Source organism: Squalius cephalus, assembly GCF_949319135.1.
Source record: "Squalius cephalus genome assembly, chromosome: 2".
NCBI lineage: Eukaryota > Metazoa > Chordata > Actinopteri > Cypriniformes > Leuciscidae > Squalius > Squalius cephalus.
In genome coordinates this window covers 4123212-4188590 of record NC_137123.1, presented here as the reverse complement: position 1 = coordinate 4188590, position 65379 = coordinate 4123212, and the positions used below count along the sequence as shown (strand labels likewise).

At 39.7% G+C, this 65379-nt stretch overlaps 2 protein-coding genes across 8 annotated transcripts in view; one reads left to right on the top strand and one right to left on the bottom strand.

Moving 5' to 3' along the window:
* LOC307154788 (stonustoxin subunit alpha-like) overlaps positions 1 to 822 on the top strand; it is a gene marked incomplete at its 5' end in the record, with an annotated part of 9347 nt that extends 8525 nt beyond the window's left edge. Inside the window, one exon of the mRNA XM_079864872.1 lies at positions 1 to 822. This exon is cut by the window's left edge and continues 962 nt beyond it.
* An 18923-nt stretch (positions 823 to 19745) lies between these two features.
* Positions 19746 to 63379, bottom strand: LOC307154453 (protein NLRC3-like). 7 transcript variants are annotated; one of them, XM_079864406.1, is made up of 9 exons: positions 63294 to 63379; positions 61741 to 61900; positions 61283 to 61399; positions 59208 to 59324; positions 52930 to 54822; positions 52327 to 52500; positions 31415 to 31588; positions 23259 to 23305; positions 19746 to 21943 (listed from the first exon to the last, which is right to left on the bottom strand). In XM_079864406.1, exons 2-9 carry the CDS (start codon positions 61857 to 61859, stop codon positions 21399 to 21401), a joined length of 3186 nt encoding a protein of 1061 aa, XP_079720532.1. In that variant the 5' UTR covers positions 61860 to 61900; positions 63294 to 63379; the 3' UTR covers positions 19746 to 21398. The 7 variants fall into 7 exon arrangements, with proteins under 7 accessions (XP_079720532.1, XP_079720531.1, XP_079720533.1 ...); XM_079864405.1 differs by having other exon boundaries at positions 61741 to 61896; XM_079864407.1 differs by having other exon boundaries at positions 52930 to 54819; positions 61741 to 61896.
* Positions 63380 to 65379: the final 2000 nt, after the last annotated feature.

Genomic DNA, 65379 nt, shown 5'->3' with positions numbered 1-65379 from the left:
ACGTACAGGAGTAGATTAAATATTTCACATGAATCCACTGTACACAAAAGTTGTGCAAACAAAAGTTTAAATTGCTGTCTGCGTCGAATACTTTCAGCACATATAGGTGCATTATAGCCTTTTTAAAATAATTAATTATCCTGCTTTATCGCACTTATGTTTGTGGGCGTATTTGTAATACATGTGTGATTTGGGGAGAGTTATACTTATTGAGCGTGTCATGTGTTGTATACTTGCTCTCCTTTTTCTCTCTTTGTCTCTCTCCCTTGCTCAGGCTGCAAATTGGGTTCCAGCTGATGCTCATTGGTTGAATGAATGTTGCAGATATCTCAAGCACTATAATAGAGTGAAGAAACAATGCTGGAGTGCTGATGGCGACACGCTTCTCTCTTTTCCCTCAACCAGAATTGTGATCTTAGAGAATTGTCTTGGGTGTAAATGTGTACAACTAAAGGCGGTCTTTATCTTTCATGGTTGCGTAACCGCTAGCTGTGAGAGAACGTGTGAATGCTGATTGTGTTTATTTCTTATGTTATTATTACTGTTTTATTTTCAATCTTAATTTGTGTAAATACTTTTTTTGAATTTGGAAGCAATAGGGAGAGGGTGTTATTTTCTTTGAACTTGAATTTTGCATTGACTTTGTTGACTTTGTTGTTTATTTGTTTTCTTTTGTATAGGTTATTTAATGTTACTCTTGTCAGTTAGAAGGTTTTGTTTATGTTGGCCTGGCCTTCTCCTGAAGATTTGCTTACTTTCTTTTGTTTTCTTTTTGTTACTGTTATCTTTGAATTATCAAATAAATTAAGAATTATTTTGCTTAATCTGGTGTTTTGTTGCTTTTTCTGGATCAGGGGATTGAAGTGATCGTCAGTCTTTTTTGTTATATTTATTATAATTTACAATAATTGTTACATCCTCTCCAACCCCTAGAAAACGGGGAGGTTCGTAACAAGTGGGGGCTAGTCCAGCCAATTTACTGTCTTATAACAAAGTTAGAGCATTTGTTCTTTTGGATCATATCAAAGTGCGAATTTTGATTCGTCCGTCATTGATCATAGTGGTGAAATTTGTCTGTCTGCCTTCACTCTTGCACCCACCATCGAAGCCTTTTAATTGTTGTCGAAAAAATATTTAGTTCTGATTGCAGATTTCTTTGATATTAAGGTTAAAAAAGATACTTCCTTTCTTACTTAAAGATGACCTTTCTGAGAAATTGGTAGTTGCAGATATTCTGCCTAGACAATCTGATGATGATGATGAGTTGGAGTCTGAGGCAGCAGCGGACCCTGTAGCTCAAGAGGAAAATCTGAATTTTAACTCTGGGCCTCGGGATCTGAGGATTGCTTTGAAATTAAAAGATGGGTATTTTAATTAGGGCTGCAACTAACGATTATTTTGATAATCGATTAATCGGTCGATTATTTTTACGATTAATCGATTAATCGGTTTATGTACTTATATTTTAGTTTTACCCATTTTTTTCCCAAGTAAATTATTAACAAAGGGTCTTTATCATTCAACATAGACTTTTTAGAGATTTTAACCATTTTGCATTGTCATATCCTCATCAAAAACATACCTGGAGTTGTGTTTTATTATGTGTTAGTAATCCTTTGTCAAACTCTTCTGCAATCAAAACACTGACCCATACGTACTCTAGCAAATTTCACAAGGAGATTTCAAATAATGTTTTCACCATGGCTGTCCTTAGGGCTACTAAAGTATTTTAACATCCCGAACAAAGCTTATTAAGGAATCTTTCAGAACATATTTTCACGAAGAATAAGAATAAAACAGAATAAAATTGCAGTAAATTGCATTTTATAATTTTTTTCCTGTAAACACAGCTGGGAAACAGCTTTATAGCTTATGCTGTGAAATTGTAAACAATCCTTCGAATAAAGTGCCAATGGCATGAAACCTGAATGGAACTCACATTTTAAAGTAAAATTTAAAGTAAAATCCATCAGAAGGTTGTCCAGAAAAAAATTGGACACACACAAAAAACCTGCTGTGTGAAAAAGAGCAGTGAATACTTAGAAAAAAAGTGCATTTCAAATACATTTACCCTCTCTCATTCAGTCATAATTAGGCTGCAAGACTGAATTATGAACTGGTAAACGACAAACTGATCACAGAACATGTTTGTAAAGCTTTAAACAGCAATGTTATCAGCTTTTACGACTAAACATTTGCAAACAACATTGTACTGCAGAATCTGCGTATCAATTGATTTTGATTAATATGCGCGAGGGAGAGAGAGAGCAAGACAGCGCTCGGGTGAGTGCGCGCGCGCGGCCGGGGCTGTCTCTCTCTCTCTCTCTCTGCTCGTTCATATGCCGTCAAGCGTGCCCTGTTAAACTGGCAGGACTTAAAAGCACATGGAAATGATACACTTTCACTCTATGATGGTTAGACTGTGCAATTAATTATTTTTTCTGAGAGAAGCCAGCTTCCATTGAAAATGAATGACTTCCGATAACTTTGGAAGCTCAAGTCGGCAGCGGTGTGAACGTACAGTTACTCCACTGCCGCTTGCCTCCGCCATGTCGCTGAATGCTGCAGAGACGCTGTGCGGGAAGCACGTGACATAAAACGAGGCCAGCTATTGGCTATTCGCTACCTCTCCTGCTGTACTGGCTGAGTAAAACCTCCGGTGGCTCATTACTGCCACACTTTGGTCACCGCAGATTTTAAAATATTAGAGTTGTTTCAGCCCTAATTTTAATTAAAAAGCAAGAAAGTAATGCAGAAATGATTGGACTTTGTGTAGTGGAAAAGCAGGCAGAAAGAGACATTGAGATGCATAAATTGGTTTTGGAATCTGAGCAATTCCAATTCCACATACTCAGCCTAGTTCAGTTTTGTTGCCCATACCTATGGTAGTGCAGTTACAGAGGATTTTTCCCCTACCGTTTCGAACTATGCTTTTGATGTAAGGAAAGCTGAGGTGGACTCCTATTTTGTTGTGTTTGCACAAATTGCGGGTAAACTAAAATGGGCAAAAGATATGTGGGCTTTACTTTTGCAGTGCATATGGAGCGAATTATGTGCCATAATTAAACAAACAAATCCAGCATTTTGCAAACAAACTCGATCTACTTCGCAAAGGAAAACCCGACTCGCAAACAAACTCGATCTGCTTTGCAAAGGAAAACTCGACTCGCAAACAAACAGAAAGCAATGTGCAAGTACAAAGGTCAGTTTGAGTGAAAATGCAGTGGAGTAACAAATATGTATTGTGCTTTACAAATATAAATAAATGAGCCAAGATAATACTTCACAAATAAATACAAACCATCCTACAAATTGCATGTAACTTTTGAACAAATACCAAATCTAGTGCATACAAATGCATTTCTGTCTGTTATGATTGTGAGACACTTGGCTTTTTATGAGATCTCTCGGCTTGATTTTCTCACAAATGTGTCCAGGCAGATTTTCTCACAAATGCAGTTGAGCAACTTCCTTTTTTATAACAGTAGATGGCACTAAACTAGAGGATTAATTTAGCTCTAGTCTCCCGAGAGAAACACTGATTTGAAACTTTCCTTTGCCTACAGCTGAGGAAAATGACTGGTGAACGGGTGTGTTTCTGTCTTATTTGATCTATAATTAACCTTTTTGAGGTTCTCTTTCATCATCTCGTTTCGAGATCCACCTATGGGAAGGGCATCCGGTACCTGACCTCTGTAGAAGCATCCAATTGCACCAAGTCTGGTTAACAGACAGAAGCGCGCAGCCAATGCCCGGTAAGGCCACACCCCCTTACCTAAGGCATATATACCCCAATGCGCGCTCGTGTACCTCAGTTGTCATTCGCTTCTCGCGATCTCTGTATCACTCAGCTCAGTGAAAATTTGCACACTGCTCACCGCGTGTCTGCAGGAGGACATATCGACTCGATCAGCCTCCGCCGGACGTGACAGTCGTGTTTTCTACTGTTGCTGCGTTGCATTCTGAGCCGCCCACGCTCTCTATCTCCGTTCCTCCTATAACGGCTGCCCGCCACGGATTTCTCCAGCTTTTTCGCGAATATGTCGCTTTCCAAGCCTGCCGCCACGTCGGGGGACTCCCGATCACGGGCCTGCCCGGCCGCGTGTGGAGCCCTTATTGCCGCTAAGGACCTTCACCAGCTGTGCGTGGTTTGCTTGGGTCCGAAGCATGCTCGGGAAGCCTTGGAGTATCCTGAGAATTGCAGTTTTTGTCTAATGCTGCCGAGGAAGCTGCTTAAGCGCCGTTTCAAGGTAGCTGTTACACAGTGCACCGAGCTCTCCCTAACTTCGGACTCGGACGGAGGACACGGTGATGACGCGCTACCGGGGGCCTCCCGGGGCGCGACTCAGCTCGTTTGGGCTGACCAGCCCAATCCCGCCTTCCCCGAAGAGGACATCTTCGAGGGCGGCCTCTCTCTCGTCCACGAACCGGCCGGTTCTGGCGAGGAGGATGATGCGGCTATCCTTGGGGTCTCCGAGGACGAGGAGGCCATCCCGCCCTCCGGTGTTCCCCAGGCTAGCACGGCCCACACGGCTTTACCACAGGCCGTTCTCCTGGAAGTGTGTGAGCGAGCGGCCGCTCATCTCAACGTTGAGTGGCCAACTCCCCAGAACGTCACCGACCAGGAGAGGGACATTTATGATGGGAAAGTGCTGGGACCCCCTCCCGGCCCGAGGAAACAACTCTTCCCCATCCTCCCGGCGTGCGCGAAGCACATGAGAACATACTGGAGCGACCCGCTCGACTTCAGACACGGTCTCTCGGGACTCGAGGCGAAGGATATGGCGGCTCACGGTATGGGCGACCCCCCCGCTGTCGAGCCGTCCATCGCCAGACACCTTAACCCCGCTCAGGGTGGGCTACTCGCCCCGCCTAAGCCGGTCCTACCAAATAAGATGGACCGTTTTGCTGCTTCCATTCACCAAGCCACGTATAAATCTTCGGCCGTGGCTGTCAGGGCGCTTAACGTTTCCTCCCTCCTCTCCGCCTACCAGGCGGAGATTCTCGAGGAACTAGGACAGCAGCTGGTGAAAGGAAATCCTTCGGATACCCTCTGGAAGGAAATCCTCACGGTGAACGACCTCGTTCTCCGTAACGCCCGGCAGGCCGTCCAAGCTTGCGGGCACTCCATGGCGCTTTCCGTAGTGGGAGAGCGCGCGCTGTGGCTCAATCTGTCAGGACTGCCAGACAGCGAGAAGCGGCGCATCGCAGGCGCGCCGGTGGAGCCCGGCCGGGCTCTCTTCGGTCCCGCCGTCGCACTGATGCAACAACGGTGCGATGATAAGAAGAAAGAAGATGAGGCGTTTAAGCTGTGCCTTCCCAGGAAGGCTGCCCCACGCCAGGTGCCCCCTGCGCCACAGGTCGACAGTTTGCTCAGGGCAAGGAAAAACCCCGCAGCGTCCCTCCACCACGGCAGCAAGCCCCAGCGAAAGTCTAATCCCCCCGCGGCCGCGGCCGGGAGACAGGCTAACCCCACTTCTACCGACTCGAAACGCAAGCGGCCTGCCTGACGTTCTACCGATGGGGGCCTCGAGTCTGCCGTCGCGGGTCACAAACCCGTCGGACTCCCCTCTTTGTTCAGGACCCCCGTCGAAAAGACCCAGGGGTGCCCTCGGCTCACCGCGCCGCGAGACTGCCCAGTTCGCGGGTGCAAGTGTGTGTTTTCCCCCCACGTTCAGGGGGCACTCTGTGAGGTTACGTTCATGTGTAGTGGCACCAAAGCACCACTCGCCCTCTGTTCCCCTCACGGTTTCAATAAAGGCTTCGGCCCAAGTGCATGTCCAGCACAAAACACACACAAAAAACACGAATCACATAAATTCGTTTCGGAAGGAAATCCCCTCTCCGCAGAGAGATCCCATCTCATTGCAGAAAGAGGAAATTCCTCCGAATCCATGCATGCCGCCCCCAGTGTGCCCACTGGATGGCGGCATTGCATCATTGACAAACCAGCTGGACGCTCACAGCTCCGCTCCAGTCCGAGCGGGGGCGCTCGCGAGCCACGAAGCGGCTTGGCAGGCCATTTCAGCTCCCGAGTGGGTGTTGCGTACCGTAACCAAGGGTTACAGGCTGCAGTTTGCAATGAGACCTCCACATTTCAACGGTGTTCTTTCTTCTCACACAGAGGAAAACGCCGCACACATTCTGAAAGAGGAAATCTCCTCTCTCCTAAGCAAGGGAGCGATTCAGAGGGTACCACCCAATCTGATAAACCAGGGCTTCTATTCCCGGTATTTTCTTGTTCCAAAGAAATGCGGCCCACCCCGCCCCATATTGGATCTTCGAGTGTTGAACAAGCATTTGAGAAAATACAATTTCAGAATGTTGACACAAGGCTCTCTCGCCCGTGCCATAAAGCAGAACGACTGGTTCACATCAGTCGATCTGAGAGATGCCTTCTTTCACATAAGCATCTACCCCCCACACAGGAAGTATCTTCGTTTCGCCTACCAAGGCAATTGTTACGAATTTACAGTTCTGCCGTTTGGACTCAGTCTGAGTCCCCGAACCTTCTGTTTATGTGCGGAAGCGGGTTTGACACCCCTGAGACTATCAGGGCTGAGAATTCTGACGTACATAGACGATTGGCTCATCATAGCCGAATCGAAGGAAAGTGTGTCGCGGGACACCACCCGGGTACTCGCGCACATCACATCCCTCGGTTTCAATGTGAATATGAGAAAAAGCAATCTGACTCCCAGTCAGAATGTAATTTTCCTGGGCTTGGAATTGAGCTCAGTCTCCATGCGAGCGCGTCTCTCTCAAGAGCGCGTTCGCTCTCTGATGGACTATCTGTCTCGGTTCAGAGAAGGGGCGAGAGTACAATACCGCACATGCCTCAGGCTGCAGGGTCTCATGGCTTCATCTATCCAGGTTGTGCCATTGGGTCTACTGAGAATGAGAGCGTTCACGAAATGGGTTTTGTCACTGCATTTCAGCCCGATTCACGATCTCTGCCGCTCAGTAACGGTGACGCGCGCCTGCTCGGCGGCCCTGCGTCATTGGGAGAGCGAGGACTTTTACGCACGGGGAACCCCCCTCGGGACGGTTACGATGCGGAAAGTTGTGACGACAGATGCGTCCTTAACAGGCTGGGGAGCCACCCAGGAAGGCAGGACGGTGAACGGTCTGTGGCCGAGCAGACTACGTTCAGCGCACATAAATTATTTAGAGCTCCTGACCATCTGGAAAGCTCTAAATCATTTTCTGCCTCGTCTGCAGGGACATCACGTTCTAGTACGGTGCGACAATACCACAGCAGTGGCTTATATCAACCGTCAGGGCGGCATGCGCTCGTCGAAACTCCACGCTCTAGCGTACAAGCTTTTGGTGTGGAGCAGACGGGTGTTTCTGTCATTACGCGCGACTCATGTTCCAGGCATTCTGAACAGAGGCGCGGATCTGCTATCGAGGGGAAACCCAATCTACGGGGATTGGCGTCTTCACCCGCAGATAGTGGAGATTTTATGGGCGAGATTCGGACAGGCAGCCGTAGATCTATTCGCCTCGCGCGAAAACCATCATTGTCCTATGTTCTTCTCGCTAAAGGACGTGGACGCGCCCCTCGGGGCGGACGCACTGGCCCACCCATGGCCCAAAGTGCTGCTGTATGCTTTTCCTCCTCTGTGCCTGATAATTCCTACTCTGGCCAGGGTGAGGGAGCATGGCCTGTCTCTTATTCTGATAGCACCCAGGTGGCCCAAAGCCCCGTGGCTGGCAGAGATAATCCCTCTGTTATACGCCGAGCCATGGCGCCTTCCCCCTCGCACGGACCTGTTGTCCCAAGCCAACGGGGAGATTTACCACCCCCACCCGGACAGGGTGGCTCTCTGGGCCTGGCCCGTGAGAGGACGAACCTAAATGCACTAGGGCTCCCGCCGCGTGTAATTGCCACGATCCAGAATGCCAGGGCCGCGTCCACGCGATCCCTGTATGGCTGTAAGTGGCAAGTGTTCGAGGGGTGGTGTGATGGGCGTGGTCTCACATCTTATCAGTGCTCGGTGCCCGATATTTTGTGTTTCCTGCAGGACCTCATGGAAAAGGGCAGGTCTTTTTCCACTATTAAGGTCTATCTGGCTGCGATTTCAGCCTGCCATGTGGGTTTTGAGGGCTCGTCGGTTGGGCAGCACCCTCTAATCCGCAGGTTTATGAAGGGTGCACGCCGCTCTTTACCGGTCACCAGGAGATTTGTTCCGGAGTGGGACCTCTCCATGGTGCTGGAAGCGCTGTCTCTACATCCCTTTGAGCCGCTGGGGAGTATCTCCCTTAAGCTGCTGTCCTTCAAGACAGCTTTGCTCTTGGCCTTGGCATCTGCTAAACGGGTCAGTGAGCTACACGCACTCTCGGTTCATCCCTTGTGCGCCAAATTCTCCCTAAGTGGAGATAAGGTTTCTCTTAAGCCTAACCCGGCCTTCATGCCGAAATGCTTCCCTGCGTTCATGTCGGAGGTTTTGGAGCTGTCCGCTTTTCACCCTCCACCCTTTGCCTCCCCGGAGGATCAGAGGCTGAATGCTCTGTGTCCCGTCCGCGCTCTGCGAGCATATATGACCAGGACCAGTGCTTTCCGTAAGAGCGATCAGCTCTTTGTTTCATGGGCTCCCCCGCACAGGGGGAGCCCCATTTCGAAGCAACGCCTCTCACATTGGCTTGTGGATGCTATAACTATGGCGTATGAAGCGAAGGGAGTGCAGCCCCCAGAGGGCATCAGAGCTCATTCCACAAGAGGCTTAGCCACCTCTTGGGCTTTGTTCAGGGGAGTGTCACTGCAGGACGTCTGCTCCGCTGCCAGCTGGGCCTCTCCTCATACCTTCGTGCGATACTACCAGTTAGATGTCACTAGAACCTCGGTGGCACACTCGGTCCTAGGGGTAGGGTCCTCTTAACCCTTTCCCTCAAGCCCCGTTGGGTATCCAACAAGGAGTGAACGGGCGGGCCAGTTATGTTCATTCCAGTCACCAAACACTCGCATTCCTTCTTGGGTTTAGCTATGTGCATTGGTAATGGGGGGCTAATTTCATGTATGTGTCTCATGCATGTGCATGCTCTGCTTGTCCACTGCAGTCAGCGTGACGTCACGCTGGCAGGGCCATGTTTTTCTTTTAGGACGTGTCAGGCACCACCTCTCGGAGGTGACCGTCCTTCTCTGGTCTCAGAATTTCACTGTAGGTGTATTGGGCAATCGGGGAGCTGTCCAGGTCTCCCATAGGTGGATCTCGAAACGAGATGATGAAAGAGAACAATAGGTTACTGTCGTAACCCCGGTTCTCTGAAACATCGAGTGGAGAGATCCACCAGCTTTGCCCCGCTTGCTGCACGAGAAGCGAATATACTTACTGAGGTACACGAGCGCGCATTGGGGTATATATGCCTTAGGTAAGGGGGTGTGGCCTTACCGGGCATTGGCTGCACGCTTCTGTCTGTTAACCAGACTTGGTGCAATTGGATGCTTCTACAGTGGTCAGGTACCGGATGCCCTTCCCATAGGTGGATCTCTCCACTCGATGTTTCAGAGAACCGGGGTTACGACAGTAACCTATTGTTTTCTTTTGCAAAATGTTTATTGCATATCTAGACAGAAATCCACATTAGCACTTAGTAGCACTTCACTCTCTCTAGGATAGGGAAACACACCCGTTCACCAGTCATTTTCCTCAGCTCTGGCAAAGGCAAGTTTCAAATCAGTGCTTCTCCCTGGAGACTAGCGCTAAATTAATCCCCTAGTTTAGCGCCATCTACTGTTTTAGAAGAGGAAGTTGCTCAACTGCATTTGTGAGAAAATCTGCCAAGACACATTTGTGAGAAAATTGAGGCGAGAGATCTCATAAAAAGCCAAGTGTCACACTATCTTAACAGACAGATATGCATTTGTATGCACTAGATTTGGTATTTGTTCAAAGGTTACATGCAATTTGTAGGATGGTTTGTATTTATTTGTTAAGTATTATCTTGGCTCATTTATTTATATTTGTAAAACACAATACATATTTGTTACTCCACTGCATTTTCACTTAAAGGGACACTCCACCCATTTGCATTAAGCTTTGCATTGTTAGAAACCCAATCATACTATTGAATGGTCGTGCAACACTCTCTCATTTTCCCCTGAGACGGGAGAAATCCGTTATTTACCTCTTACACTTCCTCCTACAATGATGCAAAAATCGTCATTTTGCGTCATTGTAGGAGGAAGTGTAAGAGGGGGGGATTTCTGTTGAGACTACAAGCACTAGTTCCTCATCTTTCCCAGGGGGCGGGACCCGCTCACGCTACAGACCTATTACAGATCAGTGGGTGGGACTTTACTCTCTGAAACTGAAAGCAATATCCTCCATCTTGTTTGAAGCTAAGCTAACAGGCGCTGTGGAGACAGATGTAAAGTAATGACAATAGCAGAGGAGAGTGCTCAATATGATATAGAAGAAGAGGATTTCGGAAGTCTGATGCTTGAATCAGGTGTTTGTGGCTACCTTTACAAGCCGCATTATAGCGAAGAGCAGCCGAGGCAGAAGACCTGCCTGCCGCGGACGAGGAGCCCGGACTGGCTCGAGTTAGGGCGGACTGGTGGCGCCGGTGATCTCACTATGCAACTCATAGACTGTAAGATGCAACTACGAACACAGAGATAGAGTCCGTCTGCCAGGGGCGTGTCTAGAGGGGGGGCACGGGGTGGCACCGGCCCCCCCTGGAATATGATTGGCCCCCCCTGGTGCCCCCCCAACATCATTGGGCTAGATTTACTGTCAACATGACAATGCCCAACGCCAGGGGCGGAGCTACGTGGTGGCCAGGGGGGGCCACGTCCACCACTGGTCAAGGCTCGGCCCCCCTGCCGGCCCCCCCAAACTCACGGCCCCACCCCCAGTCTGAGGAGGGGGAAAATAAATTTAATTTAAAGAAAAAAACTTTCCTGAGTTTAAATATACTCATAAATAAATACTCGACCCCCGCCGAGTGAACAGGAGGGCACGAGGGGCGGATTCGCTTTCTGTACGTAAGAAAGCTCATCTGCCGCCAGAGCCGGGATTCGAACACGGGTCTCTGGCGCGAAAAAGCTTAAGATTTCACCACTGAGCCACAGGGGAAGATACATAATCCAACTGTTAGAGTGAGTATAGAAGAGAGCGATCATATTTTGTGTCGGCGTTTGTTTGTAGGTGTGCATGCTTTGTTTATAACAGACTAGAACACTCTATTTCAACCTTTCACCGATGAGTGACGCAGATTTGAAAACTCACGCAGCAAACAAACAAAAAGACAATTATGAAAAATAAATTGAATATTGCACTTAAAATGCCATGGTTTACATAAATAAATTATCGCCTAAAAATGACAATTCATATTGTGTCTTTCTGTTATTTGCACTAAAAAATCCCCGTCTCATGTTAAGGTCCCTATAACCCATAATCATGACACATCGCACTCGCACATTATCTAAGCCAGTGGTTCTCAAAATGTGGTACCAGTACTAGGCTCTCTCTAGTGGTAACGTTACGTAGAGGAAACATTGAATTTCGATCTCACCGGTGTTTTTTTCCCAACTAATGTGATCATTATAAAGACGATTCAATGCTTTAGCTAACAAATTTGTGAATATTTTGAATAAAATAAATAAATAAATAAAAGCAGATCATCAGTATGTATTGAGTGGTTGTGGTCGTGTGACGACACGTCACCATGGAAACAAAGTGATACGATCTATAACGGTCGCCTTGAAAAGCTTACGCTTGGGAGCAGCTGATTTTTTTAAACTTAACTAAGTGTGTGAAAAGGTTAAATATAAATGAATGTTAGGTGGATTATTAAATTATGAAAAGTTCAAAACTGCTATTGTGGCTTCAATCTGGCAAGAAAAGTTTGGATCAGGAGGAGAATGTTTCAAATACAAGAACTGAAGAGGATGAGAGTGAACCAAGCACTAACGTTAGTGCTGCTAACAACACAACAGTGGCAACTTTGAAAGCGCCGGTGAAGGCAGCAGCAGCAAACGCTACAAAACAGTGAGAAATTATGACATTTTATACATTTTAATTTAATCATTAAAAAAAATACCTGTGTAACAGTGCACACAGCGCAGTGTTGATGTTAAAACTGAGTTGTTACAATGTTTAAAGTGGCTGACAACAATAGGCCTACATATTCTTATTATAAATAAAACTGCCTGTTTTTTAGCTGCATGTGCATAACTGTAGCTGAATAGTTAAGCCTACTACGCTACTGTATTTTAATATTGATCCTTATGGTGGTACTTGGAGAGCCAAATATTTTCTGAGGTGGTAGCCTACTTGGTGTAAAAAGTTTGAGAACCACTGATCTAAGCACCCATCCCAATAATATGGATTATCAATAAAACATTATTAGCACCCATAAGGAAGTTCAATCCATTGTTTATGCCTTGACGAGCCGCGGGAAAACCGCTACAGTGAGTTTTAAAATAGTAGTTTTTGACAATCAAGTGCCACCCCAAATAAAAGACTGGCCCAAGCTGGCCCCCCCAGAAATAATGTCCTGGCTACGCCCCTGCCCAACGCCATTGGATCAGAGCGCTGTCAATCACTGCTTGATTTGCCATTCGCAAAGCAGAATCTCTGGTCCGCGTTTTTCAAACAGGAGTCAGGAGAGAGACACCTCGACATGTCACTGTTTATGGTATACACACTCAATTACAGTATATTATATTGGTAATTTCGTTGACGAAAAATGTTCGCCATTATTTTCGTCAACGACATTTTTTCACAGACGAGCACGAGACGATAACTATATCAAAAACAGTTTTAAATGACGACAACTATGACGAAAATGTATTGACATTTTCGTCAACGAATAAAAAATAGACAAAGATGTTAGGGAGGGACGATTGGGGAAGAGATCCAGTCAGAACTGATTTGCGTTTGCGGTAGATGCACACATTTGAATTGTCCCCACCCAACACGTTTATCTCACAGTGATCTCTCCATATGACCACAATGTGAGTTCACAGTGAGCTAAAAGTGTAACCGCACTGTGCACTCACTGTGTGCTCATATTATGGACACTAGGGCTGGGCGATTTAAATCGCGATATTGTTATGCGCATCTCGTCAGTAAAGCCGGTTCCTTGATTAGTAGTAAATCACCATCACCTGCTTTCAGATGAAGCGGCATTTAGGGCTGAGGAGATAATTAAGTGATTAATTTAGTGATGATTGAGCATTATTGAAGACACCTGATGTTAACAAGCAGAATCACTGAAGAAGAAAATCACAAATTGTAAGTTACCATTAAGGTGATGGGTGTTTGCTTTAGTTGGGCTCTAGACCATTATATGTTTACTTTAATATTTACTGTTGTTTGTCTGCTGTTATTGATTTATAACAGTTACATGAACAAAGTAAAATGTTATGTTATAGTGTTGGTTATGTTTTGACATAATCATGCTGTGAACTGAAAAAGGAAACTTATTGAGATAGTTTGGTTTAACTTGTTAGCAGCAGTTTAGTGATTCTTCAGCCTATGATTATCAGTACTTTACTTATAATTCAAAATATTTAATAAACATTTTTCTGATCAATAGACATTCAGGTAAATTCATTTAAAACACAGACATCAATAATCAGCCTGTGAATCTCAACAATGGTGACAATAATAAAGCATGTTGCAGTGGCTGCCACCAATCACAACTCATTAATGGCTCCCATCATGCATTGCGGTATGAATAAATTATGATCTGAATTGTCTATGTAATTTACTTTTCCTAATTGAATATTCTGCTCCTCACCATTGTTGAGATGCATAGACTGAATCTTGACATCTGTGTGTGCCTAAAAGAATGATTTTTTTTTTTTAAACAACTTTTAAGAAATCCTTTATATTATATAAAAAATTCTGGGCATTTATGCAGATTCAATAACCAACAACATAAATCGAAGTCAGAAAGAAGGATTTTAATGAGTTCAGTGATCAAGTTCAAATGATGATTGTCATAACATAATCAGCATCATCAGATCACTTTATTCTTTGTTCAACTGGTGATTATAATTCAGAAACAACAGCCAAACAAAATCTAAAGTTAATAATATATGGGCCTAGAGCCCAACTAAAGCAACCATTGATCGTCATAACGGTAACTTACAATTTGAGATTTTCTCCTTCAGTGATTCTGCTTGTTAACATCAGGTGACTTCAATAATGTTCAATCATCACAAAATTAATCACTTAATTATCTCATTAACTTCAACACTCTTGAGTGTGGACTCATACACTCCCAGGAGTGTTAATTTAACACTGGAGTTTTTGCTGTGTACAAAGAGCCGTAGTTAACTGACAAGCTGAGCCATATCGCATTAATTATCGCTGGCGATACGTCCGTGATATTAATGCGATATGGCTCAGCTTGTCAGTTAACTACGGCTCTTTGTAGTCAATGCCACTCCATCTGAAAGCAGGTGATGGTGATTTACTACTAATCAAGGAACCGGCTTTACTGACGAGATGCGCATGACAATATCGCGATTTAAAGCGCCCAGCCCTAAGACCAAAGAGCCCAACTACAGCAAACACTGACCTCTACAATGGTGACCAAACTCTTCAAACAAACTTCAACATGTAAACCTCTTAAACATAATTTCTAAACATCGAAACTTCCCGCTATAACTGTCTAAGAATGTTAGGGGGGATAATGTTCTATCAATGTCATCACTAAACATGTTTGAAATGTTTATAGAGAGTGTTATCCTACCTTTTAGGAGAACATTCTGGTTACAAAAATAAAATTAACTACAGAAAATATTACAAGAACATAACATAATGCTCTCAAAACATTCATAGAACAATAACATTTCTAGCTGGGATGAGCTCATATTGTGGTCATAGTTTGAGCACACAGTGAGAACGCTGTGCGGTTACACTTTTAGAACACTGTGAACTCAGATTGCAGACGTTGTGACCACATGGTGACATCACTGTGAGATCATAGTGTTGACTGGGTCACGTGCTGATCTACCCAGCGGCACACGAGTTGGAATGCGCTTGATGCTGCATGTCTCACAAATCGTTCAAAAATGTAAACGTCTGGGAGAAAGAGAAGGGCAGACATATGGACAGATCTGAATAAGAGTGACGACGCGAAAGAGAGCTTTATTCAGTATGTTTTTCTGTGCGAACACACACACACACGCGACCCGAAGAGTGCAGCCCTGCACATAGACAGCTAAGCGCGCTGCGCGCAAAGGACTGAATTGAGCTCTCTTTCGCGTCTGAATGGACAAATACACACAACATGTCCGTTTTTGAGAGTATTCACGTAAACACAGTCGGTTATGTCTTTACAGAACGTACAGTTGTGAGAATATCGGATGTGCATTAGCAGTGCAATTGGATCTGCACACTCGGTCTTAAAGTGACAGTGCGTAATAAACCTAAATGCCTTCTGTACACTTAATATTGTTCAAACAACAAAATAAAAAGAGAAAAGCATCCACTGCTCTTTAATAATAGCTTTAATAAAGATTAATTATATTTAATTCATACAAATAAATATATCTGCTTGAAAGAATAAACAATGTAAGTAAAGACTGCATAATCATTAATTGAAAAAAAAAAGAGACTGTTCTACTTTAGAAGTTTTTCCAGTTGAATTTTCTGATTTCCCATGGGCCCCCCCTCACTGGTTCTTGGTCCCCCCTGTGCCCCCCCATTTATAAAATCCTAGAATCGCCCCTGCCGTCTGCGGCAAAGAATTTCAACGATGCCAATTTCTCCTGGACGAAATCTCTGAATCAGACGAGGACACGGACGTTTGTGTTGAGAACTATCCTAGTTTCGCACCGCATATGTTCTGACTGAACATCCAGGTACCATGCAATAATTCACCTTTTCGAAAGAAATACAAACGAGTAATGCACTAATGAGTTCGCCAACTAACTAGACATTTTGTGTGAAATGAATTTCAAGCTCTGGTGGTAGCTAGCCTTGTAGACGGAAGAGTGATTTCTCTTATAGGCAGATATGCGCTTTCTGGATTAGTGGGAGTGGCTTGCGGAGCTGTGCAGTGTGGTGCATTGTGGGAGTTGTTGTCTTTCATACAAATGCGTCCTGAAGTTATTTTTTGTCTTTCCTCGGTCACGAAGGCACCAAATTCAAAATTTATTTTACATTTCGACTACATATATGACCCACTTTAAATAAAAAACAATGTTCAAATGGGTGGAATGCCCCTTTAAACTGACCTTTGTACTTGCATATTGCTTTATGTTTGTTTGCGAGTCGAGTTTTCCTTTGCAAAGCAGATCGAGTTTGTTTACTTTTTTTGTTTAGTAAATTTTACTGTAAGATTTTACTGTAAACTACTGACTTCAGGCACAGCTTTAGATGAAATCAACTGAAGAGAAAAGAAGACATTAAATCGGTGAAGATCTCAGCAGAGGAGGATTAAACAACTCCACAAACAGCATTACCAGCTTCACTTATTACTAACCAGACTGACTTTATTTCTGCCATAATCAGAAGGTCTTTTTGAGAATTAACCGAGGTTTAGATGTTGAAGTGTTTATTTTGTAGTCACCATGACGGTGATCAGTGTTGGACAAGAAAAAAAATATCTGGTGACTATGGCTGTGTATTGATGATGCCATCAATAGAGCTTTTAAATCAGTAGCACTTAATTTCACCCAAAATTCAGTTTCTTCTTAATCTTAAATAATCATATGGCTTTTTCCATATGATTGATTATTAAAGTCCAGTGATTTTACTTTAGAAAATCCAACGGCATTGTTATAATTTGAACAATTTCAAAAAACATTATGCACAGAAAGTTTTATAACGCCATGTTTTTTTTTGTTTTTTTTTGTCACACACAGACATCAACAATCAACATATGGATCTCAACAATGGTGACACTCAAATGAAAAGCTTCATGTCGCAATGCATGCTGGGTACCACCATAGTACAGAACTCCCAGCATGCATTGTAGCATGCATAAATTATGCAGCTGAATTGTATTATTTTCTTTTATTCTTACCATGTGCTTTAATTTTTATTGTTGTTTTTTATGTGACTTTTTAGTAGCTTGATTTGTGATGTTCAGAGTTGATCTGCTCATCTATATTTTGTTTTTCACCATTGTTGAGGTTCATATGCTGATTCTTGATATATGTGTGTGTTCCAGTCTTTTGATAGTTTTTGTGAATCGTATATATGTAAAACCCAAATTGCCTGATAATGTCACAACAGTACATCATGCTGTAGAATCACAGGACTATTACAATCAATAAGGTAAAATCACAGACACAGTGTAATCACCATGGTAAAATCTCAGTGTAAAACTGGGAGTTGTGAAAAATATAATACATCAGTGTTTTGCCAGATGAGAAGTTTATCTATGTATCATATTTTCACTCTTTTAATTCATATTACAACTGTATCATATATCTCTTTTACTTTCTTTTATAACTGTTTTAATTTTCCTTGCTTTTATTTTGTGATTCTTATAATTCCTTTCTGTAAAGGACATTGAATTGCCAAAGTGTATGAAATGTGATAAATAAACTTCTCTTGCCTTGCCTGATAATGCTGATGAGCATTAGCACGGTCTGAGTATTGCTGGTGATGTATATCTTTGTGAGATTATTTAAATAAATGCAAACCACAACTAGGGTTGCCAACCGTTCCATATAATACAGAATCGTCCCGTATTTGACACATAAAAGTCTTGTTCCGTATTGAACTGATACGGAACGCACTTTGTTCGTATTTTTGAGAATCAGTTCAGTGCAAATCCATGACAGACACATAGCTTCTAATATATAAGAGAAAAAAAAACCTGACGGTGCGGTAGATACTAATTTCTCCCTCTGATCAGCGTAGCGTTTTTAACATCTTGGAACATCATCAGAGAATGCCCTTTTAATTGGTCTTTCAGTCATTGTGAGTCACGTATCGTAGCAACGATGACGACAAGTGACAACAGCGGGAAATGTAAAAATCACTACCTCCGAGCAGCCGGCGAAAAAGAAAAGAGCACAAAAGTATAGAAGGCTTATATATAGGCTTCAGGAAGGGAAGAGGATGTATGGACCAGATATTTGCTTTGCGTAACATCATAGAGCAGTGCTTGGAATGGAATACACCCCTCTACATCAACTTTGTGGACTTTAGGAAGGCCTTCGATAGTGTCCATCGACACACCCTCTGGAAGATACTGCAATCCTATGGAATACCATCAAAGATCATCTCAATCATAAAAACACTTCTATGAACATTTTAAGTGTAGTGTCATTATGGGAAATCACCTCTCTGAGTGGTTTCCTGTGCAGTCCGGAGTGAGACAAGGGTGCATCATCTCCCCTATCCTCTTCCTGGTCGCCATAGACTGGATCACAACCAACACCATAGCAGACAGACCCAGAGGCATCCAGTGGACTCTGCTCTCCCAGCTGGAAGATCTTGACTTCGCTGACGATCTTGCTCTCCTATCAACCAACCAGTACAACATGCAGGCTAAAACTGATATTCTGAACAACTTTGCCAGACAAGTTGGGCTCAGTATTAACACCTCCAAAACACAAGTGATGTGTGTCAACTCCATCCCCACAGCACCCATCCTTGTTAATGAAGAACCACTTGAGTTTGTGGAAAATTTCACCTATCTGGGCAGTCTCATCAGTAAGGACAGTGGGGCATCTAAAGATATTAAAGCAAGGCTCGGAAAGGCTCAGGGTGCCTTCTCCCAACTCCGCTCTATATGGAGATCAAAACAATACAGCCTTAAAACGAAGATGATCCTATATAACTGTAATGTAAAGTCTGTTCTGCTGTACGGTTCAGAGAGCTGGCCAGTTATCAAAACTGACATGAGGAGAATGGAAGTGTTCCATAATGGATGCCTCCGACGAATATGCCAGATATTTTGGCCTAATAAGATCTCAAACAATGAATTGTACAAGAAAACGGGAAGCTGGAGTATCACCAAGGAGATTACACGAAGACGCTTGAGATGGCTAGGACACGTGTTAAGGATGGAGCAGGACAGCATCACAAAAGTTGCCCTAAGATGGACACCACCTGGTAAAAGAAAACCAGGGAGACCCAAAACCACCTGGCGCAGAACTGTGACACAAGAGCTGGAACAGATGAACCTGTCATGGGGAGAGGCCCAACATGCTGCCAGGGACCGAATACAATGGAGAGTGCTCATTGAAGCCTTATGTCCCATAGGGGATGAAGAGAAATGATGATGACAAAAATATAGAATTGAATGGGAAAATGACTACCCATGGCTGGAATGCGTGAGGGAATACTGTTGTGTTTATTTTTCTTCAAATGCAGTCTAAGTCGATGAGTTTTGAATGTTATATGTTGTATTTGTTTAAGTTAAAAATAAAACGTATTATAAAGTAAACAAATCCATGGTTCATTGCTGGCAAAATTATCATGATAGCCTTTATATTTCACATCTATGTGGTTCAGTCTTGTATATTGATTAGGCCTATTTTGCTATTCTATAAATATATAGGCCTAATAAGTTGTATAAGTTGTATTATAATATGCTACAATGTATGAAATATATTTATCTAAATGTATCAATTAGTTTCCACAATATTCACCAGAAGTCATCATTTCAGGGGTTATTTTTCTAAATTTTCTTCCGTGGGGGCATGTCCCCCCCCCCCCCCTTCCTAATTTCCATTTCAAAAAGTTGGCAACCCTAACCACAACAACCACACAATTGTAATGACTGAGTGCAGAATACTCCAAAAACAAGAGAAATGCATGACACAGAAAGATGAAACAAAAGTTTAATCCACACAAAGAGTAAGAACACTGCACATATACCAACTTCAACAACAAACCCAGAACTGAGGAAACTGCAGGCTTAAATACACAGAGGGAAGGATCAACAGAACAGGAAATGGGTGAGTAACAAATCAGAAACCATGACAACTATAAATTAGAGCTAAGGCAAATGGCAACATAACGGAACATGACAATGAAACTAAACAGAACATAATGAAATGAAATGAACTAAACATGAATGTGACAATCTTATTCATGGTTTTATTCAAAGCTAATCTATATCGTTTTTTGTCTTCTTTTTTATTAAAGGTTTCTTAATAAATGATTGGTGATTGTTATCAAATTGTAGAAATTACATGTATAATAGAATAGCACAAAAAAAAACAAAAAACATTGAGGCACAGAGCAGACACTGAAGATGAATTGGACAGATATTCTGTTTCATGTTACACTAAAAAATTGCTGTAAAATAGGGCCAAATTTTGACAGTAACATGCTGTTTTCCATTAAAACAGCAATATACCATAGAAAACAATGCATTCTGGGTGATATTTGTCATTTTCGAGACAAATTCGATTCACCTTTTCATTTGACATATGAATTAACTAATGAATTAATATACCAGTCAAATTCGACACTCAGAGGCTGTGTTCCAAATAACACCCTATACCCTCAGAATCACTGAAGGAAAGAGGAACAAGAAAAAAGATTAAATCAACTGAAGATAAAATACATTAAGTATCTGAAGATCTCAGCAGTGAAGGATTAAACAACTCCACAAACAGCATTACCAGTTTCACTTATTACTGAACAAATTGACTTTATACAATTTTATATTAAAACAGTAATATACTGTAGAAAACAATGCATTCTGGGTAACATTTTCGAGAAAATAGCCGACAGGAATGTACTGTGAATTAATAGCGCTCAAAGTTGACACTCAGAGGCTGTGTTCCCAATCACACCCTATACCCTCCTTCACTATTCCCTACATTAGTTCACTAAAATAGTCCACTTGACTGAGTGAATGAAAAGAAGTGAGAGAATTCAGACACTGATGAACACCAGGGCCCGTATTTATCAAGCATCTCAAAGTGCCATTTTAGTCTTAAGTGCTGAGAATTCATTAAATTTACTCCTACTTTCAAACTTAAGTATAAAAGCAAGTTATCAAATTTCTTAAAGCTAAGAATCACTCTTACTCTCACAGTTATTTAAGACAGCTCGAGAGGTCTCTCAAGTGGTTAGGAGTAGCCAGTAGAGGCTTGAGGAGACAGAGACCTGAGTGAATCTAACGGTATCGTTTGGACAGAGCAGGCATCATCTTTGTCAGCGCTGGATAATGTTGGGCTGAACTTGCCTTTTATAACTGTTCGACAAATTCAGCAAGCAGTAGCGCTTCTTTCTCCCGCCAGTTCGGTTTTCTTTTGGCAGTTGGCCAAATTACGACAGTCGGTTTCTGCAAGTGAAATGAGTTAACTTGATTTTGTGCATTTTACAGTAACATACTGTAGATTACAATAAACGATTGTACAATTAACAGTAAATTACTGGCAACAGTGTTGCCAGTGTTTTACCATTAATTTAAAAGTCAATGTTTAACAGTGTGTACTGTTTATATGACAGGGATGTCTAGGAGGTCTGGACATTCTGTTGCAACAACACAGGGGAGTCTGGATAAACCTTAAATCCAGCATAGAGGGGTTCAGTGAATGTGGTGTTGAATGTGTGTAAGTGTGTGAGTGTGTGTTTGTCAAAGACGCTGTAGAAGGACAGAGTGCCGGCCGACACGTCCACATACACTCCTACTCTCTTAGACGATGAAGGGGCAGTTATATCTGTTTGTTTTAAATTGTGACAAGCAGAATAACTTCTGCTAGAGCAATACAGATTCCAGGACTTTTCACTGTATCCAAACCAACAGTCTTCACTCAGCCCTTTCCTCCTGATTCCCTTATAAGCTACTGAAATATCAGCTCCCCTTCCACTCCATTCAGCCTCCCAGTAACAGCGTCCAGTCAGACTCTCTCCACACAGAACCTGCTCAAAGCCATCAAATCTGTCTGGATGATCAGGATACGGCTGCTTGTCTTCCACGCGTGTCACCTTTCTGTTCCCCTCAGACAGCATGAGTTTAACATGTGCTGTGTTTGGATCCAGGGTGAGATCACAGGCATCTGAACACAAGAAGAGAAATTAAAAGAGAGAACTTTTACAACACACATATATCTTGTTACTATATATGTTGGACATACAGTATGTTTTCCCGATATGATGTAATGATTTTGGCCTGATTAGTGTTTTGAGACACTATTCGAAAATCTAAGAAATCATAGAAAATTTATGAAAATTGTATGAAAAATTTATGAACATTTGTCACTAGTGTCATGACTCTAAATAAAGAATAAATAAAGATGTAAAGTCAAGTTGTACAGTAGTGGCCAAAAGTGATGTCCAGCCTAGGAAAATTGACATTTATTCAAGTATTATTAGAAATGTGTTAAAGATTTCGTAAGCATATTGCATAGTTGTGTTTGGAGTCAACTGTTTTATTAATAACTGATTATGTTGTAGTCAATGTATGCTTTCTCCTTACAGCATTTTGTTTTCTGTGCAGTTTTTTTGCATAGTAAAATAAAACCTGTAGCTGTAGTTTGTCTTTTTACACCTAATGATTTTTTCATGTAAATACCTTAACCAAATTTACTGTTTTGTTCTTCCCTCATATTTAGAATATTTTTAAAAAAAATATATATAAAATATATTCCTCATGTTTCTGTGGTTTAATTGAACTTAGACACACAGGACTATCACAATCAATAAAGAGAAATCTATAACGACCTCACCTTTATAATCAGAGATTAGACTATGGTCAAGATCAGCAGATCAGCCACTAAATGTTGATAAGACCGATATCAATACACAACCATCAACACCTGATTATGTTTTTCGTTGGCTTATACTGCCATAACAAATTTGTCTTACAAGGACATGGTTATAAAAGCCAGAATAAAAAATAATGTTAAAAAAATCAAGAGTCAAGAGCCCAACTAAAGTAAACACTGATCACGATCATGGTAACTTCAAATTAAATATTTTCAATAAATCAGTTCTAAACATCTGTTATTTCTCAATAAGTCTGATTATGAGTTATTAAGTCAATCTGGTTAGTAATAAGTGAAGCTGGTAATGCTGTTTGTGGAGTTTTTAATCCTCCTCTGCTGAGATCTTCACAGATTTAATGTCTTCTTTTATCTTCAGTTGATTTCATCTAAGGCTGTGTCTGAAGTCAGTAGTTTACAGTAAAATCTCAGTCAAATTTACTAAACAAAAAAAGTAAAATTATGTGAATTACTTTATGTGATTAATATAAACTTCAGATTAATAAAAGAAAAATAAGAAAAATAGGTTTTTTTTGGAGAATGATCCAGATGACAACATCAGTATAGTTGTAATGTGAGGATCTGTCTGTGTGTTTGTTTAAAAACATACATTTTTGCAGTCCTGTTGAAATCCTGGTCTCTCCTCCATGGTCCAAACTATAGTAACATAAACATACAAAATTATTGTGACACATACTGTATACGTATGTTATATATATATATATATATATATATACTATACTCTGTACATGCACTGTTTACGGAGCCCCTAAACGGACATGGCGGTGGAAAAAATTTGGGATAGGAGAAAAAAATAAATTTTGCGTTCCCTCACAAAACTTGTGAGATTGGACAATCTGTTTTTCCTGTTGTCCCGCTGGCAGTGTTTCAGAGCTCCGTACGTTAACAGTGGAGCATTTCATAGTATTTGAACTTGGACTCGAGTATAAAGAAATACAGTCAGTGCTTAGTTCAAGGAGTTGAACTAAAGTTGGCAATATATTCACAGATTCGAACTTCCCGGATCAATAACTTGAGAGCTAAACATTGTTAAAACACAAATGACACCTACTTCCAATCATAGTAACGTAGACAACGATTTTACTCAAAACGAGCTTTATAATATAAATTAGTCTCTATGAGCAGGCGGCTGAGAGACAAGTCTGAAAAAGTGCAAAACCCAAAACCCTTACACACATTTTAGCCTATATTATTAAATATATTTAATAACTTCACTGTAACACACTGTACTGTCACCAAATTCAGTTCACACATCACTGCTCTCCTGTTGGTTATACTACAACACTTAGTTTGATAAACTTGCATAATTTTTATGATTGTTTATTATGAAACAAAATCAATAACTTCACTGTTATTAGAAAAAATATTCAATAACTTCAATGCCATCAAATTCAGTAAGAAATTATCACGCAAAAGCTATGGTTGTAACTAGTATGTTAGCTGCGTACCAACTTATTTTTTATTGCTATTACTTGCCAAACTAAGTGTTGTAATATAACCAGCAGGAGAGCAGTGATGTGTAAACTGAATTTGGTGAGGTGACAATACAGTGTGTAACATTGAAGTTAATGGGCCCTATTCTGACAATCTGAAACGCAAGTATCAAACGCCAAACGCAAGTAACTTTGTGGGCGGATCTCGGGCACTATTGCTATTATACCGGCGGAATAAATGACTCCTATTGCTATTATACCGGCGGAATAAATGACTCTTGCGCCCGAAATCAGCTAATGATTAAAAGTCGATACAGTTGCTGACCAGTTACAGTCTAGCATCATCAAACATACTTATTATTATGTTTTACATTTAATCTGCATATCCAGTCTGCATATGGGTAGCTGACAAATAACAGAAATAAACTTTTCTCTTCAACGTCTATATTTTATGTGTAAAAATTATGGATTTATTAAGGAATGTGTTTATTTTAAACATTGTATCTGGTCACCATTTGTTCTTTTTTCCAGTTTTACCATTTTTAATCAGCGTTTTTCTGTCACTACTTCATTTAAATGAGTCCTGCAGTGTGCAAATGAGTACAAGTACAAACATTACCTGTAGTTTCTTAAAGGGGTGATAGAATGATTTTATAGGGTATTTCACACTGTTCCTTAATGTATCCAAATAGGGTATGTACACAGCAAAATCCCCAGTGTTAAATTAACACTCCTCAGTGTAGGGCTGGGCGATATATCGCACGATATTGTTATGCGCATCTCGTCAGTAAAGCCGGTTCCTTGATTAGTAGTAAATCGCCATCACCTGCTTTCAGATGGAGCGGTGTTAAATTAACACTCCTGGGGCTGGAAGTGTATATGAGTCCACACGTGTAAAGTGTTAAAATATGAGTGTTAAATTAACACTCAAGAGTGTTAAAGTTAATGAGATAATTAAGTGATTAATTTAGTGATGATTGAGCATTATTGAAGACACCTGATGTTAACAAGCAGAATCACTGAAGGAGAAAATCACAAATTGTAAGCCACCGTAATGGCGATCATTGTTTGCTTTAGTTGGGCTATTGACCCTTATATGTTTACTTTAAATGTTACTGTTGTTTGTCTGCTGTTATTGATTTATAACAGTTAAATGAACAAAGTAAAGTGTGATCTGATAGTGTTGGTTATGTTTTGACATAATCATGCTGTGATCTGAAAAATGAAACTTATTGAGATAGTTTGGTTTAACTTGTTAGCAGCAGCTTTGTGATTCTACAACATATGATTATCAGTATTTTTCTTATAATCCAAAATATTTAATAAACATTGTTCTGATCAAAAGACTTTCGAATAAATTTATTTAGAAACACAGACATCAATAATCAGCCTGTGAATCTCAACAATGGTGACAATAATAAAGCATGTTGCAGTGGCTGCCACCAATCACAACTCATTAATGGCTCCCATCATGCATTGCGGTATGAATAAATTATGATCTGAATTGTCTATGTAATTTACTTTTCCTAATTTAATATTCTGAATCTTGACATCTGCGTGTGCCTAAAAGTACTTCTTTTTTTTTTTTAAAACAACTTTTAAGAAATCCTTTATATTATATCAAAAATTCTGGCATTTATGCAGAATAACAGTTATTCTGTAATCAACAGCATAAATCTACGTCAGAAAGAAGGATCTTAATGAGTTCAGTGATCAAGTTCAAATGATGATTGTCATAATATAACCAACACCATCAGATCACTTTTCTCTTTGTTCAACTGGCGGTTATAACTCAGATACAGCAGCCAAACAAAGTCTAAAGTAAACATATAAGGGTCAAGAGTCCAACTAAAGCAAACACTGATCGCCATCACGTTGGCTTACAATTTGTGATTTTCTCCTTCAGTGATTCTGCTTGTTAACATCAGGTGTCTTCAATAATGTTCAATCATCACTAAATTAATCACTTAATTATCTCATTAACTTCAACACTCTTGAGTGTGGATTCATATACACTCCCAGGAGTGTTAATTTAACACAGGAGTTTTTGCTGTATACAAAGAGCCGTAGTTAACTGACAAGCTGAGCCATATCGCATTAAATATCGCTGGCGATACGTCCACGATATTGATGCGATATGGCTCAGCTTGTCAGTTAACTACGGCTCTTTGTAGTAAATGCCGCTCCATCTGAAAGCAGGTGATGGCGATTTACTACTAATCAAGGAACCGGCTTTACTGACGAGATGCGCATAACAATATCGTGCGATATATCGCCCAGCCCTACCTCAGTGTACATATGTGTCCACACTACAGGGTGTTAAAATTAACAGTGAAGAAGTGTTGAAGTTAATGAGATAATTAAGTGATTAATTAAGTGATGATTGGCCATTAGTGGTGACACCTGATGTTAATAAGCAGAATCATTGACGGAAAGAGAAAAAACAATAACAGAAAAAAGAGAAACACAAGAACTACAACTGACTTCAAGTCATTACACATTGTTGCACTTATTATTACCAGTTTGACTTTATTTCTGTCATACATCGACAAAAGTTCTTGAGATTCAACAGAAGTTTAGACGGTAATGTTTTATGGAATTTTTCTTTTCAAGTTACCATTATGGTGGTCAGTGTTTGCTTTAGTTGGGCTCTTGACCCTTTTCATTTTGCTAATATTAGTTTTTCTCTGACTGTTCCAACATTGTGTTTATAAAGCACATTTGTTACTACAAGAAAAAACATGACCTGCTCACAATATGTTTTGATGATAATGACGTTATCATCATGTAGTGACCTGATTCACTGATGTCATTCAGAGTCTAAATCTTTGACTATATGCTTGATGTCTCGTTTTAGTATTGGTGATTGTAGCTCTGAGATTCTACAGTTTGAGATCCAACAGCAATACGAAAAATTTTGAAAATACTTTGTGCAAAAAAGTTATTGTGTTTAAACACACAGACATCAAGAATCAGCATATGAATCTCAACAATGGTGACAATAAACAAACTAGTGACAAACAGATCAACTCTGAACATCACAAGACAAGCTACTAAAGTCAGAACAAAACAATAGCAAAATAAAAGCAAACAGAAAAAACAATGAAAATTACAGGACAATTCAGCTGCATAATTTATTCATGCTGCAATGCATGATGTGAGCCATTGATGCGTTCTGATTGGTGGCTCCCATCATGCACTGCAACATTAAGCGTTTGTTTGATTGTCACCATTGTTGAGATTCATATGTAGATTCTTGATGTCTGTGTGATTTTAAAACTTACAGATCATTAAAACGTTGCTGGAAGTAACTACTGTAGTGAAAAATTAATAAAACATTTAGATAATCAGTCTATAATGCTGGGTGATATCATTGAATCAGGTCACTAGTAATTTCATATCAAAACATAACCAGGGCTGCATTTCCAAAAGCATCTTAAGCCTAACTTGTTCGCAGACCAACTGCAACAAATGGTCCATACGATCAAATTACGCTTGCGATGCTTTCAGGAAACACAGCCAAAGTCATAGCTTCTCTTGCCACAACAAATGTGCTTTATAAACACAGAGTTGGAGCAGCTAGAGAAAAACTAATGTTAAAAAGTAAAGGGTCAAGAGCCCAACTAAAGCAAACACTGGTCACCATAATGGTGACATGAAATGAAACATTCCATAAAACATTACCATCTAAACGTCTGTTAAATCTAAATAAGACCGTGTGTAGATGTATGACAGAAATAAAGTCAAACTGGTAAAATAATAAGTGCAATAATGGCTCGAAGTCAGTAGTTCTTGTGTTTCTCTTTTTTCTGTTCTTGTTTCTCTTTCCTTCAGTGAGTCTGCTTGTTATCATCAGGTGTCACCACTAATGGCCAATCATCACTTAATTAATCACTTAATTATCTCATTAACTTCAGCACTGCTTCAGTGTTAATTTTAACACTCTGTAGTGTGGACACATATGTACACTGAGGAGTGTTAATTTAACACTGGGGATTTTGCTGTGTAACAATGGTTGCGCTGAAAATGCCCGGTGGCTCTTTTATACGCCCTAATGCAACCCTGAGAAATGGCCCCAGAATGAAACGAGCGTTTTTCTCCCTTTTATGGTATGCTCATGAATATTTAGATGAGCTGCACACTTATTGGTTGGTTTACAACGAGGAATCTCCAAAACAAAGACGCAACATGCCCAATGAAGATTGGCAGCACTCACTGTGTATCTAAACTACTATTGAATAAATATTTCAATTAAACCAAACCATCACACTAACTGTACCTGCTAGATCAGGGGTTCCTAAACTTTTTAGCCCGCGACCCCCATGATAAATGCGCTGCGACCCCCACTTTGGGAACCACTGTGCTAGATAACAATAGCTACAGGGTGTCTACAGATATGAACAAGTTAAATTTAAGTCTTTTTAAGACCTTTTTAATACCACCTTAAATGAAATTTAAGGAGACCAAACCTGCAATGGAAATACACACGTACACATATATATAAATCATCACATATCACAAAATATCATTGCTGTCACAAATGCTATTTATTATTACAATATACAGTGAACTTTTCATATCAGCAGAGCAGACAATATCCAAGGGGCTATTTCCACCTGGCCCCTTCATGCGTTTTCTCATATCGGATAGCTATCGGATTTATCTAAACGATACCATTTTTTGCAAAACAGATTTAAATCCGATCTTCAATTCCCGCACTTTAATGGAGTGCAGATTTAATGGAGTGCACATCACCGAAAACAACAGATATTAGTTGCATTTTATTGATCATCAGCTAAAATTTCAAAATCAAAGACCGCAATAAGAGAGAGCGGCAACAGCCTTGGTAAGATCATTTCATTTCTTTAATTTTAATGATGATGATGATGATTGTGTGAACTTACTTTCACTTTGATTTGCGATAGTTTGCACGTTGGCTTAATGAATACATGCTCAGCTGCTCAGCTGCTCAGCTGCTCATCTGCGGTGGTGCGTGTTACAGTAGTATCGTCATATCTAGCTATAAGTTTATTTTATTTTTTTACATTTTTGGGAGGAGTACAATTTACATATGTGGTTTCAACAACCAGATGCATTTACACTTGTCTAGTTTCGTCTGGAATGTGGCCCAGACCTCCTCCTAAAGTGGTTTGAGCGATCGGATTCAAATCCGTCTCGAATGCATTTCGGAGGGCATTTACACCTGGTCTTTTCACAATCGGATAGCTATCCGATCACAGAAAATGCATGAAGTGGCCAGGTGTAAACAGCCCCCAAGAAATCAAAATTGACAGCAGCCAAAGAGCTAGAGAAATACAGTGCTTTTGAAGGAGAAAATTATTTTTCAAATACCTTGATTCCCATTGAATCCAGTTTAAAAAGTCTTTGACAAACAGTGCAGTTTGCCTCGTATACATTTCCCCAGAGGTGGAGAGTCCAGGGGTCAGAAAGTAAAAGTCCTGCCATATGTTTATTCCACCCATGAACTCACACAGCAAAAACTCCAGTGTTAAATGAACTCTCCTGGGAGTTTATTTGGCTCCAGACTCAAGAGTGTTAAAGTTAATGAGCCAATTAAGTGATTGATTGAGTGATGATTGACCATTATTGAAGACACCTGATGTTAACAAGCAGAATCACTGAAGGAGAAAAATCACAATTTTAGTCACCATTATGGAGATCAGTGTTCGATTTAGTTGGGCAGTTGACCAAATGATTATCTTTAGATTTTGATTGGCTGTTGATCTGAGTTATTACAGCCAGATGAACAAAAAGAAAAGTTGATCAGGTGGTGTTGGTTATATTTTAACATAATCATCATAATCATCAATCACTGATCTCATTTAGAGCCTAATCTCTGACTTAAATGTATATTGGTCATTACAACATCACAGTGATTCTACAGAATAAGATACAGATTTTTCAATATAATTCAAATTATTTCTTAAAAGTTGTTCTGATAAAGAAAAAGAAAATCTTTCTTTAAGGCACACACAGACATCAAGATTCAGTGTATGAATCTCAACAATGGTGACAAAAAGAATATTCAATTAGGAAAACAAGACAATTCAGATCATAATTTATTCATACCGCAATGCATGATGGGAGCCATGGATGAGTTTTGATTGGTGGCACCCAGAATGCACTGCAACATGCTTTATTATTGTCACCATTGTTGAGAATCACAGGCTAATTCTTGGTGTCAGTTTGTCCAAATAATATATTTTTTCAAAGTCTTTTGATCAGAACAACTTTCAAGAAATCTTTCTGATTACATTGAAAATGATTAATATGGCATAATATTAGAATCACAGGCTGCTGTAATCAACAAAGTAAACTTAACTCTCTAAATGAGTTTTGTGATTCAGGTCAAATTATGATTATGTCAAAACATAACCAAACACCACCTGATCAACTTTTCTCTTTGTTCATCTGAGAGTTGTAACCCAGATACAACAGCCAAACTAAATCTAAAGTTATTAGTTTAAGGGTCAAGAGCCCAACTAAAGCAAACACTGATCTCCATAATGGTAACTTAAAAATGAGATTTTCTCCTTCAGTGATTCTGCTTGTTAACATCAGGTGTCTTCAATAATGCTCAATCATCACTCAAACAATCACTTAATTATCTCATTAACTTTAACACTCTTGAGTCTGGAGCCAAATAAACTCACAGGAGAGTTCATTTAACACTGGAGTTTTTGGTGTTTGAGTTCATGGGTGGAATAAATATATGGCAGGATTTTTACTTTCTGACCCCTGGATTCTCCACCTCTGCATTTCCAGGTACCGGCTTTAACCACCACGAGAACTCGTCATTCTCGAGGCATTGTGGCTAAACTGTGTCTGACTGCACGACCACCATTGATATTACTGGGCCAAGAAAGTGGGCTGTGTGTATGCAAATTTAGGGGCGTAACAAAGGTACAGACCAGATCCAAATAAGGAAATGTGTTACGTCACATTTGAGCTGATTTGAGATCCGACCATCTTACAGCTGCAGATTAAAGTTTTGAGATTTTCATATTAAGGGGTGACATAGGATTTTGAAATTCTGTGTATGGCCATTTTACCCACTGAGCTGCTGTTATTCAACTATGCCAAGGTAAACTTGGTTTTGTATTCTATCACCCCTTTAACTACTATGAGACTGCATAATGTGGATAATAAATATAATTAAAAATATAGTTTCAAGCATTAATTATGGGCCAAGAAAACCATTGGCAATGTGCTATGCTGCTATGCCGTTCATACGAACAGAGAGTGGGGTTAAAAAAACAAACAAACAGTAGATTACTTATGTTTGACATACTTGAGTATCTGCAGTAAACAGTTTAGATCCTTCCGTTTCTCAGAGAGCAGCTTGACTCCTAAATCTCCTGGATGATTGTAGCTCAGATCCAGCTCTCTCAGGTGTGATGGGTTTGAGCTCAGAGCTGAAGACACATAACCACAGCCTTCCTCTGTCACCATGCAACCTGACAACCTGCAGATGTACAATGATTAGTGTTAGTATGTTTCTATCATCTTTTCCAAAATACTCATATTAATTAAATACTCATTAATTAAATGGTGTAAACATTAACCAAGACATCAAATAGTGTCGGCCCAGAACCGGCCTACATCTGGTATGTGTGAAATCCATATTTACCAGATGTGGCCCAGATGTGGCCCAGATCTGGTCCGACACTATGTTGCTGTCTGGGAGGGGTGTGCAGCGTGACTAATATCTGTGTCTGAATCTAAAAGCGTGGCTGAATTAACAGAGGTTTAGATGTTTTATTCTTTCGTTTGATGTTACCATAATGGTGATCAGTGGCTGCTTTAGTTGGGTTCTTGACCTTTGACTTTATAAACCTCTTTATTATTCGGCTGCTGTAACTGTGTGTTTTATAAAACACATTTAATATGCCCAAAAAGCCAAATGAAAGTGTGTTATGTTTTGATAATGACATAATTATCATGTAATGCTTGATTCAATGAACTTTTCCAGTGTCCAGTCTCTTACCAATAGTGTGTTATTTTAATACACCTTAATTTTAGCTTACCACTACTGTGACAAAAGATAAAAGATAAAACAGTGCTGAGAAGTCAGTTATGAAGGATTTTTAAACTCTTTCACAAAAATCGTTTGAACTACGGCATCGTTTAGACACTCAGAGGCATCAAGAATCAGCATTTGAATCTCAACAATAGTGACAATCAATAAAAAAGATAAACATCAACCCTGAACATCACAAAATAAGCTACTAAAAGTCAACACAAAAACAACAGCAAATAGTAAGAATTAAAGAAAATGACAATTCAGTGGCATAATTTATTGATGCTGAAATGCATGCTGGGAGTCCTGGATGAGTTCTGTACTATGCTGGTACCCAGCATGCATTGTGGCATGAAAATTTCGATTGTTACCATTGTTGAGATTCATATGCTGATTCTTGATGTCTGTGTGTGTCTGAGCGATGCAGAAGTTCAGAATGTTTTGAGCACAAACTGTTTTAAAATTTTTTTACATTATCTGGTCACAGAAATATCATAACACATTTTATAAATTTAGACATTAAACTATGAGTGAGATCAGTGAAATAGACTATTAGATGATGATTGTGACCATTAATAAATAGCCAACATCCTCTGCTTTTTTGCCATTACAATTGTATTGTAAAGACACAGTTACAGGAGCTAGAGAAAAACTAATGTTAAAAAGTCAAGGGTCAAGAAGCCCAACTAAAGCAAAAATTGATAATGGTAACTTCAAATGAAACAAAAAATCATCAACATCTAAAGCTCTGTTAATTCATAATAAGAATTGTAGATGTCTGACAAAAATAAAGTAAATCTGGTTAGTAATAAGTGAAGCTGGTAATGCTGTTTGTGGAGTTGTTTAATCCTCCTCTGCTGAGAGCTTCAGAGATTTAATATCTTCTTTTATCTTCAGTTGATTTCATCTAAGGCTGTGGCTGAAGTCAGTTGTAGTTCTTGTGTTTCTCTTTCCTTCAGTGATTCAATAATGCTCAATCATCACTCAATTATATTTCTAGTAATGTATTGATGATGATTTAACAATAATATAGTATCTGGATTCACTGATCAAATCCAGTGTTTAATCCCTTATCAAAAGTGATATATTATTAACATACTTAAATTGTACATTACCACCACTGTGAAACTACAGCAAGTGTTCCAACAGCAATCAGTTATAATGAAGGACTATACAGATGGTGCCCAACCAGAATGAGACTTTTACCGCCGCCGTTCCCGCGGCGGCAAAATTGGGATGTGTATTTGCTGCCTTTTACCGCTGAGTGGCGCTGTAATCACAGACTTTGAAAAGTGTCAGTTTATTCTCTTTATGACGTAATCTGCCGCGGCAGTAATCTGAGCTGAGGTCACAGATAAATTCAAGATAAATATTGTGGTTAAACGAATTCAAATTCATTAAATTTAAACAAAGTAGACACACGGTAACATTGTGTGCCCAGTTTTTCTATAATTTAGAAAGGTTATGTCAATAAGTTACTTGTCATTTACTTTGTGTTATTTTAATGTGTTTGTAGATTTATTAACTGAAACATAACAGTGAAATAAATTAAAATAATTTACCGTAAAATTAAAACATTTTCAGGACTTGCAGTTACTAACCGATGTTAGTCGGTTTAAGCATTCTTTGTTATATTCAGAATTAAATAGGCTTACATGTTGTATCAATTGAATTCTTTAATAAATAATCAACCACAATGCCTATTACTGCCGCAGCAAAAATGTAGCAATATGGTGCTACAGTCGAATTTACCAGTCGAATTTCAAAGTCGTTCGCGAAATGACTAGGCTATACCGGGTGCCGCAAGTGACAGGGCAAAACAGCAGCAACTGCGGCATTTTAAAAGGTAAATTTCCTATCTGTTTATTTAAAAAAAAAAAAAAAACATGGCGCAAGATCTTGTAAAAAAACAACAACCGTTTTTCATTATTTGAACAAAAATGAGACTGATTGAATATGTAAAAATCTAAACAAACAAAGCAGAGAATAAAACAAACTTTTAGGGAAAAAATATAGGCCTATTATGCTACAACAGAATTGGTTAACATTAACGAAAGCAAAATATGTAAAAATACATTTCAAACAAACTAAAACAAAACAAATTCGTGGCCGAGTGGTAGGCTATAACTTACGTTTCAATAATTCAGATGACACGGGTTCTAATCCCGAACAAACATGGGCTACTTTTTTATTATTAATGCAGAGAGATTTGATAGTTCTAAAATATTGCTACACCATATTGTTTTTTTCTCCTATAGCCTATATTAAATATTTTATATTTATAAAATAAAATTACCATTAATTTCCATTTTACATTAGGGACAATTTTTATCCAACAGAATGGCTGAATTAACATCTGCATAATAATAATAATAATAATAATAATAATAAATAAACAGCACAAGGTCTTGTAAAAACACTTTTTTTAATAATTTTTTCGACACATAATTTCGAGACAGTAAATTGCTAATGTTAAAAAACATAAGCAAATAAAAAAAGAATATAACAAACTTTTAAAACAGAGAAAATAGTAGACCTAGGCTATTCAGACGATAGCTCTGTGGTCAATGCATTAACAATAGTCTCTCGGAGCTTCAAACGATCTGAGATCGAATCTCAGTGTAGCCGACAGTGTTTGTGTTTTTCCATTCTTGATGCTTAAATATGCATCTGTTTATTAAAGTCAATCATCTTGTTTAATTATCAATTTACAACATAAATTTGCTACATTCCAGTTGAGCCGCTGCAAAGACGACACATCTGATGAGGAAGACTGTCAGCCGATTGCACCAGAAAATTAAGATGATGAAGCTCGTCTTTAATCTGCTAAAAAGAAATTTGTGTGTGAATCATTCACGAGATTGAGATGACTGACAGTGATACCCGGCCATAGCAACGGAAGACATTTTTCAAAACAGATCGAACAAATCAGAAAAATACTTTCAATACAGTATTGCTTTCAATTAAAAAATAAACAATGAAAATGTAAAAGAAAAAGAAAATTAATTAAGTTTGAAAACCCATCGCACATTTCAAGGTATGAATAAAGTGTCGGAACAGTTTATTTATTTAAACAGGGTTGCATCGATAGAGTTTATTCCCTTTGTGATGCAAAATAAGAAACACAATCTTATTCTTGCAACATTTTAAATTTCTATTGTCAAAGAAATTGCAGCTAAATTAAAAAATTAAAACGGTACAAAACGAAAAAAGTTCAAAGCAACATAAATTAAGAACAGGCGTTTTTCTTTGTCTCTCTCGCTCTGGATATTTTTTTAGTAAGTTTGGTCTCCCTCACTGCGCGCGGCGGGTCTCTCTCGAAATTAAGCATTTCAGCGTAAAAAAACACCATACAGCTGATAATACTGTATATGTCGCTGTGTGTCATCCACACAAATCACGAAAGAAAAAACTGTAACAAATAGCTTTTGTTCCTTCAAAGATAGCCTACAACATGCCTTGCTGAATTCACCTCAATGAAGGTGGGTCGCGAATTAAAGAGCTCTGTATCTGCTAAATTGAAATTGTGTGTGGAAAACCTTTAAATACAATCAATAAAACTACAATATATAATTTAATAAGATATAGGGCCTACTGTACATAGGCTATGGACTTTTGGAGATTTTGAGATTAATCCTTAAAATAATTTTGCCTTTGCCTGCTCATCAGGCTGGCTCCGACACTCTCCATATGAAAGACGGAACATTAACACCTCTGTCCTGCACCCCCACGATAAAGCAACTATTGCCTTCTCCAAACCCCCCACAGGCTAGCTGAGTTTGCAAAACAAAACAAAGAGTTTGCCACTCGTCGTGGTTTGCCAAAACACTTCATTATAAACTTCAATATTTCATTCAAAACAATCTCAAAACGCTTTGTGACATTTTGAAAAGCCGTGGATGCATTACTGCCACTGGAACCATGAACGCAAATACTGGTTCTGATTTTATTGTTTGTCGTTTAAAAGTCATATATATATATATATATATATATATATATTAACAGAACTGCTTTTGAAATTACGATTGGAATCATTATAGGTTACAGAAGTAAAGTCATTGTATAATAGGCTATTTGTTGCTTATTGTAAAATGGAAATGCATGGTGATTTTATTTTGTAAATAGGCTATAAGCAAAAAACTATGTTTTAGAACTAGACAAATCTCTCTGCATCAACAATAGACTATAAAATGCATTAATAGGCTAATATAAAAATATCAGTAGTCCAAGTTAGTTCGGGATTCGAAACCGTGTCATCTAAATGATCGTAACGTAAGTTCAACCACTCGGCCACGATTCACTCGTTGCGACATGGCCTAACGTTCCAGTGTGTCTTCATTCAAATGAACGCGCCACCGCGTTTGTCGAACACTAATTCAACATGCCAGAAAAAAACCTGGCTTTGGAACAATGCATAGCGCCACTCGTCGTCGTGTGCCAAAAAAATTACAATAGTTTAGTTTAATTTATTTCAGTGTTAATGTTTGAGTTAAAAAAATCCTCTACAAATTAAATTAACACAAATTCGGCTACAAGAGTCCTTTATAGGCTAAGTAAAAAGCAAAGGGCTTACAGTCTTAATATTTAGGCTACTTTGCTTAAATTCGATACATTTATTTTCAGTAGGGCCTAATAAATTTGTAGGGATGTAATTTCAGTATGCTTCACCAACGCTATGTATTCAATTAAAGTTCCAAGAGGTCTGGTATATATTTCCTTCCCAGCTGACACAAAAAAATCACAACTTGTGCTTGCTGCGAACGCAAGTTATTTAAGGTGTCTCAACTGTACACAGTCTACCATACAGTGTGAATTCGTTACAAGGTTTTATTTAATTAAATTAATGTGCAGCAATTTGAACAAATAGAGTCTATAGGCCTACTATACTGTTGTAGCCATTAAATAATCTCATTTAGTATCATATTTGTTAAAATATTATAATGTTATTTTTTTCCATCTATGTTGAATATGAAAAGTGAACAGCACGAGTAAGATAGGATGCATTATATCGAGAGATGGATATGGAGTGGGTCAGACATGATTTTGACCACTTCATTAAGTTTTGTTTAGTAGAAAACCTTTATTTAAAGTGAATTTCGTTTTCTATAAATTGTATCTTAATTTGAATAAATTTTTCATCAACCAATTGCCTGTATTTAATAAGTAAGAGAAGCAAATATAACAGACACTAATCATGGAGGTGCCCGCGCGGTCACTTGCGTTGCACGTCAGCTGGAGCGCATCTCATCCTCCTAACTTAACGAAACTCAGCGTATGCCTCACACAGACATGATAAATACATCATATACACAAAGCTTGAAATGTCTTCAAACGAAATAATTCAAAACGAAAAGAAAAAGGCTACTCTCTGATTATGTCTTTATGTGCATTTCTCTCTAGGTGCGTTCACTACAAATATGGCGATCGTCAACTTCATCTTTGCAGTCGACACTGTCAGAAAACACTAGTTTATTGATAAAAATCAATGCACGCATCACCGGATTTACAAATACACATCTTGCTTGTTGCACGCACACATATTATGTCGAAAAAACGAAATATTATGTTGAAATAACATTATTATTAATAATACATCTTTTAGAATATTTGATTAAATGCTAATTGTTGCGCTTGTTCATTTTAATAAAATTAAAACTTTAATTGTGATAATTAAAATAATTGAAAATTAAATATTGTAAGAACAATGGGTCGTACATTAGTATTAATATTAGCTCAAATGATCTATAGGGAATTTTAATAATTAATCATGAATATGATTAATATTTTGTATGTTACAGTTACATTAATTTATCGCAGCTGAACTAGATTGATATATGAACGATTACCATAACGGGTTATGGTTCGTCATTAATACATCAATTGTTCTTATTTCAGCTCGAAGTTATGGGATAACTTTAATGGAATTAATTTAGTTATCAAACAATCTGTTTGTCCAGCGAACAGATTGTACGTAAGATTAAATTAACTCTCAAGGAAAATTATCCTTCTTACAAACACGAGAAAGAGTATCTTTTCCAGGCCTTGAAAAGACACTCTCGGTGTCTGTAGACTAAAATTAGGTTACTTAAATCGTAGCCTACCAAGATAAAGCATATAGCTAAGATCGAACATTTCAGGGACTAAGTAACATGGGCAATTAAAACAGAGTCAGTCAAGGACATATGGAATTTAATAATTAGACTAATACTACATCGAAACTACGAGTATACACAGAGTAAATACATATTTACAACAGAAACATACGGATGAAAACATTACAAGACCAAACGGATAACAGATGAGAGAGGGAGAGGATGAAAGGGAGAAAGTGAAACTAAAGTTCAGGATGAGAGAGATCACCGAGATGCTCTCTCTCATCGCAAAAACACAGGTAACCTTTTGAGAGACAGCAAGGAATCAAATCACATTAAAAGTTCAATAAACTTATCTTGCAAAATGGTTCTCTTTGTTGCTGAAGAACGCAGAGTTCATGCGTGTGTCCTAAGACCATCGTGCGTGTGTTTCTTTAAGAAAGCCGGGCTCGCGCTCTTGTGTCTTCTGGTGAGCGCGGTAGCGGGGTTTTCGAAAGAGTCTTTCTCTCTGAGTTGAAGTTGTCTGCTGCGTTTGCTTCATGGAGTTCGAAGACGAAAATAAATAAAAGACTTAAAGAAAATTGAAAACGCTCCCAAAGGGAGCCATAAGGTCTTCTCGCTGATGAGGCGGGTTCGTGAAAGTGCAGGAACAAAAACAAGACGAAAGGAAATACAGAACAGAACTGAACGGAACGCGGAGTGTAACCGCTTTTCTAGGGCACAGGAATTTCACTCCTCCCTGGGGCTTGAGCCAATTGGAATGCGAAATTCCAGGCGGGAGAAAAGTTCTTTGTCTCACTATGAGTTTGATTTGCATGTTTTATGGCAGTCTTAGGATCATGCCATTTCTACGTTAAACAATTATAACTGCAGTAAAATGCATTTTATCATAATTTGGTATCCATATCTTTCCTACGGGTATATGGAGGTTTAATTCAAGACCAAATTTGGTATGTTTAAAAGCTACGGCCTAGAAGTACCTTCTTACTCTGTAAGATAAGTATTAAAAGTTCGATTAACAAACTGGGAATAAGACTAACCTAAAATGTGATGTGCATTTACAAGTGGGAATGAAAATTAGACTTTTTAAAAGATCCACATGGCATATCTATGATTGCAACGGTGCACATCTGAAACATTATTCCTTTAAGGTTTACAAGAATACAACAACCCATCACAGAGAAGAACAATCGTGGAAAAGAGAAATTACATTCAGGTTTACATATTTCTTCAATGGTTATACATATAGAAAATGTAGGATTTAAGTAGGGTTAAAGATTAACACTGCTCCACTCCTAAAATCTTTGTTGCTGGACATTCCTTTAGGCAATAAAACAGCAAAGTGGGGGGAAGGCAATTGCCAGAGAATATTGTTGAACATTCTCTTACTAAAACACTATTGATTAAAGAATACATTTCAAAACCACACCTCTATTATAAAGCCAAATTAAATCACACATGCCTAATGTAATTGTACATAAATTAAAGTATATTCTATCCTAATTTAAACACAAAGGGATGTTTGTGTGTGTGTGTGTGTGTGTGTGTGTGTGTGTGTGTGTGTGTGTAGAAAGTTTCAAGTTTCGTTATCTCTCTGTGGTCCAGAGAGGGGAAGGGGGGGTTTGGAATGTAGAACTTTGCAAAGTGAAGAGAATGTATTGACTTTTATTATTCTCCAAGGTGCAATTTAGATCGTAAAAGTCAAGTTGTTCCAGTCTTTATGGAGCCTGGCGTATGATTTGTAATTTCGAAGTCAGGAGGTTACAAGCTCTGATAAGCTTAGCAAAGAACGTTTTGGGCAGGAATGTGCTTAGAAAACACAGAGAGTCCGAATTTGTTAATTCAGACCAACGACGAATGATTCGATAGCCAATGTTGTTACATTCCCCCTTTTCGTCCGGTGAAGTCCGTGTGGACATCGTCGGACGACAATCATCACAATGGTCACATGGCAGGTGAATCATGACAGTCGTGTAGCAGGTGGATCATGACGGTAGGAAGGCAGGTGGTGCTTGGAGCTGAGGATTCAGCTCGATGAGGTTCGGCGTGGTCTCTGACTTGACACCCCCCTTCTGGGGATTCCGTCTGAAACCTGCAAAGGTGCACAGCCCAATGTCGGCGGCGTTCCAGGCTTGGACCGCAGATGAAGTGTTCAGAACAGGTCGTCGAGACAGTGCTCGGAGGGCTGTATTGACAGGAGCAATGTCCATGAGTTGGGACCCCCTTTTCTCACTACGGAGTTCCAGTCCTGGATTCAAGGTGACGTTGAAGTTTTTGGAGGATGGTAGTTTCAGTGCTGTCTGGTACTCTTTGCTGGGAAGCTGGTACCATGTCAGGCCATCAAGGTGTAGGATGACACCTTTCAGTACTTGAAGTCCCATTTTCTGGTTGAGCATGTTGACACGGCTGGTTGTGTCATGCTGGTCGCGAGTGACAGTGGCGGTGTGCACAGGTGCGTTAGCACGCCACCTTTCACCTGCTATCTCTGCTTGTGTGTGGGTGACTTTGCTGACCAGGGGGTGCAACCCGCAGATTTCTTCAGCGTTGTCTCTGAGTAAGGGTTTGCTAAGGCAGAGATAACAAATGTCTTTGGTCATAGTACACAGGTGTAGGTTTGGAGCTGAGTACCGTTGTGTGTCGCCATCGTGGTAGGCCACCACGTCTGGAGGGCTTATCTTGAGGTGGGTGTTGTTTTCCCAAAACCTGACCTTGCAAATGTCTGTAAGTCTGTAGACTTGGCTTGACTCGATGATAGGCGGATTTAGGAGAAGGCCCACTTCTCTCTGCTCGGGATCGACGCAGAGTGAGATGGTGCTACCCAGAGAGTAGGCCAGGTGTTTTTGTAGAAAGTCAGCTGGCGTGTTGATGGCGGAAACCAGCACAGTTAGCATCAGGCTTAGTATCAGGTATGGTGGGATTACACCTGTGGCTATGCTGTCATTGGAGGAGCTAACCTCCCACAGCATGTCTGTCGTTGGCACTGTAACCAGCTGAGTCTGGACAAAGTCACTCTGTAAGACAGTAAACTGCGGCTTCATGGAGTTTGCGGTCTGGGTCGCTGCATTTACACTGGACACACCAATGTTAAACAGAGTTCTGGCAGCAGCTCCGGTTCTGAGCAATGCTCCCAGGAACTGGCTGGAGTGGTGGTTGGTGCTTAGGAGTCCCGATTGTGCAACAGTCACTTTCTCAAGTTGGTTGAACATGTGTTCGACCTTGGCCTCGGCGTGAGAGAGGGAGTCCTCTGTCCGTCGGACACTTGTCCAGATGTATTGGGCTACGGAGCTGGGGTGGTGTGCTCTGTAGACCGGGCGGGGCTGGATGAGTCGAACATGCACTTGCTGGGGGTAGGTCCTGCCGTCAGTGATCTGGGGTCTCGGTCGTTCTCTCGGTGGCAGCTGTCCTCTGGTTGGCAAACAGTACAGCATGGCGAACCACAGCAGCAACCTGGCACAGACAACAGGGAGAGAGAGAGAGAAAGGGGAGGAAGAAGCCAGCAAGGGTTGTCTTTGATTGGACAGGGCAGTCTTTTTACTTTGTGGGCGGCGACTGGGTTTAGTTCGCCTTGGCCCATGTTTTGCCACATCTTGCTGTCGGCTTGTCGCTTGCTTCAGTGTCTCGTCAGTGTCTCTGGTGTTGCGTTGTGCAGCACATGATGCGTTATAGCCGAACATTAGCAGTTTATCCCCCTTTGTGCGCCGTGGCAGTACAAGCCTTGGCATTGTGATGTCAATCGGTGCACAACTCATAATGTTGTTCTGTACGCGCAGCATGTGCGTTGTGTTATGCAGTGGTCTGAGGCACTGGTTGTCAGTGAGGTCAGACGGCATGCGAGGGTGGTTGGAGGGTTTTGAGAGGTGGGCATTTAAAGTCTTTATGTGGATGTCAGAAACCCGCATGTCAGTTATGGTTGTCTTTGCAAACAGCGGAGCCAGCGTAAGCGGCTCTGAAGTAGGCAGTTGATCTTGTAAAGTTCTTATGCTGTGTGTAAGCTTTTCAACCTCTAGGGTGGGTGGGTGGGTTGAAAGTGACCACAGCTTGTTGTTTAATGCACCAGGCTTGGCACTGGCTTGAATGAGGTCATGTCGCTGCAGGTCAGTCATGACATTGAGGCAGCAAGTGTCAAAGTCTTTGGTGGGCTGTAAGGTGCAGGGTAGCGGATTCGAACATTCAGTTGGTGCTGAGTCTGTGTCTTGCTGGTTGGCTGTGGGAGTTCCCATGAACTCTGTGACCTTTGTGACCTGACCGTCTGGCTGTGACTGGAGGGGGCAAAGTTCTCGTACTTGAGCCCAGACTTTGAGCTGTTTCAAGTCCAGTAACGGTTCAAAACGATCTAGAAGGTCTCTGCCGATGAGGAACGGAAAAGTGTCCATTTTTGAGATGAACACGGGATGGACTAGACTCAAAGGACCAATCGTCAGGTGAATGTGGGCTACCTGTTCGAGCCGGATGTCATGTTGACTGTATGACTGTACGTTCAGTTCACAAGTTTGAGGTGTAAGAGTTCGGTCTTGTCTCTTAGCTTCAAATTGGAGTCTTTTGAAAAGTTCATTTGAGATCACCGTAATGTCTGATCCTGTGTCGATCAGGGCTTCCATGCTCACTTCCTCTTCCAACGTGATGTTCAGGTAGAGTTTTTGGGCCACCCCCTTTTTGATTAGGTTGCCCAGGAATGTTGGCATGGCAGGTGTGACGGTCGTTGGGTGGTTAGGACCGGTCTCGTGTAGCTTGCTGTGGAGGCAGTTAGACAGAACAGCGTTTTCTGGTACCTTGGTATTTTGGTACCTGGTGTGAGGAGGTGTGCTGTTTCGTTCATGGTGTGCAGCTGTCAGCTGTGGAGCTTTGGTGATGCTGTCACGTTGTGATGTGACAGTTAGCTCTGTGGTCTGTGGATGATGAGCAGTGTTCGGGGTGCTTGGCTCAGTCAGATGGCGGTCAGACGGTTTGGTTTCAGTTCTTATGCTTAGGCATAAGATGTCTGGCTCGTCCTTCTTGTCTTTCTTGCGACGTTTCTGGTGAAGAAGCTCTTTCAGCACCTTTAGGATCTCTGCTGTCTCAGATGTGGATGCACTGTGGTTATCTGATGTGAGCTCAGGCTTGAGCTTACCAGTGTCGTGTCGAGAGTGGTTCCACTCTCTGTCGGGGCTTGTCGTCCTGGACGGTGGAGATCGGCTCTTCTTGGGTCGCCGGCCGGTTTCCCGGAATCTTTTAGAGCGCTCGCTCTGGTGCTTTGGACGAGCACCACCGCGATTGTGTTGCCCTCTGCTGGTTTGGAACGGTCGTGACTCTCTGTAAAAATGTCTGTGACTGTGGTGTTGTGGGACACCCTCTAAAGTCAGTTTTGAACAGTGTTCAGAGACAGAATAGATTGTGGGGTTTTTCACAGTCTTTTCAGAAATAGTCTTTTGCTTGTTGTAGGCTTTATGGGCTAGTTCTCGCAGCTGTTGTGTAGACATGCTACGTGGGCACACGGCCACGCCCAAATGGTAACTTAAAGTGGGATGTAGGTTTCTGAGGAACAGAGTCTTAAAGTTGATGTCTTGTTCCATCCCGGGCTCATTCCGTGCTCCGAAGAAGACTTGTCGGAGTCGGTTGTAGTAGGTCTGGGGGTGTTCACGCCGACCTTGCTTGAGGTCTACAGCAGCGAAGAAACCTTGATCGGAGTCTGGATCAGAGAATTCACGGATCAAAGCTTGCCGTAATTGTTGGACGTCCGTTTTGACAGTCTGAGGTTGACGGTCTAGGAAGCTACGAACATCACTGCTAGCCGTTATTCTTAACAGATACAAATTGTCCCAAGCTGTCATGTTGGCGACAGTTTGCAAGTGAAAGTCGATGTCTTTTAAATAAGCATGAACGTCACGACCTTCTGCAGAATCTGGATCGAACATAGGAATGTTTCGAGCTAGCTTGTCAAGTTCTCGGGGGGTCGTGCCGTGGTTAGTGGCATGGGTTGTCTGAAGGGGTCCTCCCCCTTTTGCTGCTGACAGGTGTTCTGGAAAGCTGGCTGGTGATGTCTTGAGCCGTGGGCTTACATCTACCTTTTCAGCTCTGGGTTCTTGGCTGAAAGAATTGGAGTGGCGGGCCGGGAGAAACTCTGTGATGTGTGTTTCTCCGTTCCAGCTACTCTGCAGTCTGTAAGAATGTTTCAGCTCTCTGTGAACAATGTCAAGTTCGTCTTTGAGATCGTGTTTCTGCAGAGTAAGCTCATGGATCTCAGCTCGGGCCGCTTGCAAGTGTTTCTCGCAGGCCCTGGCTTTAGCGTCTCTGTCTTTTATTTCAGTCTCTGCTCTTGCAAGGAGAGCTTCACCTTGTTGGAGTTTTTCGTCGAGTTCTCTTCTGGTTTCTTTCGCCGACTGTTCTCTTTGGTCTGTGTCAAGGCGAAGATCTTGCAGGGTATATTGAAGTCTTTCTACTTCTTTCTGTAGCTCTGGATCTGTGGCGTCCTCTTTCTCGCGCTGGTACTGGGTCTCGAGGAGGAGCTGATCTAGACGGCTCTGGGTTCTGGCCTGGTCCTTCCGGGCCTCGTCCGCTTGAAGCTTTAGCGCTGCGGCTTCCTGCTCCAGGTCGATGTTGCTCCTTTCGCTGAGCTGTGCTTGGGCAACGAGATTGTGGGCGACGCTTCCGACGATCCTGGCCCAGTCTTTGTAGTTGTAGCTCTGTGTCGGATCCTGGGTTATCAGCTTGTCTAGCTCGGCGTCCAGTTGCTCTTGGCTCCGGTGCTGCAGGTCCTCGGTACCCTCGGGCAGGAAGGGGGTTGTCATTGCTCTCAGCCATGTCGAGAGGTTGTTCCAGCGAACTACAGGGCTGGATGAGCGGGACATACTGGCTTACTGTAGGCGAGAGAAACACAGCACACACACAGAGACCAATGCAAGTTCGTTCTAAGGCTAACGAGCTATGCTAATACGGCTATGCCGTCTATTAGAATTTGGGCTAACTGATGCAGACAGTTAGACTGTGCCAATTAACTCGGGTCGACAAAGGACCTGAAATGGAGATTTTGGCAGGCAGTAGCCTGGCGGGTCACGTGTTGTGACGCCGGCTCTGGTTGTCGCTCTACTTATTCAGTTTTCCTTGGTGGCTCTCACAGGTTACTGTCTTTAGGTGAACTGAAAGAAACAAATCACAACAAAACAAAGGATAGAAAAGATCAAAGTGAAACAAAACACTAGTGATGACTAGGTCTGGAATTAAATGAAACAGAATAGTAACACGGTACGTGTTAGAGAGGATAACGAGACCTAAGCTATTACCACTGCTAGGGTTTAAGATAGGGCCAACAGGTGAGTGGGGCTATCGGGGCAGGAAGCCTAGGAAGAGGGTGTGGCTTGGAGAGGAAAGGTGGGTCAAAACACTTAAAATATATCCGGGGGAATATCTAATATTCTGTGGCTTATAGTAAGTGGAATGGGTTTTACTAAATTTAGATTAACCTGTGGTGAATTGAAGCCGCTCTGGTGGGATCCGTGGCTAAGTCAACCCCTCCGACGGTTCCCAACACTTGACCGCAGTGTTCTCGGGCAACTTCGTTTTCTCCCTGTACCTCGCTGCGCCCTCTCAGACAACTTGCGACTTTAAAACACAACCTGGCAACACCAAGGTTTCCCCGGCCAGACAATACGGCAAAATTGGGTTTTAGCCCGGAACCCTCCGAAGAGTGGCCCACTTTTAGGCCTCAGTTCGGGTTTATTGTCCCAAAATTGCTTTGTGTGTGTCGGCTGGCGCGGTTGACCTTTGGAGTGCCAAATTGCTAATGTCGAAGTTGCGTGCCGCAACGATGGTACGGGATTCGGAAGTGTCCGAAACTCACAGAACGGCGAGTGTCAGTAACGCCGGTTGGACAACCTCGCTCGCGGAAACCAATCCGAGATGACTGCAACTTCCCACAGTGCTCTAGTGAATGCCACCTATAAATACACAAAGGATAAACAAGTGAAACTTAAAGTGAATTAAGGCTAGTTTGTTTAAACCAAATGGATTAGTTATTTATGTGGCAATAAGAGTCAAAGGTTTTACTAAATAATAATAAACAAAAGGAGATTATGATAATGTTACTTATCAAAATGACCTAACCCAAAAGAGAGAAGGAAAAGAATAACAGTAGAAATAAAATAATAGAATTTTTTTTTTTTTTTTTAAATAAAATCAAATGAAATGACAGGATGAACCCAGGAGAAGAGGCAGGCCGCAGTAGTGGGTTTTCACCACAAGGGGGCGTGCTCCCTCTCTGTGCTCAACCTGGCAAACAGAAAACTTAATTCAAATCAAAAATTCAAAACTTGTTTAAATTAAAATTTAAAATAAGCATGTAAGGAAATGTAAAAATCAGAATATCTTATAATAATCCAGATACACTAAAGTATCAGTCCTATTTATAAAAGTAATCAGGAGAGAAAGCCGATATAAAAGAGTGAAAGGAGGGAAATAGTAATGCCGACTTAGTATCCACAAGGCCACACGATGGTGCTGTTTCCTCCAAGTGGATATCAGTGGGTGAATACACAACTCAATTTAAATTTAAAATTCAAACTAGTTTAAATCAAATTTGAATGAGCATGTAAAGAACATGTAAAAGGAAAACTCAGAATAATATCCCATAATAATTAATGGTAACAGTGAAGTCTCATCAATAATTATTAAGATAATCAAAAGAGAAAAGTGGAAGTAAACAATTCCCGACAGGATTTGTAAAGAGAGAAAAGAGAGCTGAGTGGACCGACCTAGCGGGAGGCGGCCACTAGGTGCCGTTGTTTCCTCTAAGGGAATGGCTGAGATTTAATCTGAGTTTTAATCCAAATCTTGTTTGAACCAAACTCAGAGTAAATGTATCAGTCCAAAAGCAGGAAAATTGTCTAACACAAAATAATATTCGCACGAGCAAAGCTGTAAATGCGAATAGTTATTTAGAGTTTAAACATTAATTCACAGGGAAATGAGTTCAGCCGTGAAGAGAGCGTTATCTGATAACTGGCCACGAGATGGCGTTGTTGCGCTCATGCAGGCGGAAATCAGAAGGCGGGGGTAATTTGAAACTTCTAAACACTTAACGAACGCCCTCTGGCGTTTAGTTAATGGAATTACACCCAATTTCCATGTGATTCAAAGCTAAGAGCTTTCAGATCGCGTAACGCGCTGATTTTCTGCAACAATCACAAATTAGACAGAGGTCTCGGCGGACCTTTTGGTGCTATTAATACTGCACAAGAGAGTATGGCGGGGTTTCTTCGCCGCAAATACTCAAATGTGGACAACAGGAATTGTACGTCTGTTGCACTCCCATACGCACTTTATCAAAATAGCACTTTATGATTTAAGTGTGTTGGTTTAAAAATTGGGTAGCTAATCCATTTTTTCGACCAGGAGTTTTATCGTTAATTTTTGAATATCACTGTGGTTCACCACAAATTCAATAACGACATTTGCATGCAAGGTATGTTTAGAAGGAAGCTCGCTTCAAAACATATTTATTAATACCGGTAATACGCACGTGAGAATTATTCGTTCACAGCGATTTAAAACAAATATTAGAAATGTATCAACTGCAGAGATATTTCTTCATCTCTTACTGACATTTGTAATATTAAATAGGCTACTGCAGTGTACGTAGCATTTAACAGTGCTAAAATTGTTTAGGCATATTTTAGCAATGTAACGTTAGGCCTACTGACTTTGTAGTCAGCTGGTGAGTTTGAGCACGACTCATTCTCACAATTCACAAAAACGCGCGTGTAATGTTACAATTATCAATAGCCATAATACACATTTAACTGAAACTGAATTTGCCCATAAACAAAGTTTGAAATGCCCCGCATTCGTTCCACCACAACTGTAAGAACAATGGGTCGTACATTAGTATTAATATTAGCTCAAATGATCTATAGGGAATTTTAATAATTAATCATGAATATGATTAATATTTTGTATGTTACAGTTACATTAATTTATCGCAGCTGAACTAGATTGATATATGAACGATTACCATAACGGGTTATGGTTCGTCATTAATACATCAATTGTTCTTATTTCAGCTCGAAGTTATGGGATAACTTTAATGGAATTAATTTAGTTATCAAACAATCTGTTTGTCCAGCGAACAGATTGTACGTAAGATTAAATTAACTCTCAAGGAAAATTATCCTTCTTACAAACACGAGAAAGAGTATCTTTTCCAGGCCTTGAAAAGACACTCTCGGTGTCTGTAGACTAAAATTAGGTTACTTAAATCGTAGCCTACCAAGATAAAGCATATAGCTAAGATCGAACATTTCAGGGACTAAGTAACATGGGCAATTAAAACAGAGTCAGTCAAGGACATATGGAATTTAATAATTAGACTAATACTACATCGAAACTACGAGTATACACAGAGTAAATACATATTTACAACAGAAACATACGGATGAAAACATTACAAGACCAAACGGATAACAGATGAGAGAGGGAGAGGATGAAAGGGAGAAAGTGAAACTAAAGTTCAGGATGAGAGAGATCACCGAGATGCTCTCTCTCATCGCAAAAACACAGGTAACCTTTTGAGAGACAGCAAGGAATCAAATCACATTAAAAGTTCAATAAACTTATCTTGCAAAATGGTTCTCTTTGTTGCTGAAGAACGCAGAGTTCATGCGTGTGTCCTAAGACCATCGTGCGTGTGTTTCTTTAAGAAAGCCGGGCTCGCGCTCTTGTGTCTTCTGGTGAGCGCGGTAGCGGGGTTTTCGAAAGAGTCTTTCTCTCTGAGTTGAAGTTGTCTGCTGCGTTTGCTTCATGGAGTTCGAAGACGAAAATAAATAAAAGACTTAAAGAAAATTGAAAACGCTCCCAAAGGGAGCCATAAGGTCTTCTCGCTGATGAGGCGGGTTCGTGAAAGTGCAGGAACAAAAACAAGACGAAAGGAAATACAGAACAGAACTGAACGGAACGCGGAGTGTAACCGCTTTTCTAGGGCACAGGAATTTCACTCCTCCCTGGGGCTTGAGCCAATTGGAATGCGAAATTCCAGGCGGGAGAAAAGTTCTTTGTCTCACTATGAGTTTGATTTGCATGTTTTATGGCAGTCTTAGGATCATGCCATTTCTACGTTAAACAATTATAACTGCAGTAAAATGCATTTTATCATAATTTGGTATCCATATCTTTCCTACGGGTATATGGAGGTTTAATTCAAGACCAAATTTGGTATGTTTAAAAGCTACGGCCTAGAAGTACCTTCTTACTCTGTAAGATAAGTATTAAAAGTTCGATTAACAAACTGGGAATAAGACTAACCTAAAATGTGATGTGCATTTACAAGTGGGAATGAAAATTAGACTTTTTAAAAGATCCACATGGCATATCTATGATTGCAACGGTGCACATCTGAAACATTATTCCTTTAAGGTTTACAAGAATACAACAACCCATCACAGAGAAGAACAATCGTGGAAAAGAGAAATTACATTCAGGTTTACATATTTCTTCAATGGTTATACATATAGAAAATGTAGGATTTAAGTAGGGTTAAAGATTAACACTGCTCCACTCCTAAAATCTTTGTTGCTGGACATTCCTTTAGGCAATAAAACAGCAAAGTGGGGGGAAGGCAATTGCCAGAGAATATTGTTGAACATTCTCTTACTAAAACACTATTGATTAAAGAATACATTTCAAAACCACACCTCTATTATAAAGCCAAATTAAATCACACATGCCTAATGTAATTGTACATAAATTAAAGTATATTCTATCCTAATTTAAACACAAAGGGATGTTTGTGTGTGTGTGTGTGTGTGTGTGTGTGTGTGTGTGTGTGTGTGTGTAGAAAGTTTCAAGTTTCGTTATCTCTCTGTGGTCCAGAGAGGGGAAGGGGGGGTTTGGAATGTAGAACTTTGCAAAGTGAAGAGAATGTATTGACTTTTATTATTCTCCAAGGTGCAATTTAGATCGTAAAAGTCAAGTTGTTCCAGTCTTTATGGAGCCTGGCGTATGATTTGTAATTTCGAAGTCAGGAGGTTACAAGCTCTGATAAGCTTAGCAAAGAACGTTTTGGGCAGGAATGTGCTTAGAAAACACAGAGAGTCCGAATTTGTTAATTCAGACCAACGACGAATGATTCGATAGCCAATGTTGTTACAATATTTAGTGGCCAAGTTTTGCTAATTTAGGCTATTATATAGGCTAGTATATGCCTATTGCCTATATTAAGTAGGTCATATTAAGACAAGGCATATATTAAGTTATTTTAGCTGTTATGAGAAAAATAAATCTAACGAAATCTAAAATCTAAATCTAATAAATCTAAAAAAAAATTCTAACGCCAATTCAACATGTCAGAATAAAACTTGATTTTTGAACAATGCGTAACGCCACTCGGCCTGGTGTGCCAAAACACTACATTTTAAACTTCAATGTTTAATTCAAAACAATCTCGAAACGCGTTGTGACATTTTTTAAAGCAGTAGCCTAGCCTATACATTAAGGGCATTGAAACCAGGATCTTAACTAAAACCCGTTCCGCGTAATCTCTGAAAAATTATACCACACTACTCCATGTATTTTTTTTTTAAGGACTGCTTTTGAAATCACTATAAATTACTATGCAATTGTATCGCTCACGAGAGCTCTTCATTTATCTAATTCCTCAATAGAATAGTAAAAATATTCAGCGTCATTGCTCCTAATATCGTCTCTATTTTTAACTTTTGATTCTATTTTTTCAGTTCTAAAATTGATTCTATCTTTGGTTCTATTCTGTTGTAGCCTAATAGGCCTATTTATATATATGAAAAATATGCCTATCAGGCTTAGGGTTTTATATTTAACCCACTTACATTTTAAAATACGGCTATTGCTGCTGTTTTGCACAATGTCCCTTTGCGCCACCTGGCGGTCATTTCGGGAACGACTTTGAAATGCGGCTGGTTTATTTTCGCCGCGGTGATTTCGCCGCGGCGGCTGGCGCGGCGGTAATAGGCATTCTGGTTGGGTACCATCTGTATAGAGTGTTAAAAGTAACAATGACGCAGTGTTAAAATTAATGAGATAATTAAGTGATAAATTAGGTGATAATTGGCCATTATTGAAGACACCTGATGATAACAAGCAGAACCATTGAAACAAACTACGCACAAGAACTACAACTGACTTCAGACACAGCCTTAGATAAAATCAACTGAAGACAAAGGAAGACATTAAATCTCTCAAGATCTCAGCAGAGGAGGATTAAACAACTCCACAAACAGCATTACCAGCTTCACTTATTACTAACCAGACTGACTTTATTTCTGTCAGAAGTCAACATCTAAACATCTGTTAATTCTCAATAATAACTTCTGTAGATGTCTGACAGAAATAAAGTCAATCTGGTTAGTAATAAGTGAAGCTGGTAATGCTGTTTGTGGAGTTGTTTAATCCTCCTCTGCTGAGATCTTCACAGATTTAATGTCTTCTTTTCTCTTCAGTTGATTTCATCTAAGGCTGTGTCTGAAGTCAGTTGTAGTTCTTGTGTTTCTGCTCGTCTCTTTTTCTGTTCTCTTCTTTCCTTCAGTGATTCTGCTTGTTAACAGGCTTATTAAGGATGAGATGACTCTATATGTAATATACACAGACTTTGTGGCTCAGATAAGGTCCAGTTCTGGTATATTTCTTTGCTCTTGGCTGACATGTGGCATTGATATTGCCTGCTTGTGGCCCAGATCTGGCAAACAGAAGTGGGCCACCCAAGGGCCGTCATTCTCTGCTGCATGTGGGCCAGATCTGCATTCCACAAGTGCCAGATGTGGGCCGGTTCTGGCCCGAAACAATGTTGCTATGTGGGCCCAAATGACAAATGATAATGAATTACCCCCTAAAAGGTTCCATATAGAACCTTTTTCCTGGTTACAAAGAACCCTAAATGGTTCTTTTGATTGAACCCTTAAAAAGGGTTCTGTATAGAACCTTTTAGGGGTTCCAAACACGTAGCGCCTGATAGAACCTTTTAAGGTTCTATATAGAACCTTTTCTTCTAAGAGTGCATGTCTCCCAGCATGCATAACAGCATGTCACCGTTACTGAGATTCATACGCTGATTCTTGATGTCTGTAATCTGAGTGTACGTTTTTTATTCCTTACCTCAATATTTTCAGCTGACATGTTGGACTCTTCAGTCCACCAGAGAGCAGCTTCACTCCTGAATCCTGCAGGTCATTATTACTCAGGTCCAGCTCTCTCAGGGCACAGTTTGAGGATTGTAGAGCTGATACCACAATTTCACAATGCTGAGCAGTCACATTACAGCCAGCAAGACTGAAGGAGGGTAAAACATAAAAATGCATTCCTCATTCTTCAACTGCATTTCAAAGATATCAGCTTCATTCTTGAAAATGCATTCAAATGAAATGATTAGTGATGGGAAGTTCGGATCAATTTACTCTCTTGTTCGATCACGTTCATCAAAATGAACAAATCTTTTTTCGAGTCATTTCGTTCATTTTAGGGGCTTTAAATGTTAGACTTTTAACAGGCAAATTCCCCGAACCCATCCTCCTACGCAATCTTGATCATATTCTGAATTAAGAAATCATTAGAATGCAGTCAAAAATAATTTACAGGGAACATAAATAATGACTTTACCTTCCGAGTCTTTCGTTCATTTGTCACGTGACAGACGCAATGAACGGATCGTTCATGAATGACTAATCACTAGAAATGATTAAGACATGATTAATCACTCACAGGGCTTTTCTGCAGTTGATCACAGCTGGTATCAGTCTTCTTCTACCCTCATCCGATGTGTTGTATTTCTTGAGGTCCAGCTCATCCAGCACCTCCTCTGACATCTGAAGCATGTAGGCAATTGTTGAGCAGTGAGCAGGAGAGAGTTTCTTTGAGTGTTTGTCTGATTTTACAAACTCCTGAATCTCTCTGGAGACAGACAGAGTCTGATCTTTGACTTCCAGCAGACAGAGGAACAGATTGATGGATCTTTCAGGGGAGAGTCCATGTCCATCTTTGATCTTCTCTTTAATATAATGTGTGGTTCTCCTGATGCTCTCTGAGCTGTTCTCTGTGTGTGTCAGTAGATCCTGTAAGAGTCTCTGATTGGACTCCAGTGAGACACCCAGCAGGAACCGCAGGAACAGATCCAGATGTCCATTCTCACTCTCAAGGGCTTTATCTACTGCACTTTCCAGTAAACTTTTAATTAAATCAAAAAACTGGGATGTAAAAGATCTTTGTCTATTGTAATAGTAAAACACATAGAAAGCAGCAAGAAGCTCCTGAACACTCAGATGAATGAAGCTGTAGACTTTCCTCTGATAAATCACAGATTCTTCCTTGAAGATCTCAGTGCAAATCCCAGAATACACTGAGGCGTCAGTGACGTCTATGCCGCTCTCAATCAGGTCCTCCTCATAGAACATGACATTGCCCTTCATCAGCTGTTTGAAAGCCACTTCAGCAAGTTTTACAATCACTTCTCTGTTGGACTGCAGAAGTTTCTCTGGATCTCTCTCTTCATACTTCTGATTCCTTGTCTTGATCTGAATCAGCAGGAAGTGGATGTACATTTCAGTCAATGTTTGAGGAATTTCGGCACTCAGGTCTTCTTTCAGGAGCTTTTGAAGCACAGTTGATGAGATCCAGCAGAATACGGGTATATGGCACATAATGTGGAGGCTTCTTGCTTTTCTGATGTGTGAGATGATTCTCCTGGCTTGATGGTCGTCAATGATTCTCTTCCTGAAATATTCCACTTTCTGAGACTCATTAAATCCCTGAATTTCTGTCAGACGGTGGATGTATTTGGAGAGGATCTGATTGGCTGCTGCTGGTCTGGAGGTGATCCAGATGAGAGCGGAGGGAAGCAGCTCTCCTTTAATGAGGTTTGACATCAGCACACCCACTGATGAAGTCTCAGTCACATCAGAAACTTTCTGAGCATCTGAAAACCTCAGTGTGATTCTGCTTTCATCCAGACCATCAAAGATGAACACAACTTTACACTCCTCATACATCTTTGAGTCCAGATCTTTAAATTCAGGATGAAAGTCCAGCAGGAGTCGGTGAAGACTGCACTGATGATCTCGGATCAAGTTCAGCTCTCGAAATGGAAGCACAAACATGAAATCTACATCCTGATTGGCTTTTCCCTCGGCCCAGTCCAGAATGAACTTCTGCACAGAGACAGTTTTCCCGATTCCAGCGATGCCTTTAGTAAGAACAGTCTTGATTTGTTCTTTCTCCTCACATCCTGGTTCAGGTGAGGCTTTAAAGATGTCATTGCAGTAGATTGTAGTGTCTTGTGAGTGTTGTGTTCTGGCTGTTTTCTCCATCTGTAAAACCTCATGTTCTTCATTCACTCCTTCTCTCTCTCCCTCTATGATGTAGAGCTGTGTGTATATCCTGTTCAAGAGAGTTTGATTCTCTTGGAGTTTGTTTCCCTCAAATAATCTCTCATATTTGTTCTTCATGCTGGCTTTGTGCTGGTCTTTGACTATCTGCAGGTCTCCAGTCTCCAGTGTGTGTGTCTGCAGGACTGCTTCAGTTTTGTCCTGCCAGATGTGGGTCTGATAATGGGATGTTGAAGACGACACAGACCTGATCAGCTCATGTGTGTCTCCCCTGCTGGAATTATAAAGAAAAGAGCAACAAAGATTAATTTACAGCCATTACAATGACCCTTGGAGATCATCATAAATATATTGGCTACCATGATTTTGGTATTGTGATTTTTATTATGTGCAAAAAATGCAAATTAAGACAAATTAAGACAGCATTTACCCTTCTTTTATTGAATTCACCTAAGTTTTTTTTTTCTTCAACTAAATGCAAGGACATTGATTTTTAACACAAAATAAATTAAGCCAACAGAGAGTAAAAACAAACAGTGAATTCTGATTATTATGTATTGGTGATGATATGGTCACCAGCAAAAATACAAGCAAATAAAGAAAATTAGCAAAACCATTCAGCTGCAAAATTTATTCATGCTACAATGCATTCTGGGAGTTTTGTGCTCGGCTGGCACACAGTGACACAGCCAAACTCACCCAATCAATCTTGCCATAGCAAATGTGCCTTGTAAATACACAATAAAAAAGCCAGAAAAGAAAAACACTTAACCTGTTAAGCTGCAACCCCACTTTTGAAAAATCCCCAGAAATGACATACCCAAACTGAAACAGATACAGTTCATGAACCCTTTGTACTAAAAGCACAAGTATGGTCTCATTTGAAAGCTGACACCTGGCAGTTTATTGTAAATGTAGAATTAATTATTATCATAATGACAAAAATTGTTATAAATAGCTTCAAAGTTTTGTAAAGTTATTAGAAATTAATTTTTATGAAACATCCTCATGAAAATAAAATTGAAGTTGGCACTGGAGCAATCTAGAAATGCACTACAGCTAAAGCCACATGTGTAAACATTTTATGTTTAAAATCTGAAGATAATAAGTCCAAAACTCTGTATTTAGTTAAATGTTTTTCAAGACCATGTCATGTGACTTTATTTTGATTTGACGCTAAGATGCTTCTGATGTTTATTGTCATCTTCTAACCATCTATCCAGTATATTGTCTCTATTGTTTTGTGGTGCAAACGAGCCCCATTCAGTCTCAGTCTCCCCCTGCACACATTCACACCTCTCCAGACTGGTTATGGAAGAAATTAAAGAAAACACTGATCACTAAAATGTATTTTAACAGTAATTAACTGTAAATTAAAAGAACAGTTAAGTTCTAAGTAAAAAAATAATTAACAGAGGTTTAGATGTTTATGTTTTATTGAAAATAATAAAGTTTGTAATTCACTTTATGGTGGTCAGTGCTTGCTTTAGTTGGGCTCTTGACTCTTTAACATTAGTTTCTCTCTGGCTGCTGACAGTGACTTTATAAAGCACATTAGGTAATGGCAAGACAAAGCCAAGAGGAAGTTGATCAGTTGTTTTTGGCTGTTGTGATGATGCAGTAATTGCCATGGACATGTCTGATTCACTGATTATATGTGTGTTCAAATAATGTTATATTTATTGATTATCTCTACAGCATGAGATGCAGCAATTTATCAGTAATCATTTCATTAATTTGCTGGACAATGTTTTAGAGTGTACATGATGTTTCTGTGGGGTAAAAATGGTTAAAGTTAATTGAATTAAGTAGCAAAAAAAAGTTTTGTGAACTCAATAAAAAGAGAGTAAATGTTGAACTGCAATGACATTTTATGTGTTTTGCACATAAATATGGTGGATATCTGTTAGTGTTTAATGTTCTGTTAGGATTTAAAGGGTTTCTGCTGAGTTTTGTGGGTCACCATTTTGCTGAAGAGTAGAGCCTGTGCTTCAGTCCAGGAGAGGACGAAGAAACGTTAAGCATATGCTGCATGTTGCTTTATTTAAAAGACAATAACTGTATAGTAACTGATGCAGTGAAAATCTCTTAGCTGATTCAATCGCATATGCAGGTGTGCTGTTGTTAGCTAGCAGTTATATGCAGAGATTTAAGTTAACTTGATGCTTCTAGTTTTAATAGTTTTGTTTAATTCAGTTTATTTTACTTCAAGAAATGTTTTTACTGTACTCAAATGAAATAAGTTCAAAGTAATAATATGCTCACATTATCAGCACGTTATAAATAATTGTTTATAAACTTTAACCCTCTGGGGTCTGGGTTTTTTTTGGGGTCCTTGAGATGTTCTGACATGCCCTGACATTTGTGCTTTTTTCAGTTGCTTATAAACATATTAATGGCAAAGGTGTAAATTCACTCTATTTAGCACAAACAGGGCTACCATAATATGTGAACAACTTGCATGTACATGTTTGTATTTTTGATAGAATAATGTTTATGCATGTTTTTTTCAAAAACAAAAAACTAAAGTTTCTGAAATAAGGCCATAAAACACATTCTAAATATATGTAAATAAGACTTTTGACTAATGGGTGACGTTGCCTAGAATTTTTTCTTCAAAATTATGTGAAAATCATCCTGCCTAATCATTCACATAACACAATACATTGATTTAAATCTTGTTAAACACTTTTTGTTTGGAAAGGCCATATGCGGATGGGCGTGATTCACACCTGCGGAGTCAATGGGGCCCGCATAATGAGGCTGCATACGTAATGAGCCTTTCATTCAGGTGTGTGACTGAGCCACAAGAATGCAAGGACAATATATAACTGGTTTGTTGTTTTTTTCCACAAATTTTGCTTGCAAATTGTACAATATCCAAGGTAAACATTTCTAGTAATTGTGCAGTTAATTGTTCTCATACTGTATTTTCAGATTTGGAATATATTCTCTTCCCAAATGTGTCACTAATAAAGCATAATAAAATTATTTAAAGAGAAGGCTTATAATGACCTTTTAAGATTTTGTTTACATCTATCCTTATATATATATATATATATATATATATATATATATATATATATATATATATATATATTTTTTTTTTTTTATTTTTTTTTTTTAAGGTTATACAATTACAACAACATTTAAAATTGTAACAATATTTCCAGTGTAATCTTTCTTTGTATTCGCAATTCATATTAAAACAGTATTTTTGCCAGCTGTAGTAGCTCCACAACAGCGCGCATCTGTGCGTTCATTCATTCTTAGAAACGCGATTCATATTAAAACAGTATTTTTGCCAGCTGTAGTAGCTCCACAACAGCGCGCATCTGTGCGTTCGTTCGTTCATTCATTCATACACAGAAACGCGATCAATATTTAAACAGTATTTTTGCCAGCTGTAGTAGCTCCACAACAGCACGCATCTTTGCGTTCATTCATTCCGATTAGAACAAAGCAAACAGAACTGACCTAATTCCTCGGGATCCGTTTGCTCCTCGAAATGATACTTCCAGAACTTCTGAGGTACATTTTTGCAGGATTATTATCAAGATAGTATTATTCCTCACAGCATCGTAAAGTACATAAGTCTGAAAGTGAACTCGCGGTGTGTGTTATCCAGCTGATGTGGGCGTTTCACAGGTTTGTTTGGATCGCCTCACATTTGCGTTTGAATAGCGCGCGCTCTCCGTGGGCGGAGCACATTAAAACTTAATTAGCTGAGATGAGAACGACTGACATCTCTCTCTTTGCATACATATTACATAAACTGTGAATATTTGTTTTTTATAAAAATTACTTCATTGAAAAGAAGAGAATTCAAGCTTCATGCCTGTGTGACTGTATGCCTGTTTGACTGAGTATTCGCTGAGTTACAGTTCATTTTCGGACGCGTTTCAGAATTGACTTCACTGACAGAGAGAAGGCAGGACTCGCATCATGTTTATTTTTCTTTATTTGGCGAAATGCACAACACTTTGTTTTTATTATGAGCATACACAAAAAAAATACACACTAAACAGGATCGATTGATGTATAACACAAGCATATAAGTAAAAAATTTATATATTTTTTTTATTTATTTTTTGAACTCATACGGAAAAAAACGAGCCTATCGCGCCGGCGCGATAGCTGACCTCAGGGGGTTAATGGCAGTTGGTTTTTAACTATTTTTTATTTGATCCACTGGAATCCTTAACGAAATTAATCAATAGGGCCCAATTTTCTCCCACTGTATTCCCATAATAAAACCATAATGGGGGACCAATTTGTGGGACCAATGCGATCACCCATGTGGGTCTCATAAGGTTTTTGTGTGCAGCCCACCTCAGCCCCATTATTAGTACCCATTGGCAACCACAGTGAGCCCATATAATGAACATCTAAATGGGCCCCTCTTAGAGCCCAGTATGGACCCATCATGTGCCCCTATGGGATAACATACATGGGGCCCATGTGGAGCCGATGGACAAATTTATATTTGGGTTGCCCAAGCAGGGCCCAAGTTACAACCCATCAAAAACCCACATGGGGACCAAAGACTGGGATGTTGCATGCTGCAATTTTTTTTAGAACATTTAGTGTTATTTCACTGAGAGCATTATTCATCTGAGATGCACTACTTTAAATTAGCAAGTTAATGTTTATACTAACGGAGGTTTAGATGTCACTGGTCCATCACTGAATTCAGGCGGTGGCGCCATGGATGTGTTACTCTTCAGAGAAACACCGCTGGGTTCTGGAGACTCTGATCTCTGCCTCCTGTTGATACTGACCAAAGACAAACAAAACAGCACTTGATTTACATTTATTCATTTAGAAGAAGCTTTTTTCCAAAGTGATTTTCAAATAAAGAATACAACAAAGAGATTCAGTGAAACGAGAAGTGCTGTATAAGATTGTTCAGAGGAGTACAAAAGAAATGAAAGTAATAAATGGTAAATGTATGGAGAATATATAAGAGGAACAGTAACAGTGAAGGTTCAGTCTGTGACGTGACTTCTGGAATACACAGCCTAGTCAACAATTTGATCTCACAGTGATCTCACCATGAGCTCCCAGGATATTCGTGATGTGTTCACAATCTGAGTTCACAGTGAGCTAAAAGTGTATCTTCACAGCACCCTCACTGTCTGCTCATGCTATGGTCACAATGTGAGGTCAAAGTGCACAAAGATTAGATACCCAGCATGCATTGCAGCATGAAGCTTTTGATCGTCACCATTGTTGAGATTTATACACTGATTCTTGATGTATCTATGTGTCTGAATGACACAGAAGTTAAAATCTTTGTGTAGTTTTAAGCATTTAAAATCCTTTATAAATGAAAATGACACTGTTGGGTCTTGTACTGCATAATCACAGGGCTATTTTAATTTAAAATATGAAATTACCAACACCACTCAAAGACTGCATTCTGATTCTAAGTGACGATTATGTTGCTATCATCAATAACAAACCAACATCACCTAGATATATTCCCTTTTTGCTTTTCCTGCCATAATAAATGTGTTTTACAAACAGAGTCAAACTAGCCAGAAAAAATATAATGTCTGAAAGTCAAGGTTCACGAGCCCAACTAAAACAAACACTGATCACCATGATGGCAATGTCAAACTACATAATAAAACATCAACATCTAAACCTCTGTTAATTCTCAGTAAGAACTTCTGTAAACGTTTGACAGAAATAAAGTCAGTCTGGTTAGTAATAAGTGAAGCTGGTAATGCTGTTTGTGGAGTTGTTTAATCCTCCTCTATGGAGTTAGTATTGTTGCATTATTACAAATAAATAGATTGAGATTCACAAATAAATGTAAAGAGATTCACAAAGATGTATAAAATTCACAAATAAATGAAATGAGATTTGCAAATGAAATAAAAATATTTACAAATGTGTTTTATGTCACAAACACAACTCTGCCTGGCATTTATTTGTGAACCGCTTTCTGTGCATTTGTAAATCGCTGCACACGTTTGTGAATCTCTTCTTGTGCATTTGTAAATCCGCTCACGGATCTCTGGATTTTGAAACACTTCTAGCATCGACGTGCAGACAAATCCACATATAAGTGGACTCCACCCACCGTTTACCTAAGCCAATCAGATAACGGCAACATTGAGCTTTGTTTAATTCAGTTTATTTTACTTCAAGAAATATTTTTACTGTACTCAAATGAAATAAGTTCAAAGTAATAATATGCTCACATTATCAGCACGTTATAAATAATTGTTTATAAACTTTAATGGCACTTGGTTTTTAACTATTTTTTATTTGATCCACTGGAATCCTTAAATAAATTAATCAATAGGGCCCAATTTTCTCCCACTGTATTCCCATAATAAAACCATAATGGGGGACCAATTTGTGGGACCAGTGTGATCACCCATGTGGGTCCCATAAGGTTTTTGTGTGCAGCCCACCTCAGCCCCATTATTAGCACCCATTGGCAACCACAGTGAGCCCATATAATGAACATCTAAATGGGCCCCTCTTAGAGCCCTATGGGATAACATACATGGGGCCCATGTGGAGCCGATGGACAAATTTATATTTGGGTTGCCCAAGCAGGGCCCAAGTGACAGCCCATCAAAAACCCACATGGGGACCAAAGACTGGGATGTTGCATGCTGCAATTTTTTTTGGAGAACATTTAGTGTTATTTCACTGAGAGCATTATTCATCTGAGATGCACCATTTTAAATTAGCAAGTTAATGTTTATACTAACGGAGGTTTAGAGGTCACTGGTCCATCACTGAATTCAGGCGGTGGCGCCATGGATGTGTTACTCTTCAGAGAAACACCGCTGGGTTCTGGAGACTCTGATCTCTTCCTCCTGTTGATACTGACCAAAGACAAACAAAACAGCACTTGATTTACATTTATTCATATAGAAGAAGCTTTTTTCCAAAGTGATTTACAAATAAAGAATACAACAAAGAGATTCAGTGAAACGAGAAGTGCTGTATAAGATTGTTCAGAGGAGTAAAAAAGAAATGAAAGTAATAAATGGTAAATGTATGGAGAATATATAAGAGGAACAGTAACAGCAAAGGTTCAGGAAAGTGATTTTGTGCCTCTCTGTGACGTGACCCACTCACTCACTGACCACAGGCTTCTGGGAATACACAGTAAGTCAGTTTGGATGAAAGCATCTGCCAAATCCAAGAATGACTTGTGTTGTACCTGGGGTCAGAGGTCACTGTTGCATCACTGAAAGCAGAGGGCAGGATCTTCATGGGTTGATTGCAGCTTGATCCAGGAAATGGAGAAGTCATTTCATCTCTCTCTTCACTGAGACTCATTTTGGAGGCACTCCTCCTTTCTTAAAAAGAGTGAGACCTTTCTTGTAGAAGCAAAAATAAAAGCAAGAAAAAAATAAATTAAATGGAAAGACAAACAAACAGAGAATTCCATGAGAATGAGTAAATGATGACAGAATTTTCTTTTTTTGGGGAACTATCGCTTTAAGTAGTACAGTACAGATTTGGTAGAAGTTTAGCCAATAACTGATTCAAGATATAAACGTATTCAAGATATGACATACATTTTAGCTAATCAGCGTCCTCAAATCTAATACAGGGCGCTTGTTCCATCGCCCAAAACGAGCCACTGCTAAAATCAGACTGATCTGTAGGTGCAATTTTAACATGTCAAAGGCGGAAACAGTCATTTAAAACAAAGAAGAGAACTTTGGCAGAAAAACTAAAGGTAACACAGCTGGGCCCAGACCAACATGCAGGCTTTTTCACCACATTGATTTTTTTTGTAACACTATACAGAATAAGGTCTCATTTGTTAACATTTGATAATGTATTAACATGAACAAATAATGAGCAATACATTTGTTACAGTATGTATTAATCTTTCTTGATGTTGGTTAATAAAAATCCAGTTGTTCATTGTTTGTTTATGTTACTTAACAGTGCATTAATGTTGAAATTAACATGAACTAACATTAATAAATGTTGTATAAATATTGTTCATTCTTATAAATATTGTTCATTCTTAGTTAATGTTAACTAAAGTAGTTTACTAATGTTAACTAATGAAACCTTGAAGTGTTACTGATTTTTCTTGTAGTCTCATTTGTTTAAATCGCTCATGGAGATATCCAACATTTAATTGAAACTAGTAAATTAACTCATCAAAGCTGATGTCAAGATCAAGGAGAATGTTTTTTTTTTTTTTTTTACTTGGCCGGTTTTGCAATAAATCATACTGCAACACTTGCTGAAATAGTTTGATATGCCACAGCCACACCTATAGAAACACATTCATCCGCCACTGAGCTTAAGATAAGTGCAGTTTAATTACATTCCCCATTAAATAAGTACAAGTATAGTGAATTGCTGTACTTTAAGGGTATTATAATTAAAGTTCAGTGTAATAGAATTTAAACTCAATACAGCACAACAGCAATTCAGACCAGATTTGTAGAACATCAGTAGCCTATACTGCAATTTTAAAACGGAACGGAACAGCACTGTTAGCAGCTATAATTCACTTTTTAATGTGAAATCTGGACACAACAAATTATTTGAATGTAGTTTTACCGTTTACGTTCTGCTGTGGTGACTTGGATGCAGATGATGTGCAGTATTCACCACTGCTTTTGTGCGGTGATGCTGAATGCGGAAGTAATAAGGGCAACCAGCGCGCGTCTAAAAACACCCACTTAAGGAAGGCCAAAAAAATGCTTATTTTATGACTACATGAAGAAAAAGTGACGAACTTACCACAAAATATGCGGCCGTTTGAACGCCCAATGTTTCCTAGGTTTACAGCCTCCAAATGGCGTCGCTTTCTAGGTTCTTTCACTTTCGTTTTGACCTCCGCTCTTCCTGAAAGACAGTTGAGCTCCCTCTAGTGGCGCAGAGCGACACAGAGTATTACGGTGTACTCACACGGTTGTCTTGTACCATGGAGGAAGGTCTACCAGGGCTGGACTGGTAATCTGGCATACCGGGCAAATGCTCGGTGGGCCGACGTGCTTTTTGGGCCGAATCCGATACATCTCATACTTTTTCTTTTTTTTTTTTTTTAACGGCCCATAAAACTCGTACATCGGCGGCCCATTCGTTTTGTTTTGTTTAATTGACACTGGGCTGGCCCAATCACATCTTTAAACACCTCCCCCTTTGGGCTTTGAGTGAGCGTGTAGTGTCAAGTGTATCTGTCAAAATAGTCTGCGAGATGGAGAAGAAACGTAAGGAATGTACAGAGAAATAGCGTGGAAAATAGATACAGGCCCTTCAAGCAGACGCTGTAAAATGTGTCAAAATATGTTTTCTGCAGCAGCAGGACCTTAATCAGCTCCAGTGGCTGATGAGGAGGATCAGGAGAGAGATGAGAAAGTGTAGAGTCCGCGGTAAGCAGAACCAGAGTAAGGGAGTAAGTCACTAAATTCAAGTCTCAAGTCAAGTCCAAGTCTTAACATTGCAAGTCAAAGTCAAGCCAAGTCATTCTGTTGTAAGGGTCAAGTCAAATCAAGTCAAGTCAAGTCAAGTCATACTCTTTGTCAAGTCAAGTCAAGTCGCAACTTAGTCATCAAGTCATACCAAGTCACACACAGGCTCGTTTTACACATTTTTTAACTCTGGGACTTTTATTTCTTATTTAGACACAGAGGGCTGATGGGTAAAAAAAAAAAAAAAAAAAAAATTTAACTTGTGTGTAATAAATAAAATATTGTTAAGAAGCACATTAAATGCTCTAAAATAAAAATAAATTAAATGAACACAAGTAAACAAGAATTAATAAAACTTTTCCCATCTTGTGCTAGCCCTACATAGTTATTTTGCTGTGATGTCCTCTATGAAAGTGTAAACGAAACAAAAACATTAAAAACGTCAATTTAATCCAATTAGGCCAACGTGAACACACTCAAAAAAAAAAAAAAAAAAAAATCTTATGTTTAGACTTTTTATGTATTTAAATTGCATATAGAATTTCCATCCATTTGGATTACATAGTTTTAACATAAACCAATTAATAATCTGAATGTAATTCATATTTTTAAGTCATATATAAATGAAACAGATAAGATTTATGTAATAGTACACAGAAAAAATGCCCATGTTAAATTAACACTTCTCAGTGTTCATATGTGTGCACACTACAGAGTTAAAGTACCATTGAAGCAGTGTTGAAGTTAATGAGATAATTAAGTGATGATTGAGCATTAATTATGAACACCTGCTGTTAACAAGCAGAATCACTGAAGAACAGAGAAACACAAGAACTACAACTGACTTCAGACACAGTCTTAGATGAAATCAACTGAAGAGAAAAGAAGACATTAAATCTGTGAAGATCTCTGCAGAGGAGGATTAAACAACTCAAACAGCTTTACCAGCTTCACTTATTACTAACCAGATTGACTTTATTTAATATCCGTTTTAATGAAATCAATAGTTGTATTTTAAAGTCACCACGATTAGCATTTGCTTTAGTTGGACTCTTGACCCTTGACTCTTTAATGTAAACTTTTCTTTGGTTGCTATACTTGTGTGTTTCTAAAGCACAATTGTTGTAGTTAAGAAAGCCATGAGATCTGATGATGTTGGTTGTTTATTGATGATGAAAATGTCATCATTATGTAATTTCCTTAATCCCTGATATTATGCAGTATCTAATGCTTTGATTATATAGGACTTGTGTTTTTAATATTGTTTTATTCATAATAGAAGTCATTTGATTTTATAGTATATCTAGCAGTGTTGTTTATCAAATACCTATTATTTAAAATAGGTTTTAAAAAAAAAAACTTGGTGCACAAAAACTTGAATCTATGGCATTACTTAGACAAACACAGACATCAAG

What these genes read in the sequence shown, in the direction of transcription:
- LOC307154453 (XM_079864406.1), bottom strand. Translation starts at nt 61,859, where the DNA reads ATGAGTCTCAGTGAAGAGAGAGATGAAATGACTTCTCCATTTCCTGGA. An exon ending in ACAGTGACCTCTGACCCCAG is followed by an intron (nt 61,400 to 61,740) that starts GTACAACACAAG and finishes GTCTTTGGTCAG; the next exon opens with TATCAACAGGAGGAAGAGAT. An exon ending in ATCAACTGCAGAAAAGCCCT is followed by an intron (nt 52,501 to 52,929) that starts GTGAGTGATTAA and finishes ACCCTCCTTCAG; the next exon opens with TCTTGCTGGCTGTAATGTGA.